Source organism: Pecten maximus, chromosome 13 (assembly GCF_902652985.1).
Source record: "Pecten maximus chromosome 13, xPecMax1.1, whole genome shotgun sequence".
In the NCBI taxonomy this organism is placed as follows: Eukaryota; Metazoa; Mollusca; class Bivalvia; order Pectinida; family Pectinidae; genus Pecten; species Pecten maximus.
Genome location: NC_047027.1, coordinates 13505951 through 13578039, shown reverse-complemented (window position 1 = coordinate 13578039; position 72089 = coordinate 13505951). Strand labels below are relative to the sequence as shown.

Sequence of the window (72089 nt, the reverse complement as noted above, 5' to 3'; positions counted from 1 at the left end):
CTGGTTGTCCGGAACCTGTGGCTCTGCTACATTATATTCATACTACTTAGGGTCCCCAGGATTCCCATAGATACTTTTCCAGGGTTGATGATTACTGACCAGCCGGTTAATCGGCACATATTGAAACCCTTTGATAACTGGGGTTTTCTCCTCTGTGACCCACTCCGATAAAAATATCTTCATATTCAGCATTGATTTTGTGTCACCCTTGGGTGATCAAGTTGTGTACTATATGCTACGCATTTTTGAAATGTCAAGAGCCACAATAGGCATACTCAGCAGTTGCCTCCCCCGGAATAGTCGAGTTGTTTACCCTTGCTTAGTGTAATGTGGTATTTCATATCAAAGCCAAGACTTATTTGATAATATAGTACGGTAATCAACATGCAGACACATTCTGGGAGGTCCGAGTTGCATTCTACGTGAAAAGATAACAGCCCACCCGACAACACCATCACAATAACAATTACCCTCCCTGCCCCTCTAGAATAAAGGAAGTTTCCATAGCCCTGAGTTACCATTTATGTTATAATGCTTACTATTACAGCATCACAACTTCTTCCTTACTCCTAACGACGGTTAACGACATATAACATAACAATATATAATCATTTATCTCTCGGCTAACTGGGTATTTCAACATAAAACTTTTTTTCATGTCCCTCTACTTACCTTCACACAATGTACTTCAATTTTAAATACAAAAATAATGTCAAAGAAGTGGGCAATCGAAGGGAGAATACCTCCGAGCTTTTACATCAGATCGTGGGCAATTTGAACAGTTGATATTTGTATAATATGTCAACCTCTGTTGGAACGGAATAACGTAAACGGCCAACATGAATAGATCACATGCTTGTTTCTGTCCTCTAACCACCGGTTCCGAGTATGTCGGTTGAAACTTAACATGAAGGACCATGAGGAAATATCCAACTCTCACAGAAAAACAAACCCTCTGCGACCCAGGGAATCCTGATGTCTGAGTTAGAACAGAACGAAAATTGGGACAAGAATTCGCAATTAATACCATTATAGATTTATTTTAAGTTAGATACAACAGATCTAGACAACTCCCTATTCTTCTTTCTCTTCCTCCCTCTCTCCCCTGTCATTCATTTACTATAACCCTTTTGCTCATTTTCCTACATTTTTCTCGTCCTCTGAAAGGCCGAAATAACGGAACAAAACCCGGTAATTACAACGTTGATACCAATTAATTAAATGGAAATTGATTTGGTATCAGATTATAAAATATATTACAGGCAGTAAACAGGTACAAAGTCGAAATCATTTTCTTTCAAAATGAACGTATATAAACAAGAAGAGGTTTTTTTTTGTAACAAGCATTCCCATTGGCTTAAAAAGTTATCATCATGACATAAAATTGTAACGTCGCTTTTGATTAGATGATACAGCCGCGTTAATTTTCCTAAAGAGATAAAAAGCCCGCCAATAAAAGAGTACTTACACAGGGCTTGTGTTCTAAGGATTTGTAGGACATGACTTGCTTCGTTATTCTGTTTTCGGTTTTCGTATGGCTCCAAAACATTACTCACGTCAATCCTTAAATTATTTTATTGTAGGTTTGTCACATTGAAGAAATCTACCAGTTTGGTGATACATTTTACAAAACTAGCTGTGTACAGAATACTGTAAGTACTCTTCTGGTATTATTTTACTTTATCGCGGAAATGTTACATCACTTCAAAGTCGTATGATCAATTTATAAATAAGAATGCTCGGATTTGGATTTTTTCCAATTTGCATTGCCTTCAGAAATTCAATGACATAGAAAACAACTCATTTGATTGATTCAGTTGTAAAACAGCTAGCTATTGCAATTCTTGATGTATAATTAAATAAATGTATCTCTAATGTTGACTGTTGAATAAAGGACCGGGAATGTGCTCCCCCTCCAGTATACAACCCAGTAGAGATCGGCAGGCGGGCTACCCGACGTGGAAACTGTTTCTTATGTTGTCCGGATGACCTCTGTAATACCAAATGTAAATTAAAAAGTTTTATTGTTTTTTAGAATTAAGGAAAGGAACTACTCGGAAAAGTGATATCCGCAAGGGTTTCTATTTCCACATTTTTCAAGACAAAAAAAAAGGTATAATAATTATAAATAAATCTATTGTAGAACAATATAGTCGATCATGTGATCTGCGCAAATATACACTCTCTTTTTGTCAAGACTCCCGATGGAGTCGCGAAAACTACATTTCCTGTAATACTCGTCCTTAACGAAGACGTTAAACCTGTCAAAGATCAACTGATAAATCTCTATAAACCAGATAGGTTATTTGTCCATTGTAAGGTAAATAGTGTTATGTATAGCAAGGGCTTTGCGTGAGTTTTAAGTTATCAAGATAGTTTCGTGGTAAGATCTTGTGTATACCAAATATTTAATAGTCGCTGTCATAATGAATTAGAGTTTTCTTTTACGGAAATTATCAAAAGTATAACTGGAAACGTATGTTTTGTTACTTTTCTTAGGCAATGCAACTCCATCGTTAGTGCCATCAACAACGCAACCAACAAGTCTGTCACCAACATCACACCACGGTAAACATATGTATATATTGTTAAAACCAAAATTGAAGGTATATAACAATATAAGAGAAGGTGCGTTTTCGTATAATTATATACAAACACCCATATATGCAGATTGTACACCGCCTGCTTTTAATATAATTATTCATATATATACTGAACCGGTGCTCATCTACTGTTTTTAATATTATCATATGTATAGAACCAGTCCGCATCGACTGTTTTTAATATTATCATATGCATTGAACAGTCCACATCGACCGTTTTAAGTATAATCATATGTATTGAACCACTCCTAAGCGAATGTTTTTAATATAATCGTATGTATTGAACCAGTCCTCACCGGATGTTTTCAAATTCAATAGGATGAAGAGAGCAACAGGAATCGGCCAAGGGTCAGCCAATAACTTACCTCTTAATAACATTGAAATCATTTAACGAGTCGATAAATCTTACAGTACAATTGCACAAGTGGGTTTGATGACTATTCTTCAAATAAATCATGTTCAGGAAAGCATTACTATTTTTCCCTTTCAGACAGACGAATTTTACAAATACGGAACGTTTATTTATTCCAAAAACTGCAAAGGGTGTTATTCATTTGATACAAGCGAATGTTATTTATTTGATAACGGGGGCGCAACAGAAAGGGAGAAGTTATTAGAACAGTTAAGTTATGTGATTTACAGAAATGATGTTAATTTTTATCATAGTTCTACAGTGCCACTGACATATGTTGCATTGTTTGTGTTTTACAGGGTCTAAAGGAACCGAGTTTTTCCTGATGTTTATGAGGAATTTGAACTATGATTACTCCCGTATCACTCTCAGTACTACTGTTACATTTTCTGCTCCTGAAGCACAAATCCAAGTGATTACAAGTTTGAATTCAACATCAAAACTTGTCTCTGGTCCAGCCAACCGTTTTGATATAGACGCCAATTTTACCATGCGACATACTGGCAAGACAAACAAAGGGATCATTGTAACTTCAAACATACCAATATCAGTCACGGCTTCCAATTTTTTTAATTGCTGTGTGGCGGAGGATTACCTGGCTCTACCGATAGAGTCTCTTGGTGTATCTTATATCGTGGGTACGTTTAGGTCAACCAGTACTTTCGGGGGCCAGTTTGCAGTCGGAGCGCCGTACGACAACACAGTGGTTAATATTACACTCAGTTCCCCAGAGGTTTACGTCCCCTCCAAGTATCACAGAGAAGGAGACACAATCACCGTTGTGCTTGACAAATTAGATACGTTTCTTCTAGATCCAGACTATTACACTCTTAAAGATTTGACGGGCACTCGTATCGTTAGTGATAAACCAATAGCAGTAGTATCTGGACACCGATGTTCTGCTGGGCATGACTACTGTAACCATTTAGTGGAGTATCTACCTCCCGTGTCTAAATGGGGGTCAAAGTTCCTGGTTCCACCTCTCAGAAGTGCTAGAGCTAGTTACATCAGGATTGTCACCTCTGAAAACAACACTAATATCAATGTCACTGCAAAACTATACACCAAGCATTATAGTATATCTAATTTCACTGATATCGTTACACTTCCATACAAGCCTTACGTCGTCTCCAGTGACAAACCGATACTCGTCCTGTTGTTTCCTATAAGAGAATCAATCGGGATGACCATTGTGCCATCAATAGACCAGTTTTCACATGGCCCTGTGCTCATTGCGCCCCCTGTTAGAGCCTCGGACTTTGAAAACTTCATTGTGGTGACAATTCGGCATAATGATCAGTCCGAACTAATGCTCCAATCCGTTAGCGGGACCGACTTGCCAATTGTTGGATATCAGAAATTCACTGATGTTGACGGCGAGGAGTACAGCTTCATTTCAGTCACATGCAACGATAACCAGACCTGCTCTATTTCAGATACAGATAACAATGTGACATTTAGTGTTATTGCATACGGATTTAGAAAACCGTTCAAACATATAAAATCAATAGAAACGTATGCTTATCCCGGAAATCTTGGTGTATTTTAACTGGAAAAGATGAAATTTCGCTATAGAAATATATCTATTTTAAATTTGATCGATACAATATAGTATTTTGAATGGTTGTGTGTTCTTTATCTGTTTTTCGTTTGTAGACCCATGATCAATATGGATTGGGATAGGGATTAAAACAAAATTAATGTGAAGCATCTTTTACCACATACATCACGGTCATGAGCATGGGTGAAAGACGAAAGAATATACATACACAGGCAATATTCTTTCAAGTGAAATTCATATGAAAAATATTGAGGTGACATTCACATTAATTTCATGTGAATTTCGTCCGTTGGTTTCACTTGAATTTCAGGTGAATTTCACGTAAAAAAATATTCGTGTAAATTTCATGTGAAGGAATATATCTTGATGTACTTTAATCTTAACGTCGTGCGAGACATCCAATCTATTCTTTGACAGGGGATATTTATAACCATCATACAAACATGTCAGCAAACGTGACCTTTGTTTGGCCAATTTCATGTCTAGAATAATATGATCAAATGCGTATGTTGTTTACATTGTCACAAAAAGGGCCTTAATAAAAAAATATCTAATACACAATTAATCAAGTCCATCCTTTCTAATACAGACTCTTGCCTTGATATTAGTAACAGACATATATTAACAGTATTGATAGTATGACATAATCTACATCGGATCCGTTATTCATATTTTTTTTAATTCTTCATCTTCCTTCCTTTTTGCGTCTTCCTGTAGTTTCCTTTCGCGTTATCTTACCTGTTTTGTGACGTCATTTAGGATCTGGACATTTGGAAATACTGGTGATAGATTTTGTGAATAGTTCTTTCATTTTATCTGATTCTAGTTAAACAAGGATGGGCCAGCTTTTTAGTTCTCATATGCTTTTGTTCGCTTTCCTACCAAAATAACTTCACCGTTTCTTTCATAACTATGTTTGTAACATAACGTAAATCAGTTCTTGAAATCAAAACTCCTTAACCTTTTTTGTATTTTACAAAATTAGTAAATATTTGTGTAATTTTTAGATATGGAATCAAAACATCCACAAATATATACACGTATAGCAGAAGGTAAGCATTTATTATCTGACAACTATTAATAACTATGATAGTGCTATGAAATGCAAATTAAGTTACCTAAGTGTAAATAATTAAGTTGATTCAGCGGTGTTCATTTTCCTAAAGGTATATTCCAAATATTTTTACTATACAAATTAATAGAGACAAATTGACTTCGTTGGTCGGAGAACGTTTTCATTCATTTCAAATAAGTACTAGACAGTCATCGTTAATAATATGAACTCAAACTCAATTCATATTTTAAAGAATATTTTATTTTTGAACAAACATAATGTCATCATAATCAATCCATATTACAACGAGCAATACTCTATAGGTCATCGTCGTTTTCACAGGAAATGTTTATCCATCTAATGATGAAGTATTTTACACTATACTGTTGAGTATTCACTGTAAAAATCACTGAACAAACACATACTTAAAACCTATTTTACCTTATCATATATGAAACTGATTTTAGATTTTGACAGTTACTCGCATATATTAAAATGTAACCGTATGTTTTAAAAACATAAAAGATGAGTAAAAGCATTTTAGGCGTACCTTTTTCATTCAAAAGAAATATGAAGTATGCAAAAAAGTTGCCTCCCTTTTCACATCAATTTTGCATTGGTTGATAATACTTAGCATTTTAATATCTGAAGTTGACATTGAAATAACTCGTTGTTAAAAGAATCAATAGTGGCAGGCAACATAATGATTATAATTATAATTATTTTGAGGAAAACTATAATTGAAACAATCTGTCTAATCAAATGTATGAAGATGGCTGTATTGAAAACTTTGGCAAATCATCAAATCAGAACAACATATTATGCACATCATGTGTTCTAGTCAATATTTAGCATAATTATAATAAAGATTCGAAAAAAGAGTGATAAAACAACAACATTACACATACAACAATGATGTTTGTTATGGAAACATGCAGCAAATGATATGATTTAGGTTTGTAACATTATTGACGATCTTTTTTTTTTCAATACTCATATACTACTTCTTTATGGCGTTAATCAAAACAATAACATTTGCATGAATAACAGTAGAAACAATGCGTACTTTACACGAAAATTGTATAAAAAGATAGTATCTACATGTGTATGATAGAATATTTGGATGAATTTTGTCATGGAAATTACTGGCCGCAATGCCAAACTTTCAATTCAATGCAAATATAATTAATTTATTCATATCTGTTAACAAGCTGTATAGTACTTCTGAATCATATTAGGAATTAAGTTCTTGAACGCAAACTTCACAAGACTACATCGAACATGTCTACATTTCATAGACAAAAAAAGATATACACAGTTGAGTATCTGATCAAGCTACAATTGCTCCTCTCTTTCTTTATAATAAGAAACATACTCGGGACTTCAATTTTTTAAGATGTTTACGTACATGATCAACATAACAGAAAACTGTAAACGTTTCCATTTTGCCGCGCTAAATTCTAGCACAGGATTAGCAAAATGAGTAAACGGAGTCACCAAACATTAATTAATCAGCGTAGACATTATATTTCGGAATTATTTCAAAATAAAAAGTGTTAATTGAAGATAATCCCCTAGATATGCACCTGGGCATTTACAGAATGTAAACGTCGGACTCATTTTGTGGGATATATTATCAGCTATAAGATCGTTTATTTTTCAAATCAATTGGGGGAATCGCGTCCGTTGATATATTTCAAATAAATCCATGCTCCGGAAGATATAGGTAGCTGTGCTGTTTGTATAATGTTTACGGACTGAATCGAATTTATCAGTGTAAAAGATCAAAATGATGTCCTCTATAGTGAGGTATAAGAAAACATTATCGCAATATTTCGGAATAGATTGTGTTATGCTCAAAAATAAAAAAAAAGTAATGACTTGATTGCATTGAAGTTTTTTATGAGGTTATTTGACAATCTCAATAACTCTGCATGACGAAAGGTATTGGCTATACCTGTTATTCCTCGTTATCGTATCTGGTGAAAGAAGGAACTGAATATTTCCTAAATCATCCATTGTTGTATTCACCCATAGAACATACGTGTTTAGCTTTTCTTGGGTAAACGATAATATAACTATGCAAACATTAGGCCAATTGCTCTGTACCAGAAAGCAAGCATATATTTTCAACATCTGTACCAAACCCTAAACAATGCAAAAGATGCCCGACTCCCATTGATAATGTTTGTATGAGCAACGGCTAAAACAATGCTGAAAGAACTTACAGGGAGGATAAGAGGAACTATTTTCTTGATATGTCTCACTGTTCAATTTTCCAAGATACATATCCTTAATGTGCTACAATAATAGGCTATAACTGTCAGTCTAATATTATTTATTGTTTCATTGCAGATAATAAAATAATTTTCTATTCCATGGTTGGTGCATTATGCATTTACTGGTAAGCTCAATGCTGTAGGCACAGAAGCACCTTTAATAAAGCAGAGTAATAAGGACATATATCACTGATTGTTTTAGGAAGAACCTGTCAAACGGCGAACTCGTCTACAGTGCCATACTCTCTTTAATGTATAATAATATTAGATCATTAATAATGTATTTTACCTACAATATATATTTGATAGGTTATTGATCATTTCAGCAATGCACGCCTTCTGATGGGAGTATAAAAAGCAGAAATGGCCATAAATACGTGTCGATGTTAACGTTGTAACCTGGAACTTTGCTTATTAGTACATATGCATTAGTATATATTAAAACAAATGCCATAATTTATGACATCACCATATTTTCCGTTCTGAAATTTTGTCCGAATGAGTTGATGTGTCACATAATAATGAATTAAATCACATGAATCATATTCATGTTGTTGTAAGATGATACACAAAGTCGAAAATGTATCATCATTTTGCATTTATGAATATTTGTGGAGGTTTTTTTCAAATCAACTGTCTATAACAAATAACATGAGTCATCACACGATGCTGACCCGGTACACTACTGTTATTTAAATTATCGTGCAGTTTTGATAAAATATTTCAAGATTATTTATCATCGAAAGAAACGCGTTTCTATGGATATGTGTCACAGACGCATACACGAAAATAAGTGTTCCAAAAGTGCAAACCGTAGTCGGAAGGAAATTAATAACAATCATGAATAACAAAAACATATTTGCATTCATCTATGAACATATGTGCATCTAAATGATAATAGGGATGTATTGCATTTGCATGTTTCTCGTGCATGTATTGCAGCAACAGTGCCTTTGTAGTTGAAATTGTTAAACAAATAGATCTTTAAATTCCGCCAGATGTACAACCTACCTTGGATGCTTTTACTAATCTTTATCAATGAATACCAAGTCTTTAATTGTTTTTTGTACTTTAGATGTTAGGCTTTCGAAACTATACTATCGATTTTAATGTTGATCCATATACCTCGAAACTATATGAGGCGGGTTATATGCTTACTACACCGTAGTGTTTGGAGCCAGTATCGGATACGAAATAATTAGATACACTCTTGATATATAAAGTGGCGTATTCTCATCGATTTATCACTGAAACACGACATCAACAGTGATGCGTTTCGGTTGATATGATTTTGGCAAATGCAGCTATACAATATATGCCTAACTGAATTACATGGGTTTGATTGAACAATTTCAGACAAAATCTGTACTGATGTAAATAATCATCGTTTTAACGACACCTTTTTCTTATCCCATGATAACGATTATGTTTATGTCAGTATTTCACGACACTCGAGGGAATGTATTAAATGTAATTCACTGTTTCTGTTTTCAATATGGCCACCAGAAGTCGCTAATAGTTACCGTAAGACATCGTGTTCTTTTCTGAAAGACAGGCCGGGTAGCAATCGCATGTCGGGCGATAATCATTCTGAGACTGAAATGTGACGTACGCCGGGAGTCCTTGGGGCGAGGAACGTGAGGAAACTGAAAAAGTGGGAGATGCCTGCCAATCGGAAGATGAGTATCCAGACATTGTTGATGGCAGTAGGCGTTCCTCTTCCGATTGTACCATCTGTGGATATCCTGGCCCCAATTCTGTAACCGGATACAGCGAGCCGCGATCAAAGGGAGATGAAACTTGTACGTACCGCTCAATTGGCAACAAGGAGGAGACCGAATCCCGGAACTGCGTGTGATGCAGGAATCGACTATCCATTCCAATACGGGTATTCCAATCCAAGGATGTTGAAACTGATCCTGACATTGCCTTGTTTGATTCCATAATCTTTCTGAAGTTGAACTTATAAGTGTATCTTTTCCCTTGAATCTTTGTAATTATCATTTTGTCGTAGTAATATCTTAAAGCTCTGCTCAATTTGTCGTAATTCATTGAAGGCTTGTTTTTACGCCTCCCCCACCGCATGGAAACTTCCTCTGGATCAGTCATGCGGAACTCGCCGTTAGGCCCCTCCCACTTAATGCAACAGTCGTTTGCTTCGTCTGTTAAGAGTTCCAGGAGGAATTGCCACAACTTTACATGTCCGCCGCCTAAAACAGAATGATATAACTACAGCACCGACACAACAGAGGAGAACGTCTCCTGCTTCACCGACATAACAACCTATCTAAACCTACCCATAGTACATTATACCCATAAAACCTAACGCTCGAAAAAGATTAGAAACATGGGCCGTGTTACTAAGGACTGCTATCGACCATAAAAACTGCATTTTTGTGCAATTTTAGCACCATTTAGGATTCGCAACCAAGAATCATCCTAAGCTACGGCAAAGTTCAGTAGAATAGCATTTCCTTCTAAACATTTCTACGGAATTCTAAGGATGGCAATACATTTGCACAAGACATGTGTGTATGTGTTGTAAATATAGCACATGTACGTACCCGTGTGGTTTTATGTCATTCCTGTGATGGGTTGGATAGTTTGTCACGTGTTTGTCTGATTGTCATTCATAAGGCATTCCATTATAATTATGAACGAATTCCAAAGATAAAAAGCAGTTTTCCTATCGGAATCGATTATGGATTAATGGATGATTGATTTGTGACACAAAAGGAATGATACAGTCTTGATGTCATAAATTCATCGTAAATAGGACATTTTTGTAAGGTAAAAGTAACACAGGTTCAATGTCGCCGATTAATCGGTCTTTACCGCCATCATTAAACCATACTTTTTTTTAAGCTTAACCCTTAACAAAAGCTTTAAAAAAACAAATCTTACTACTAGTCTTAAGGCATGAGATTTTGTTTGGAAACATGAAAGCACAAATCTTACCGCGAACATAAATGTTCAATATATACGTTAAACGTATAACACAGACCTGTCGGCCAACATTAAGGCTCAGAAATTAACGGCAATTTTAAAGAGCACATCTTTACCGCCAACGTAAAAGTTTAGACCTTACAACCAACTTTTAACTTCAGACTTTACCATCAACTTTAAAGAACAGGACTTACTAAAATTAATGTCACTTTTGTATTTTTAAACCACGGTACTCGGATTAAAAGGGCCACAAAAAACGACAATAAACTAAGAATCCATTTAAAGGTCAGTGTTTGGCAATTATAGTTAATAAGTAAATCTATAATTTAAATTCAAATTACATTAGATCTCGGTTCACGCCCAATGGTTAAAAAATACAACCGTATGCATAGCTGTCTGATGGGAAACGCATATAATGCACATTAGAAAATAGAAAATGTATAGCCAAACACCTTATTGTCTAGAGGTTTAATGAAGAGGAAACAGGAATTTCAAATCCCGAATGTGACAGAAATATTGCCCTCTTTATATATGTGGATAGCGTACCTGCCAGAAGTGACGCTCGCTGCTGCAGGTGACAATCGCCATAGCTTTGAACGTTCAACAGCGGAACTGTAAAATAATGGGGGAAACATGAAATGATGTATATGCAGTGATTCCGTATTTTAACTTTCCATCTTTAAAATTTTAGAACCGACAGGGTCATTATGTTTTTGCAGTATATCCTTTATCTTAACTTTTAGCTTCATGGCTTCATTTAATCTCATACTAGATTATAAACGATTCTTAAAAATGGAAAAAAAATGCGTTTTAAGTATGTCTCTTCAGCTTTCTGTCTGGAAAAAGACACTTTATTACGAATGCGTTACTTATATTTATATAAGAAACATTAAGAAAGTAGGTAGAGATTGTTTAAAAGGTGATTAGGCTACTCTCAGTTTAACAACAAGTTTGAGTTTCTGATTAAATCATTTCTGGTAAAAGGATGAATGATATTATCACTAATTATCTGATTAAGCTAAACAGCTTTTAAACTATTGGGAAAATATAATCTTTTGCAGACTAACAAACGATATAAATAATTAACTGAATCAAAGTTCAATCTAAACGAAATGAGTTTTCACAAGAAAGGAAACATGTGGGGAACTCTATGAAAACATGGGCGTTAGACGCAGCCTCGCCGGAAGGCCGCTTATTGGTTTTCCGTCTGTTTGTAACAATTATTATCGCTAAGTCGTTTGGTTGACCTACATTGACGAAACCTCATTCGGGAGTTCCCAATGGATCTATGACACGTTTAAAGCTGGGCTTGATCGTTGTCGGTGGCCAGGGTTATTGTTACGAAAGAAACATCTTTTGATTGCTAAAAACATATATGGTATTGACAGTTTCCCCGTGGTCGTAAGCTTTACGTTCCATGCAGATAAATGAGTTATGAGAATATATAAACCTACAAAGACTTTAGCAAAAGACTTTATATAACATCCTTTCTTTATAATTATACAATGCATCGATTGTTACAAAATATGACTTACGTAATTTATCTGTAGACAACCGAGGAAGTATTATACACACCATAAAGAAATATATCTGTTTCTTTTTTTAATTTTGACACAGATTTAGAAATGAGTTTTTGTCATAGAACCACGCTAATGATTCTTAATGACCGAAATTAAGGCAAGGCTAAGAGCTTGGAACATCTGAACTCGAGACGGACACTTTAATATCATCTGGAGTACTAAGTGTAAGCAGCGTATCATCCTCAAACAGATTTATCGCCCCTAACTACACTTCATCATTTCTGTGACACTCCTTTAGGTGTCACCCTACTAAGATTTAAACTGGAACAATGACTAAACAGACTACCGAAAATGAACAACTCGTAGCAAAATCACTGATATTAAAGCTCAACTAACTAAAGTTTATTGCAAGTAAATGATAAAACATCAGCGATATATTATCTTATTCTACAACGGTCTATCGAGGATTTATGATATATACAATGAGTGATATTAATGAAAATGTTGTACAAAGACCTAATACAAAAATCTAATAGTTCGTGGTTGTCTCATTTGGACCTTTCCCGCTATTGTTAAATTACGGCTTACCACCAAGCGCCCGTGCCGTGACTCGAACTAGCGACACTTCAGTAACGTAGCCCTGCGTCTAACCACTAGATCACCGTTCCTCCACGTACGTAGAGATGAAACGAACATCAGAAGTCTATTCAGACCCAATGTAGATAGGTGTGGTGTATGGAATGTTTCTTAGAGAATTGAAGTTCACCCATTATAAATGAATTCAAATGTTTTCCATATAAAGTCATTTTAGTTCAGACGCAAAGTATTTCAAGCTTCTTGTTTGTCATATTTCGATATACTTTTTGAATTTCTTATTTTCGATAATATGTAGTGAACTAGGAAATAGACAAGTTTTATATATTATGTGTTCAAAGTTACCTAGAGTATTTAAAGCTGTACGCTATAGGCAGCCAAATCTATTCGAGTTGCTTCCCTTAGATCAGTAGTTAATTAACCGTTTTAGGTTTACACCCTTCATTCTATATCAAGGTAAAATATAACCAAACGGTAGCACCTGAAAGTCAGTCGTTAATATGTTGCACACGGTCCGTGGGACCAGTGGTCAGTGCCTAGGGCTATATTTGGAAATGACGTTATGGGGTGTAGATACGCCCATATTTCGGGGTAAAGGTCAGGATTGGTCAATTGACCACATCCTCATGTATATCAATTCATACATATTAATTAACCCTTAGGGGATATAAAAGGACTTGCGCGTTTTGCATAAGGAGTTCTCCAGCAGTTTTTAAGACTAAACGGACTTAGTGCCGTTTGGCTGTACATATTTAGGATGTGAGGACTTAGTTTTGTTTAAATGTGTGTGAACTGTTAAGTGTGAATGCGCCGGCGATAGTGTGGAAGAGGGATGAAACTTCATTGGATTGTATTGTACCTTCGGGATTTTCCTGTGGATTAATAAATATAAGTAAACTTTATATCCAGTGTTGAATTATGTTTATCACACCACAACCATCCCAAAAAGAACTTTCACGTCCCGTGTTCATGGAGAGCGGACGTTACAATTGGTGGCAGCGGTGGGATGGTTTTAAAATGTGGTTGTGATTAACTGGAACTAACACTATGGATGTAAGAATTCTACGAAAAACTGTGATGTCTTTCGTTCGACGGAGTTTGGTACGATTGGATTCATACAACTCGTCAAATCCTGTAGTGCTATCGAGAGCACGGAAACTGTGTGTTTTAAGTCCGTTACTCTTAGTTTACAAAGGAACGGCATATATTCGGAAACTTTGTTCGGAAATGGATTTTAACCCTAGAAGTGCTTGCCTCGAGCTTGTGGATTTATCTCCGCTGCCCACATCATATAGTTGTGTGTTTCACAAAGAAATGTTGAGTAATGGAACGTTTTGACTGTGTGTTTAGCAGTTGTGTTCTCTATTATATTGAAGTTGTAATGAGAGATCTATTTACTCGGGATATGATGCAGGACACAGGTCTGGGATTTTCGGAGGATATTTACCCTCGGGAAGCTGAGGATTTTTCTAGTGGTTTCCGAGTTACTATGGAAGTTAACTCATTGTGTTTTCTCGCGTTAATAGTGCCTAACGGAGAAGTATTTAGGAAATTAAAAGTGAATATTTTCGCTACTTGGAAGTTAAAATCCGACAATTTTCCGGGATTATATACAGGATATATACAGGACATGTATAGGAAATTTTATCCAATGAACCGTGAGTACATTAAAAAATCATCGAAATATTGTCGAATAACGGTTATAAAAGCTATGACGGTGTCAAAGAACTTTCGGATTGCTAAATAACATAATAAAGCATTTTAGACACATGTTTTTGACCTTTTAGGAAACTATGATCGTTCATAGATTGTGACAACTCTCGGACTAAGTAGTAAAATGAGCAGGTACTTGATCAGTGTATCGTGTGTCAGTCCTAGATTCGGGAAGGCTCAAATCAGGGAATAACCAAGGTCAAGTATCGCCAATTTCTGGACCTAAAACAGTAAGGTTGATGGGGTCGACCATACGGGGAAAGCGAACGGTGGTGCTAAAACAGACATTGGGAGAAAGTGGAAAAGTTTAAAATCTTCCGCGCAAAGTCGCAGACAGGAAGATGTTAAAGCTAAATTCGTGATGTTCAAAGCAACGCGGATAGAAAGTTGATAGCAAAATAGCCGTTAACTTAATTGGAAATTAGACTCTGGGGCCAGGAGTAATTCCATGATGGAAACATCTTTTGGCGTATCATCGAATACAATGTAAAACCAGAAGAACGCCCTGTGTTAGTACCGTTTCGCACGCGATTTGAAACTACTTATGTCATGGAGAAACGTGCATTATTCAAAAATTGTGAAAATGTGGAATTGAACAGACAAGTTTTAGCTCGTGGTTTTGGTATAGAAAATGAAGAATTCCTGGAGAATATGTGTTAACATAGCAGATGATGTGTATCCTACACGTATTTGGTCGTATAGATGATATTTGGTCGCATTCAGTGGAGCTGTGGTTTAATTCGCTGGTATTTGTTAATTTGACTCTTTTCATCGATGTCAGATTGAGCCAAGTCCGCGTTCGTTACGTCTCAGCTAGTGAGGATGATATTTGTACATGTAGATGATTTTGGACTTTGAATAGTGCCAATCATGTGTTCCAGGATGGAGTAGGCGCTAAGTGGAACGCTAGTGCATATAATACTATATATATATGGTGCTTCATCTGGACAATAAGTGTGTACGCGAAGGATTTTAAACAGTTATGGTATAGTTTGACCGCTGTTTGGTAGCCTTGATATCGCGCGAAATTTAAGGCGAATAATGCAACTTCTTGTACAATGAAGTTTAGATCCTAGAACAGGTGGTTTCTCAGGATAGCATTGGAAATCCTTCGAAAATCGCGGCAGTTGAAGCGATGTTGCTCCAGTTTTGTATATTACCGAGTTACAGCTATAGAGCGTTAGATCTCGGACTTGCGTCAAATTATCGGAAATTCATGTTCGGTTCCGCACTAATAGCGAAATGTCTGCGTGACCTCGCCAGGAAAAGGTGTTTAAGTGGTCAAATTATGGACTAAGGAATGCTCAGTGTATGTTCGCATTCAACGAACTGGAATAACGACATATCTGCTCCGATTCTCGGATATCCAAGCTTGGAAAGTGGAATTTATATTCTTTACACGGATGCTAGTATCTTTGTCACATTTAATTGTAAACTCTGGATTTACATTAAGATAAGTGAAAATTAATGTTTTTCAAAGGACATATACTGGAAACAATATTCAATTCGAACTCAGTAATAATTCGAATTAACTCGGTAAACGTGTTCACAAAGTTTACCAATCATTCAGTACGGCACGGAAAACGGTAGCTATATATATGACAAATATGTGAAGAAAACTCTGATGATATTGGAGATAAAACACGCAGATTCCAACATAAAATAATAGTGGGAACTAAGGCTAAGTTAGCCCGTGATTGGACCGGACCGTGGACAGTAGTCGCACGGCTTAGTGATGTGTTATTTAGAATTCGTTACTCCGGAAGATCAAAGCCAGTTGTAATACACAGTCTTACGGAGGTACACGTACTGGGGACAGCGCGACCGACCCCAGCACAGCCGGAGCTTCCACCCCTACAAATAATTTACCTAAGCGCTTGGACTCGCCAGGTCCAACGACTGACCAGAAGTGGACACCCCTCGTTGTCAGGACAACGCAAACTGGGCGAGCCATCGAAACTTAGAGACCTCAGTTTTAAACTTCAGAGGACGTACGTATATACGAAGATCATCGACTATTGCCCTTTATGGACGCATGCCAAATAGGGACGAAGATTGGATTACGTAGTTATCATCGACATAATTATTGCCCTATATGGACGCAGGCCCCCGGGGGGATGAAGAATGGATTTTGTTTTGAATCGGTAAAGATTTCAACTTTTTGAAGTGACTGAACTTATCTAATTCAAAAAGTGATGTTCGTTGAACTGTTATTTTGGATCATTATCAGAGAACATTCAGGACTTTTAATGGATTATTAACTTTTTAATAGGAACCGTGCAAAATTATCAAGGGATTTAAACGTTGATACTTTGATCTGGTGTTTGAACTGTGATATTAATTCAAACTTTCGACTTGGATTAGAGCATTTAGTGAAATACGGAAAATCGTTACTTTTGGATTTGTAACTTTGAAATGGACTGAACTATGCAGAATTACCAAAGGATTATTACGTGCGTGGATACTTTACAGTGACATTATATAACTGAACTTTGTGATATCAAAAAGTGACTTAAAGTAATTTCCGATGGATATATTATTTAGGACAAACACACTAACTGTGATTATCAGTTATTGTTTCCGTGGATCACATTTATACATGTGAATTTTTGGAATTTATTTCGCTGTGTCAAAGGTAATGTACGAATAGCATGTTCATTAATATTATAGTTGTGAGTATTGCCTCCAATGTTAGATTTCTATCTTAGATGTAACTCAAATAAAGGGTTATGGGTGGATTTTATCTCAATATTGTAGTATATCGTATTAGTGGATACGTATACTTGGGGGTTTGGACGTTACAACTAAACCATACATATATTTGTTATTTCATATCAGAAATATACTTGAAAAATGATATTCGATTGTGTCCGTGTAGCCAAATAGGTAGGATATCGATGTAAAATCGAGAATTTATATACAGTCTGATGACGTTTTATGTGTGCAGGGGTATAACGTGTGATAAAGATGTAGGTGTATACGAAGAGTACGAGTTGTTGAATGTTTTTGTAGACTAGGTACATTTTTGAAACGTTACGGTAAAATAGTAACATGTATGTTAATATTTTGGTAGACATTAGTTTTACAATGTTTGATTGAACTTTGCGGACAGCCGCCAGGAGCTCGTAAGCGATCGATGTTAGCTATAGGCTTGTAAACATTATTTTTATTACGCAAAGAAGTTTTAGTGCCAAAACCTTTTTAATGCGTGTAGAATGTCAGGAAATAATATTTGACATTAAAGTTTAGACTCGTACATGTCGTAAGAAAAGTTTTTGTTAATGCAAACGCAAAATGGTATGTTAATATGTTTTATGTTTTCACGTTAGAAAAGATAGATTGCTTTTGTTACGAAAACTATTAACTATGTATGACGTTTGTGGGGACACAAACTCTTCGAAAGAAGGGGGTTGTGTAGTGAACTAGGAAATAGACAAGTTTTATATATTATGTGTTCAAAGTTACCTAGAGTAGTTAAAGCTATACGCTATAGGCAGCCAAATCTATTCGAGTTGCTTCCCTTAGATCAGTAGTTAATTAACCGTTTTAGGTTTACACCCTTCATTCTATATCAAGGTAAAATATAACCAAACGGTAGCACCTGAAAGTCAGTCGTTAATATGTTGCACACGGTCCGTGGGACCAGTGGTCAGTGCCTAGGGCTATATTTGGAAATGACGTTATGGGGTGTAGATACGCCCATATTTCGGGGTAAAGGTCAGGATTGGTCAATTGACCACATCCTCATGTATATCAATTCATACATATTAATTAACCCTTAGGGGATATAAAAGGACTTGCGCGTTTTGCATAAGGAGTTCTCCAGCAGTTTTTAAGACTAAACGGACTTAGTGCCGTTTGGATGTACAAATTTAGGATGTGAGGACTTAGTTTTGTTTAAATGTGTGTGAACTGTTAAGTGTGAATGCGCCGGCGATAGTGTGGAAGAGGGATGAAACTTCATTGGATTGTATTGTACCTTCGGGATTTTCCTGTGGATTAATAAATATAAGTAAACTTTATATCCAGTGTTGAATTATGTTTATCACACCACAACCATCCCAAAAAGAACTTTCACGTCCCGTGTTCATGGAGAGCGGACGTTACAAATATACCATGATGTCCATAAGCTATATAATCTCTTAATTCCTATTAAGAACGTGAGATATTGCGAAAAAAAGGTCTAAGCAAATAGTGAATAGTTTTTTCGCAGGCAAAACTGGCTGACCATCATATAGCTCATCAGTTAAAACATTCTGCCGTTGCAATAACGCTTAGAGCTGACTCTAAAATGAACATATAATACTAAATTGGCTGTTGATATCTTGTCTGCCATATTGAATTCAATACAATATTAACATAATATCATTTATAGATGTTAAATTCAATGACGTTCACTTTTATTTATATATTTATAACTAATATCATTTAAAAATAATGAACTACAGATATACTATAACTTACCTGGATTCTGATATGGATGGAGGTGAAAAAATCTCCAAGACATCATTCAGTACTGATTGTCCGTTTCCTTTGTTAGAGAAATATTGGTGAGCTGTATGTAACTCTGATGTACACCTTGATACTGTGAAATAGTTGTTTGTCTCTTCTCTTATCAAGGGAAGGGTACAAACGTGTTAATTGAAAGTTTGCGTATATAAACATCTTGATCGGATTTGACAGCAGTGGTAACACATTTTTATAGACTTAGTTATGAATTATGCAAAATTGAAAACAATTTTTCAGCTTTAAATGTTATTCTATGATACTGTTAATCATAACTGTACATTACGTATGCGTCAGTGACGTAATCATGCTACCTAGACAATAAAAGACCAGTATGGTCATCGAAATGTCTGAAGTGGATTTATTCTACTTAAACCTGACAGATGTATTCGTATTGAAAAAAAGATTTCATGGCATAGAGGTGATGCATGTTTTTATTTCATATTTTTAACAAATATGATTATCCGCCGTTAAACACCCCTTAGAATATAAAAAACAAAAACAAAAAACAAAAAAACAAAAACAGACCCTTTGACCAAAAGGCAAGTATATAAATAATGTTTAATTTGTATGGTTTATATGTATATATTATAATGTTATTTCATATATTTACGCCGATCACAAACTAACGATCTTTTCTTTACCCAAACTTCCATATAAATATTGTGAAGTGTTCAATAGAAAATAAGAATTTAAAAAAATATATATAATTTGAGATCAGATACTGGATATCAAAACTGTAAACAAGGGCTACAGTTCTGAAATATTTCACTAGTCCTCCACCTCTGGGTCGCGAGTTCGAAACCCACGTGGAGCAGTTGCCTGGTACTGACCATAGACCGGTGTTTTCTCAGAATACTCCAGTTTTCCTCCACCTCCAAAACCAGTCCAGTCCTCAAGTGACCCTGGTTGCCGATAGGACGTTAAACATAATAAACCGAACAAAACCATAGCTCACACATTCCTGAAGTGCACCAGAAGCAATAATGAATTGTACAAGTAACATACTAATATCAATCAGTATCGACAATACATTGTCCCTTTCTGTGTACAATGAGACAATGGAGAGGTCTTTAACTATAAGCATGCTTGTTAGATTGGATATTGTTTTTGTTCTAAAGAAGAACATACCACAGTGTGTTAAAACACACGCAGATATACCTCACGTATGAATCTGTCACACAGGAGATATAGAGGTCGTCCTAAAATGACCATAGCTTTTGATAGGTGTCAAACTACACACAGGAGAGACCGTCCTCAAATGACCATAGCTTTTGATAGGGCGTTAAATAATGCACAGGAGAGACCGTCCTCAAATGACCATATATAGCTTTTGATAGGGTGTCGAACAATACCATAACAAACCATTTTATAACAGCATGGTCATCAGAATGTTTTTTACACTCTTTTCAATGATTTATCAATTTGTGTTAAGTAATAATCCCACCAGGTATCGAATGCTTCACACAATTTGTTCATTTATATTGAACTTCGGTTGACTTTCAATAGTTTTATGGACACATTCATTATTTGGTTTATTTTTTTGCACAACATGGTGTTTAAAGGTAGGCGAAATGGTATTATTCAAAATATAGTTGTATTTTACGAGGCATACAATGGGTCAGCCTCTACCTGCTGGCTTAGCATCTACGATGTTGGTTTACCACCAACTTGTTGTTAACGGGTATGTTTAATAACTAAACTGTATATCAATGTAGGTCGATAGACAATTAATGCACAGGGATTGTTTACCTTTCAGACGACTCACATAAATTGATAAACATTGTAAAGGCGTTTTGAAAAACAATAAAATATACTGCAAGCCTCACACATAGTGTATCACAGGAATGCCTCGTGCCCTCTCCTCGACACATCTAACAGGGTAGGAAATATGCAGACATGATAGATACCTGATTACCATCCCAATCTAGTCCACCTACACACAAATGGGGAAAATCACCCAGGGTCAGTGTTCTCCAAAAAGTCGGACTCACTATAAATCTCCGTATAACATGTTGACGTTGATGTCCATACCTCAGAACAAAGTCCTTCGTCATTGTACCCACGCTTTATCACGTGTTTGTGCGTCCCTCCCTTTCACACAAATTGAAATTGATGAGTCGTTAATTTATCTCCCAAGAGGCAGGACAACACTTTACAATTTGCTTATTAACGCGTTTGTAACATGTGAGTCCAAGTTGGTAATTTGAGTATTAATATTTCCTGTTTATGTTGTTATATATTTATTTAAGCATAGAAAGTTACCAAATGGTAGTATGCAGTCGATATGAATACAAATTGGGTGACAGATAAATATTTCATGTCGCTTTAGCGGGCGACGTTTTATTTATCTGTCACCCAAATTCTATTCATATCGACTGTATACTACCATTTGGTAACAGTTCAATACTTCATTTACACTCAAGCATTTTTTTTTTTTTTGTATTTACCGTAGGTTATAAAGCCGCTCACCCTATCACTGACGTCATCAAGTTCAAATACCGGAACAACCGAAAATTCCAGAAGGAATAATATAGTTCCTAATGTTATTAATAGAAAACACATAAAATGTTTTTTTGCACAAATTTGACTTTATTTTATATCTCATATATGTTTGTAGGTATTGTCAAAATTTTTACAATTGTATAGTTTCTGATTGTTTAAAATCGAAACTCTGATGTCTTAATCGACTAGATTTACGTGAATTTCAGAAAAATATCAGCTCTTCAGTTATAAATGAATGTCGTCTTAACAGTAGGTGAAAAGGATTCCATGGATACTTAGTTTGAATGAGTCGAATCGTTCTCATCGGAGTCGCTAACCTGGCAGACGATTTGCATATTCACAGGGGCTTGATTTTGTAAGGTAGCCCTTTGGTATCTGCGAATAACCACAAAACAACAATCCAGTATGCATACACAACAGGAAACAATGTTGATACTTTCGATGTTTTTTATAAAACCTTGATTTAGTGTTGACTACAATTGTTTTTATTTATAAAATAATACTCTCATAACTTGTGCTGTTGCTTTGGGTTTGGTTGTGGCTTCTGTAAATAAATGCTAGAATTCGAAAACTCTCTAGGCCGAAAGTAACTGTCGGCCATTGTTTAACCTAAAACACCTGGAGTAGTATTTCGACACTGACCGAATCACTATAAATTGTAGTATACAGTCTCATGCATCCAATTTGGATTACTAAGGACATATAGATAAATGCAACACAGAATGTAAATATAACCTATTTAACACACGAAAATTTTATAAAGTTAGTGGCCATGATGATACCTGGGATTGGGGACAGCTATCCTTACTCTTATTTGTGCCCGATTGACTCACGTTTCACGCCACAGGGTTCATTTCATTTGTTATATCTAACGATTAAGATTAGTGTCCCCTAAATCAAATGTAAAAGCCCAATTCTGCAGAGTTTAACCATCTCTAATGGCATGCCGGCTTTATTTTTGGCATATATAACGTAAATGTAATGAATCGAGTAAATAATATTATATTTGTTTTAATTTAGTTACCTTAAAGCACATGAAATGTACTTAAAAGTGGTATCCTCTTAGACAAATGACGTGTTTCTTATAGAAATTAACAAAATAATGATGAGAAATAACAAAAAATAATTTATGGACGTTCTTTTCCTATCTAAATCGTTATTTTGACTGCCTAACGTGCAATCGAGGTTCCCTATTTAGCTTACGAATTATCTAAAGCAATTCGATCTCATGAAATGACCATCAAAGAAAAGATGGATTTTCTTTGATAATTGGTTAAAATGCTTTGTTGATGTCGCCTCGATAATATCGTCATTGTGACCAATAAAGTAAGTAGACCGGTCTGTTTTAGGAAAGTCTACAAACGACTGGAAATATGTGAAAAGTAGGTTCACTTCCATTCACTAATGAAGCAGATGTTGAACTGCTTATATTGTTAAAGAAATTAACAGTTTTTTCCAATGACGACATTTCATATCGGGAATAATGATTAATCTCAATCAAATTAAAAGTCAAAGAAATATTAGAGAATTAAAACGTTTGAAAAGTTCATTCGGATCATTTCGCAAAGTCATGTTAGCGAATTTAAACATAAATAACAAAATATGTTAACATAGGTTTTATTTATTACATTTTATGATATGTAAAAAAAATATCTTCACAGGTGCTATGAGGAAATTATTCATGCATATGTTTTGATATAATATTCGAAGACCTTACTCATAGAAGATTAATTCAAACATTTCAATCTGATTAGATCATACAAAGAAATTGTTGTCATTATCATAACAAATAACATTTTCGAAAACTGGCTGAAAATCCGTAGGAAAACGTAAAAAAATCTTCGGGAACTTTTAATCTGAAAGATTTGATAACATATTATTTATGAAGGAGAGAAACATTTTCTTGGTTAGTTATGATACAGTACATATTTTGAAAGTTTTTACTGCCAGGGCAAAAGCAAGGGTGATACAAGGAAGGGGGGTTTGGAGACATCAAAGTAAGAAAACAAAGCACAGAAAGAAGAAAGACAACAGTGTTTAAAGAAAAGAAAGATATTAAAAGTATTGCAGAGGGGAAAATGATATATGTTGTTAAACTCTCAGCAATGTCACCTAAATAGAAGACACACAGGAATATATAAGATTGTTCGGGGGACCCGATTTTAATTTCAGTTAATGTACACAATCATGTTACAATGTATAATCTCTGTTTCTAATCTGTTTAGGTAAGGTCGTTCAGCAATAAAAACAAAACAAAAAGCAAAAGACAAAAAACTTACCTTAAACTGTCTTTAACCGTGTGTGTTAACAATAGAGCCATTTTGCGTGGACATTGAGACGACCGACATTACCTTGTTTGTGATTGGTCGAAATTTAGCCGAGTTAAGGTATTGCCTCTGTATTCATATCTTGGATTATGATCGTGGAATTTACCTTTGTTCCGATGGATTTAATTCGGTTGAAAATCGCATGATATTTGTTTTCCAAGTTGGAACTCGGATCCAGAATTTGTATTTTTCCAATTCCCCCTCTTCTTCCTTTTTGCGTTTTCCTGTATTTTCCCCCGTTTTACCTGTTCGTTTTCCTGTTTCGTGAAATCATATCCCGATTGGTCATTTGAAAACAAATCTGCTTATTCATTCTTTATTTATGACAAAATCAGTAAATATTTGTGTAATTGTTACATATGACATATATATAATACATTTCACGGAAATAAATACATTTGTGTAAGATCGTTTTTCCCCCATTTTTTGTACTTTACCATTTCAATTGTTTTGATACAATTGTGTGACTCTATATGTGTTTTTAACTTATATGAGTCTGTTTGAGATTAAGAGGTTACTATTTTCAGTCAGTGGTCATCTCCTAGTTGCTGACCAGCTGTGGCTAATTTTAGCTATCACGTGTTTCTGGATATGCATGCCTTATCCCTTAGGGAGTTATCAGGCGTGATTAGTGCATGGGGGTCAGCATGACCCTTGCCGTAACAACCCCGATTGACCAATCATATACAGCGTGTATACTACGGACCAATCCGATATGCTCACTGCCCAGCTCGGATTCTGGCCACGCACCTCCATCTTACATTAGTAAAATATTTCCGTGCGTCTCCACGTGTTTTAAGCTATTCACATGTTGTGGCCATTTTGCGCTTGAAAAAAAATCCCCTTTTATCCCACCCTTAATGTTCTAGAGCCAGACCTGCCATCATTGTACCCTATCTCTGTTGCTACATCATTATATTCAGTAAATACACTGTTTTTTCCATAACATCAAACATTATACATGTTTAATAATGATATATTGTGGACTCGCAAGAGTTCATCAGTCATTCAATAATTGACCTTTTAACAACAATATTATTTTCATTGTCTTTGCGAGTGAACCTTTTGCAACAAACAAGCTTTAGTCTCTGAACATGATCCAGGCTTACACCAATGTATTTACTAGTTCATGTATAGCGGTAGATAATACTTTGATAGCTGACTAACGTCTTAGGTCACCTGGGTCCCTGTATACATACAACTCAGTTGATTCCATGTTTATTCCTCACAAACGTATTAAAGAAATTAGCAGAGAAGGAGTCACTTAGTTGATTTAAGGACGTTTCACTGGTCCGTCATTGTTAACAAGTAGACGCAAAATCAACACGTAATTTTATAAAATATTTTATTTTTGAACAAACATAATGTCATCATAACACATTACAACGAACAATACTCTATAAGACATCGTCGTTTTCACATGAAATGTTTATCCATCTAATAATTAAGTATTTTACACTACACTGTTGAATATTCACTGTAACAATCACAAAACAAACACATACCTAAATCACTATTCTACCGAGATCTTATGTGAAACTGATTTTAGATTTTGACAGTGTCTCACTTTTGGGAATGTAACAGTGTGTTTTTTTTGTTTTTTTTTAATATTATGATTAAAAACATCCATCATATACATCATATTAAGTATATAGGTACTACTATTGTAAAACATTACTAGGTCTGACGAATTCTCGTGACGTTTGAAAGTAATTAATGTTTACCTTTTTGAAATTGATGAATATCATTTTGGCAACGATAATGTTTCGAGTTCTTGTGAAATAAAAATGATGTCACATTGCTAACACAAATTAAATGCTTGTATTTTTTTCGCGACACTTAAAGTGTGTTTTTAATTCATGATGCAAACATTTAGGAATATTAATATACATATATATCATATATTAGTTAAAGCACCTAAGGAATAACTTGCTCATTAAAAATAAGTATGAATTATGATATGCATAATAGTTGGAATGCTATTAATAATGTCATGTCAATATCATGTTGGAATTGCCTCCCTTTCCACCCAATAATTAATTGTGGTAACAAATCTTGGCTGATACTACTTTTGGCATTGGAATGTCTATGACTAAAGTTGTTGGTGATAAAATTGTTATTATTGAGAAAAAGGTGCCCGGCAACATGCTGAGTTTGTACAAAAGATTAAATAGATATCGGTCATATCAAAACCATGCGACATTTCAAAATCATTTAACATAAAACATTGTACTCATCTATCACCATTATCGTAACACTACATTGTTCTTTCTGGCAGAAATTGCTTCATATTATACAGTTGGTTGGTAGGAAATGCCAGTACAATAAATCGGAAACGTGCAGTGGCACTTAACTTAAAACAATATTTCTTGAGACGGGTCACATTGTGTGTTTTGATTGTAACTATATCTTGATTGTTACGAGTTTTTGTCACCAAATTGATAATTATTCGAAAAACATATATCGATTTTTTGTATTTTGGTAACAATTCGCTAATTGACGTAATAATAGTAGCTTTACAACCCTTCCAAACACGCGTCCCCTTTGTATGTATGTTTGCCTCATTGCACGTCATTGTTAAATGCCTTGAAGCAAATATTACAAGAAACGTTTTCATTTTATTATCAAATCCATTTTTCTAGTACAATTTATCATTATTTATATCGGTAAAGAATTATATTTTAAAGCGATATTTTATCATCGCTCATTAGGGGAGAAAAATTTAATTAAAATTTTGAATATAGAAATAATAAAATCAAAGTTAGATACATTTGATAACTTACATGAACAATACATTTCTTTTTCTTCATTGTTTTGTGAAATGTTAAGGTATTAAGAAAAACATTACAGTTAACGTGCTTTAAAGTCACATAAACAAGTTCATTGTATCACATTAGTCAACATACAAAATAAATATGTAGATTAAGACATATGACAAATCTATAAAAACAAGTTTGAACTGGTCTGATCAATGTATATGTTACAAAATTGAATATACTACATTCTTATTATACCACTCATCGTGTAATGAAAGCATCTACAGTCAAATTCGAAAAAGAAAATCAAAACAGTTAAACTTTATTATGATCACTGTCTAATGAATCAAAAATCACGAATTTGGGAAAAAAGAATCTTAGGAATCCCGAAGATGTATAATATGTTCGAATATAAGGTAGTCTTTTTCATAATAATTTGGCTCTACTAGTGGACTTAGGTCCCCGGAGTTTGCTTTAATCTGATTGACACGTTTAAATATATCAAAACGAATATACACAGGAACAAAACGCTATATTTAAAACCGATATAAAAATTTGATGATATACATGTAACTGTTGGTCTTTGAAACATCTCCGAAAAGATTTTGAATTTTTTCCAATTTATTTTAGTTTTACGGGTGTCTCCGAGGAATTTAAGCATACCTGGCGAGTCCTAGAAGGACGAAATAGAGTTGAGGCGTCCCTAACATCACTGATCAGTCCAAGAAGGACAAAACAGATGTAAGGTGGCCCTAACACAACTGGTGAGTCCTAGAAGGACAAAATAAGTGAAATATCTCCCTAACATCACAGGCGTGTCCCAGAAGGACAAAATAGATGTAAGGTGTTCTTAACATCACTGTCGAGTCCTATAAGGACAAAACAGATGTAAGATGCAGTTTGATTCATTTCCTGCTCTGTTATACCAAACACTTGATTTGTATTGAAGAGCACTTTCACATTGTACATTATTTATGTGCGAAGATGACTGTACTGCGAACCGTGGCAAACCATATTAAAAATACATCAAATCAAAACTACAACAAATGACGTCACATCATATATTCTAAGTCAATATTGAGCAGCTAAAATATTATGATTTTGAAACATATTTGACGAAAAAAGTTCAATTAACAAATAACACATATTGCTGTTGCAAACCTAGCAACATGTTTTGTTGTTATGGCCAATTTTAGCAATTGATATTATCAAAATGTGATACGTGACTTGTAATAGATTATTTTTCCATACTCATATACTACTTCTTTATGAATTCATTTGCGTGAATAACGGAAAAAACAATACGTAACTTCCACGAAAATTGTATAAAAATATATTATCTACATGTGTATAAAATAGAAGATGTGGATGATTTTTATCATACAAATTACTGGCCGCAATCCCAAACCATCAATTCAATGCATTTCGAATTAATCAGTTAATCACTGTAAAAAAAGCTGTAATATATTTTTGAATCATAATAGCAATTAAGATGTCGAACGCAAACTGCACAAGACAACATCGAAACGTGTACATTTCATAGACAAAACATATATATGTTTGATAAAACTACATTTATTCCGCTTGTATAATAGGAAAATTATTCCTCGTTAATTATTCTCGGTATTCAAAAGCATTATAAATAGGTACATTATCAACCCCACAGTATACTGTAAACTATATTTTTTAGCGTTATATTTTTGCATCTGATTTTTCAAATATGAAATGGAACTCCTAAAACATCAATTAATTAGCGTATACATATTGTTCGGAATGTATTTAAAACAACAATAGTAAATATAAGATAATCACTTAAATATGTACTTTTTTGTTTACATTATATGTACGTAGTATTCATTATTACGGCGTCATATTAGTCATAAGAACCGCTAGTAAATATTTCCGACAATCAGTCCATTGTATACAATGGATAACTTCTAAAACACATAAAGGAATCATGTATCATAATCTGCATTAAGTATATCCCTAATGAGGATCAAAACACAAGGTAGCTATGTTGTTAATATATTACAGTCATAATCGACTTTATTACTGTTTTAAATCAAAATGCCGTGCTCAAATTTCAACGCAAAAGAAAAACGGAATAGCGGAATGATAAATCAGTGAACCAACAATGCTAGTCATATAAACTGTTGTAGATAAACTAACAATAGCGCAAACAAAATTTAGCGAAACTCTTCCAGTGCACGAATCACTGAAATGATATTACCGCTATAATATTTACGTCAACAGAACTCTGTATGGACAGCTTAGAAGACATTCTTACCACACTATGTAATTACTTGATTGTGAGTGACTGCATATATCACTAGATATTTTATGACAGGTTTAGTAATTCTGTATTAATTGATAGCATGAGGAATTTGTCAGAAGCAAATTTCCTCATATCTGAAAACAAATATTCTTCGTTATTGTTTTCAAATCTCTACATTGTATAAACACGAATCTAAATATTTTCTGAATCATCCACTGTTGTATAAATATGCACGTAATCAGTTTTCAGTTATGTTTGAGTTCACGATGATGGAACTTTGCATGCATGAGTCACATTGTAGCAGAAAATTAGCTTTGGTACTGCAATATCAAATAAGCTACGAAAATAGCAATACATGCAGAATTCATTTGTGCTTCTTTCTCTTCTAGAATAAATATTACTTATCTAGTAGTGGGCAAAAATGCCATTACCTTACTTAAGGAAACAACAACTATCTGCATACCGCTGTGTTGTTTGGTACTTATAGAAACTGATTGGGAGTATGACGGAATATTTTATCAAAATAGCCTTCCTGTCGAATGTTCGCGGATACAGTTCTTTAAAGGTAATTGAAACTTATTGATGTTTCATGGAGAAATATCTTATCAAAACGTTATTGATAATTTAAGTAATGTTTCCATTCTGAGTAAAGAAGAAATATTGGGGAAATAGCCATTAGTACGCATCACTATTAACGTTTTAACATATTACTATGTTATTAGCATATTCATAAGTATATATTAAAACAAATGCCTTAATAGATTATTCATCATGGCTTGGCAATTTCGTCCGAACTAGTTGACGGGTCCCATAATCATAACTCTAATCACAAAAACACGAAAACAAAAACAAAAGCCTGAAGGAAATTGGTAAACTATTAATATATAGTCATATGTGCATCTTAATCGTTCACATTACTTGTTCAGCTGATGTTTTGACATTTTAGAAAAGGAAACTCTATATTCTGTTTTGAAATAATCTGTATTGATTAAAACAAGTTTTTTTTTTATCATTTTTTGCCCATTAGGCATTACTCGCTGCAAAGTATTCTATCGATGTTAATGATGCTACAAATTTCCAAAGGAAATGTATGCTTATTTTACGAAACACTCTTGGCATAAAAAGGGGCGTATTTTATCGATTTAACATTATCAGTGATGCGTATCAGTCTATATGATTGTGACAAATGAAGCTGATCAAGACTTGATGCATATTTAATTGACATGGAATTGGTAGGAAAATTCAATGGCAAATGTACACTGATGGTAATTTTCCTCCTTGTAACACCGCATAGAATTCCCATGATATTAAATATGTCAAAGGCAATATGCTTTTTTGTGGACACCAGTAGTTGCTAATAGTTACCGTAAGGCATCGTGTTCTGTCTGGAAAGACAGGCCGGATAGCAGTCGCAGGTCGGACGATACTCATTTTCAGACTGTAATGTGACGTACGCCGGTGGTCTTTGGAGCTGAGAGTGTGAGGAAACTGAAGCAGTGGGTGATTCCTGTCCATCCGATGAGTATTGGGATATTTCTGACGGCGGTAAGCTATCTTCTTCCGATTGTACCATCTGCGGATATCTTGGCCTGAATCCTGTAACCGGATACGGTGAGCCGCGATCAAACCGAGATGAAACTTGTACGTACCGCTCAATTGGCAAGAAGGAGGAGACCGAATCCCGGAACTGCATGTGATGTAGGAATCGACTTCCCATTCCAATACGGGAATTCCAGTCTATGGATGTTGGAACTGATCCAGATATTGCCTTGTTTGATTCCAGAATCATTTTGAAGTTGAACTTATAAGTGTATCTTTTCCCTTGGACCTTTGTAAGTATCATTTTGTCGTAGTAGTACCTTAAAGCTCTGCTCAATTTGTCGTAATTCATGGAAGGCTTGTTTTTACGACTTCCCCACCGCTTGGCAACTTCCTCTGGATCAGTCATGCGGAACTCGCCGTTAGGCCCCTCCCACTTTATGCAACAGTCGTTCGCTCCATCTGTCAATAGTTCCAAGAGAAATTGCCACAACTGCACCTGTCCACCGCCTAAAACAGAGCAAATATATCAACAGCATCAACACAATAAGAACGTCTGATGATTCACCGACATATTTACATTTAGGCCTCTGTTCCTGTTCCTGTTTAAAGATTGTTACAATACTCCGTGTACAACAAAAATGACGTAGTCATTTAAAATGTAAATTTAAATGTACCTAAGTGAATGTCTGATGAAATGAAGAGTAACTGTTGAATAGATGTTTAGATGAAGCGGCACTTCTTTAATAATATAGGACATTTTTTGTTCTTTTCAGACGAAAATGTTATAACTGTGATGAAACTACAGATTAACCAAGTCAATTGATATTCCATCATTCCAAGGATACTACCGTTTGATTAAATATGGGTCCTAACATATTTTGCTCAATTTTGTTGAATATATTTGGTTATACTTGGTTATAAGATTTGCGTTAATACCATTTGTAAAGTTCCTTGCAGTTTACGTAATAATCTAAAAAGAAATCGTCCTCGGGTTCCTACCCGCATTATATACGCCTAATCGGCAAAACAGGTCAGGAAAAACACTATATTTAAAAACTAACACAAAATCACATGGCAAAAAGAAATCCATAATATATTATAAAGTTTGGACACGTGCACCCTGTTACTACGTAGCGGTATCGGCCATACACAAACGCGTTTTGTGTAATTTTGGCCACAATTTCTTTATCTATACATCATTATAACTTCCTGATTGTTTCTTGTTTGAAGCATTTTTATCCCAGCATGTGTTGCCTTAATAATAATAAGTTTGAGGATGATAAGAGCGTATCATGTTGTTGAGTTTGGTTTGATTCTGCCATTGACTAGAACCCAAATACTTCCTTACAGGGGCGAACAATCAACTACAGGCAAAACGTCAAGCATAAGGAAAGGCGAAAAAAGATAAGATAACAGATCTTACAAGCAAGACGGTGTTGTATAACTAATAAAAGTGGAAGGAAATGTTCTGTTTGGAAAGAAAGTAGGAAAATAAAGTAATTATTAATTAAGGGATATTCTTTCATCTTGATACGGATAATGAATTGTGCCAACATTACGAAATAATATGACAAACTCTCTCATCAATGCCGACCAACCATTCCCTCCCTCTCAAATGTATTGGAACAGAGAGAACAGAATAATCTGTCAAACAGACTTAAATTAAAAAGTAAGTAAACTTATGTCCCCAATGTTTTGAAATTTACAGTTAATAAGTAACAAGATGAACTATATTTAAATTACCTTACTTCTTCGTAAACCGTCGAAACGTTAAAAAAAATACAACTGTATGCATAGTTGTCAACTCACAGACATATGGATAGCATAGGTGTTTCCAGTATATCATTAGCTTTGTTGCTGCACGCAAGTTATAAACGTTAAAAATAAGCAAATATATAGCCAAGAGAATGTCAACAAAGGGACAGAAAGAAAGTGTAAATCCTAAGGGTGCACAATTTTGCACTCTTTATATGTTTGGATAAGTTACCTGCTAGAAGTGATGCTAGCTGCCGCAAGTGAGAATCGTCGTAGCTTGAAACGTTCAATACCGGAACTGGAAAATAAAATAAAACAATAAATGACGTATATGTATAGATTCCTTATTTCAAAATTGGCTTTTCAAACTGTGGAATTGAGAGGATCAATGTGTTATTGCAATATAACTCAATTCCCTTTGTCTCGAATGCTTCATTTTATCTCAACAAAGATAATAAGCGATTTACGATTAAACTCTTTAAATATAAAAAAAGGTTTTGATTATGTCTCTTAGTTTTGTGTCGGATATTTTATTACGAATGTGTTACCTATATTCATAAAAGAAACGCTTTAAACAAGTCAATTATAAAAAGAGATAACTAAAGGCCCAGTTAAAAAGATGTTTAGACTAATCGTACTTTTACAACAACTTTAAAATCTGTATAAACTCATTTCTGGTAGAACTAATCTCGACATTTTTATGAAACTCTATAGCACTCTTTCTTCTCTTCCCACCTGCCTATTAAAATGAGAGATGATATTTTCATTAATCAAGTGATTAAGCTGAATAACTGGGCCATAATGTTCTTTCGCAGGCTGAAAAAAATAATAAATAATAAAAAAAATCCGGACTCATCAATATTTTGTATATATCGAAATTTGACAAATTTGATGTGGAAGTTAAACAGGAGAGGTTATTGAAATAAGGGTTAAAATTGGATTGGGATGGATGTTCGCTTACACTACGTTATATTCCATATATGGAAACCAGAAAACCAAAAGTATTCACTTTGGTACAAATGCAGCAAATTTCGATCTTTTGATGCAGATGGAATATTGATCATACAACCATATCTATTTTGTTGTAGGTGTTCTTTATAATGAATATATTCTTAATGCTTATATAACCTTGATTTTTCTATTCAAGATACAAAAATTATAATAATATCAAAATGAATAAATATTGAAGTAATACAATAACAAATAAACAAATAATTATCTTGACTCTTGATTTTGAAATAGGAAAATTTAAATACAAAGATGTTTGAAAATGATTAAAAGAGTGAGTAAACAGTGTGTTCTTATTTGTATATTCTGGTTTACATTATACAGCTTCAAAATGTTCAAGTCGTAATATATATTCTTATGCATTGTATAATTCTAGTTATTTCTCATTATTTCTACGCTGTTGATACTTGGGTTCGGTTGTCCGGAGTAAAAGGGCACTTCTCGGATCCCCGGCATTTGTTCATGATCACGTAGTCACTTATTACCTTAATGCAACACATTTACCATGTCTCTTAATTCCTTATGAAATCAATCATTTTCACTAAAACTTACACAGTTTCCATATTGCTTCACCTTAAAATCGTTGTTATTCGATTTCATGTGTTCCATACATAGTTCCAGGGTGCACTGGGACAATGTATGACAGCTAAACCCGACCGTGATCAGGCAGATTTTGTAACACTACATTCAAGCCTCGGGTTGATTGTTGTTGCCTTTTCATTATATCATCAAACATACTAATCCAAACAACAATAAATAAAACAAAACCAAAACAAACAAAAACACAAAATGCACCCATCCTGTCGGCCAGTGCATTCACAGGAAATATCATTTGTAAAGGTCGACGTCATCGGAATGTACATGTTGCAACTATGTACAACAATTTATATTCCATATAAACTAATTAGCAACAACAACTGAGACGCATGCACACACCATATATTTGTCATAGAAATGACAGTTGTTAAGTAAGTATATTCAAACACGAAACTGAGGTTCGGATGTATTTTTCGCCAATGCATCGCTATACATTTAAAGAGTGTTGATATACATTACAAAACGAATACAAAGTATGTAGATAACTGATAACAATAAAGCTACATGTCAACGACATAAAGGTGGGATTGATCGGCATTGACGTCCATCGAAAGTCAATGCATGTGCAAGGTATTGACAGGTGATACGCACTCTCATCCATTCAGACAATCAACCAAACAGAAGGGTTTTCTGGCATACCTTACCCGATTGGTGGCGCAGAACCTACTTACCTGCTTTGGGATACATTTACATGTCGTCCTGTATATGTCGATGTTAACAGATTTGTCTTACCGTGCTGTTAATACTCTCCAACAGTTAACGACTACATCCTCCCAAGATTTTACGGTAGAGGCAAAAACCTTCTCATAAGTGAACAAAAAGTCAGGAACTGTTTAGATTCATTTAGGAAAAGTGTCCCATCATTTTCTGTTGTAGGTTTCTGAAGGTCGCGAGTGTTTAAAAGGAGCAAGGTTTTAACACACATTTTTACAAAAAGAAACTTGATCACTGAAGCAAAGAAAATATTATGTTTTTAGCAATTTGGTGGAAATTGCACTCAATCAGTTTGATTAAAACAAGATAATTCCAACAGTAGTATGAAGCGACCCGACTTAAGAATAAAAGTGTAACTTTTTTCTGGAAAAACAACAACAGTGTGACTGAACACTACGCCTATATAAGTGCATATTGAATAAAACTCCAACAGGTGCTCTGTAATGAAAAAAAAAAGATTTCGATCTACCAGTGTCCAGTCCATCTTTATGAATTGACACACCGAACGTCTCAAGAGACACTCCATCCGACGAATAGAACAACAACTAAACGACTTAGAGGTGTGCTCTTTCCTGGAATGGATTTGTTGTTAGCTTTATTTTTGACAACAATGAACAGTTTCAAGACAAGTAATGTCAAATTATATTAATCACATTTGTTGACCCAGATGTAACCGTACTGATGTACCCAAGAAAAGCCAACTTGTTTGATCAAGTGACCCCCAATTACATTCCTCATTCTATCGAACCTCGGGTGTCAGTGTAAAAGATGAATGTGTTGCGTGAATCAATTCAAGTCTTCAGATGCAATTCTGTACAATATTACCTCTTGGAGTGTGATTGGTGGTCTCGTTGAAATCATTTTAAATTTTAAATAATTCGCAGGTTCTCTATCCGGGAATTTAGCGGCTTTGTTGTTTATTGCCTTCAACGTAATATAGTTATAGATATCAGCAAAAATCTTGATTTTGTAACGCCGCATCGACACAATATTTTACTTGTACATCAGCCATCTGCGTGTTATTGAAGCCAGCTAAATATATGTTCAATTTATACTTAATGTTTTTCACGCGAATTGAAAACGTGTGAGTGAATTTATGAAAACATGGAACTTAGCCGCATCCTCACAGGAAATCCCGTTAGTGGTTTTACGTCTGTTTGTAACACTTTTTTTACGATAAGTCACGTCATTGGCACATCTTGAAAGATCATATGTGAGTTCCACAGGAACCTATGCAAAGTTCAAAAAATGGATGTGATCGGTGACATTGATCGAGATAGTCGAATCCCATAAACGCTTGCTTTAGAGGGAATTTAAAAGAGCATCTTTACAATATAATTATCAGCTATATCGAGTGCTTCCAAATATTTACTTTCGTATTTATCTGTAGACAGCCGCAGGATAATCAAACATGCCATAATTAGATAGAAATGTATATTTTCAAATTGTTATCGGAGTAAAATTTAAGGCGTTATTCGATTCCGAAGGCATGTAATATTCATTACAACGGTTGAATAACATGCAGTTTTTACCAACACGGGAAAAATTCTGAATGTGTTTGGATTAGTTGCCACTGTAACTTTTGACCAAGATTATATTTTGATAGCGTGGTGCAATGCGTTTTGATTGGCTCCCACTTAAAGGCCGTTTAAAGAGACACCGGACATGATAATACACAAGAAGTAAATCGCAGTTGTGTTTTTCATATTTTAAAGTATATGTTTAGCTAAATACTTCAAAAATAATAAATTGTGTTATTATTTGTTATGAATTGTAATGAATTGAAATATTTCCAGACCTTTTTCGAAATTATCAGATTTGCATATGAATTAGCGGTAATTCTTTAAGTCGTATCCTTAAACCTCACCTGATATTGTGCATTGAACACACGTTGACACAAAAACAGGTCAATTTATCATCAGAATGGTTTCTTCTATTGCGTAAGAAACAGGTCATACCGACTCGTGTTTTGTGTTACTTTTAAAAATATTTGACTCGAGTGAAAAAATACAATATAATAAAACCTATCGTTGTATGATAGTGATCGACAGGCTGAACACAAGCATGAAAAAAATACACGAAAATTGATTGATTGGTGGACGTCGTATGTTACAATCGGGGGTGGACTCGTCTTGTGACTGTCATGCCATGTGACTGTCTTGCCTTGTGACTGTCTTGTAACTGAACTATTAGACACACACCGCTTGGCACCACGTAAACTAAATATCGATGAGATATATATAGACAATGTAGATACAAATTATACCGAATAATGAATATAGATCACATAGAGAACTGAAAAACAAAATAATCTTGCTCAAGTGTCAACATGAAATAATTAACAAATGGATTAGTCTGTCTTAAAAATCATGACCATATATTCTTTAGCAGCAGAGTGAAAATGACATTACAGGATGTTGTCTGCAGGATTATGATGAACATAACAACACCAGAAATATCAGTTAGGATTCATGCTTGGAATTGCAGTGCAGGAAATATTAGAGTCGTGGCAGTTATGTTTGATTTCTGTTAAGTAACCTGGACACCATTTGAGTTTAAGCCTCCCAAAACACACATACGCACTCCTCACACGCATACATTTCGCACGCACGGGAGGCCGTCCTTAAATGACCTTAAATGTTAATAGGACGTTAAACAAAATAAACCAAACCAAACCAAAATTTAAGTTTAAGAGATATTTTAAAGGATAATGTGAAGATGTCAACACAGGAAAGTTTGTATCTAGTAAACTTCGACACAGGAAACATTGTATCACAATGTGGACAATTTCGACATTAAAATGATATGTGGTTACGTGGAAAGCATGGAGAACATTAAGAACATATCGAATATCGTATGGAAAATTTCGACTTAATAATAACTGTTTTCAATCACACCGAGATGATATCAACATAAAATATATATGCAGAACTATTGTAGATAATTGCGGATCATGGATTATATTTAATCATATGAAGTCTCACAATTGGCAATGACTTTAAATGTGTTCCATGTCAAGTAAGCTTATGTACAGTTGCAGTAGAAGCTTAAAATTATGTGCGTTTTATATTTCGGTGAACAATTTGAATTTCTGACCTTAAACCTTGATAATCATGGGTTATATCATTTCTATATCCACATGCAGAATGTACAATATCTCGAAGAATGTGTCTATGCATATGAGAAATAGCTCTTTAGCAGAAAAAGCCTAGCTCGCAATGATATAACTATGTTGAAATCAAGTGTTTTCACGTCAAATGAAACATTTTCCATTGCAATAAACGCTGAGAGCTGAATCTAAAATGAAGAGGCAATGCTAAATTTGTTGTTGATGTCTGGTCCGCGTTATTGTATTCAGTTAAAAAAAATTCTATCTCAAACTACTTCGATTACTTAAATAGCATTCCTATGAAATATTTTAAAATCATTTACTACTTATACAGTTTGACTTACCTAGGTTCTGATATGGATGGAAGTGAAACAATCTCCAAGACATCATCTAGTCTAAGTGTTCTTTTTCTTTGTTAGGGAAATACTGGTGAGCTGAATTCAGTACTGCTGTTTCTCACGATCTTTAGATTGTGAAAAAGCTGTTTGTCTGTGTTCTTATATAGGGGAAGGTACACACGTGTTAATTGAAAGTTTGCGTATATATATGTAGATTGGAATGAAACAGAAGTGGTATTACGTTTTTGTCAAAGGTTATTCATTATGCAAATCTTAAAACAAATTATCGGCTTGAAGTAGAGCTGCAACACTAATAATTATCAACGTAAATTACACATGTTTCATTGACGTAATCAAACAGCCTAGATCACGGGAGACCATTGTAGACAATGATCATCGAAAGTGCTGGATGAGCTGGAATGAGAAGTATGTGCGAAATGGCTAACTCTAGACCTTTTACTACTTACTCTAAATTTCAAGTTAAGAAGTTTCTCGAGATAAGAATGCTTTGTAGAATAACTTAACATATGTGTTTTTTTAAACATAGATTTCATGTTATAAACGAGATTAATCTTTTTTATTTATATCATTAAACTAATTTTAGCAAATACTTAAAGAATTTTTAAATGACCAAAATTAGTTATTTTCACCAAAAGGCAAACATACAAACCACGTTAACATTATGTGGTTAATATGGATATTCCAAAAAGGTAAGGTCTGATAGGGATAAGCTATGTCGGGATATCTTTTATTTTTGTTTAAGTTACAAATCAATATTTCATGTTATGTAATATATTTACCCCGATCATAAACCAACGCTCTTTTCTTGACCTATACCACCTAACTGGAGGCCTTCAGAGTTGTTTTGACATACCACATACTCCCAAAACACGCAAGCAGATATACCACACGCATACGTCTCACGCACACGGGAGATCGTCCTTAGCTGTAGACGTTAAACAATACAAAACAAAACCTTTAAAGACAAAATATAGGATATTAGAAATTATTTGACTTTGTTTTGATATTCTTTTTAATATTTTATCAACGTGTGTTAAGTGGTATACTGAAAAAATTACCGAATGCTTTTATAAAGTTATCAAATTACATTTTTGGGCCATGTCAAATCATTGCCCCAACCGTAGGCCTGCTTTGGCTGTTAAGAATATTTATGGTATGAAAGCATTACGCCTTAAAATGGTTTGAAATGAAATTAAAAACATGTTAAGACCAGCATGGTTTCTTTGTTTGTGAACTTTGATTTTCGTTTATACAATTCAATACCTAGTCCAATCCTTACAAAAACAAAAAAACAAAAACAAAAAACAGAAATGAAAAAGGTGTTCAGAATTAGGGGGAAATGGTCAGCCTCTATCTGCTGGCTTAGAACCTACGATGTTGATGAACCATCAGCATGTCGCTTACGAACTAAGAACAAAATCGAAGACGACTTTAAGTCAACAGGAAATTAACGCAAAAGACAGCGTTTCTCTTAGACAATCAACATAGGTATAAAATATACTTAGACATATTCTGCATGCTGTAGTGTATCAAAGGATTATCTCATGCCCTGCCTTCTACACATGTAACAAAAGAGGAAATATGGACCAACCAGATAGGGACTCGAACACGAGACTAAAGACCGCAGGCGCTCTTACCATTTGAACGACCTGGTACCGGCGTTCAGCACAGTTTAGTTCCCATGCATAGAAAAACAGAAAAGCATCCAACAATATTGTTCTCCAAAAAGCCTGAAGCAAACATCATTCACAGTAACCACCTCAATTAAGCCTGTGTGTGTTGTCTCGAGGTTTCTTCCATTTGTATTAGAAATAGAAATTACAGGCCACACTGCAGAACTATGATTTATGTTCAAATAAAATAATAAATGCTTACCGTTGCTGGACTGTCCATCTTCCGAAATGCAATCCATTATATCATTAAGCATAGTTGCAGAAGATTGTATTTGCTGTGAGGTATTATGACATGTGACGTCATCACTACAGTTCATTTGAGGTGCACTTAATGACCTGCTTCTAGTCCGCTGCATGTGTTCTGCATACGAAGGAGGAACGCGCTTGTCCCCCTCCTGGGTTTGTAGAATAACGTTCGTCATGTTTGGGGCGGCGGGGGAAACATTAGTTACCGGAAACATCGAGGAGTCGTCTGTCCAAGCATGCGCACAACCCCCCATTTCATACGCAGGCCGAGGAAGTATCAGGGATTCAGTTATCGTATATTCTTGTTCACTGCAGTAGCCATTATCTGGAGACCATCGATCTTTGTACTGCATACCGTCGTTATGTTATTGGGTCTTAAATTGAAAAAAAAAAAACACAAAACAATTACTTAAAAATAAAGTTGTTACTGTTATGGTTATAATTTTTGGGAGGTTCCATTTTTCGTGAATTAGGTAAAACTGCACAAAATATGTATAATGAAAGTAACGATCTTAACAACTAAATAGGTGGGAAATATCATTATAAACGCAGATAGAGTATATGCAGAAAAGTAATATAAATTAAACACAACATCGTGCTTAAATACAGTAACTTAAACTTAAATAATGAGTATGCCATCAAATCCAAACTGTTAAAACGAAATCAATGGAAATAAGGACTAGATATCATCCTCAAACAAAGTTAATATAAATGTTGTCATTTATCTATCGATTTTAATCTTTTTGAATACATTATTCTTACTAAAAAGTGTGATCATACTTCTTCAAACGCAGTGAAAAGAAAACATCAAATAATAAAGCAATGAGATTACAAGCATGACTTAAAGAAGGTATCAACATTTTATGTCCTTATTATCATTGACGAGACCTAGAAGGATGAAACATTTGTATGATATCCTTAGCATCACAAACAAGTCTTCGAAGGACTAACTATCTGTGTGATATATCTAGCATCACTAACAGTCCTAGAAGGACAAAACAGCTGGATGATGTCCCTAACATCACTAACGAGTCCTAGAATGACTAAACATGTGTATAATGTTCCTAGCATCACTTACGAACCGTTGAAGGACGACAACAGATGTATGGTGCCCCAAACATTGCTGACAGTCCTAGACCTAGAAGGACAAAACAGCTGGATGATGTCCCTAACATCACTAACGAGTCTTAGAAGGACTAAACATCTGTATAATGTTCCTAGCATCGCTGACGAACCATTGAAGGACAAAACAGCTGTATGATGTAAAACAGCTGTATGATGTAAAACAGCTGTATGATGTAAAACAGCTGTATGATGTAAAACAGCTGTATGATGTAAAACAGCTGTATGATGTCCCCAACCATCGCTGACAGTCCTAGACGGACGACACAGCTTTAATACAGTTAAATTCTCTTTTTGCTCTATATATCTAAGACACTCGCGTTTTCTACTAAAATGTACTTTTTTATAATTCATTGAACAATGCATGATATCCGATGTATGTACATTATAAAATACGTATCAAAGAAAACTTCCACAAAAGACTGAAAAGATAGTTTCACCTTTCATAACAAATCAGGATAGATAAAGTAGATTCTAGTAGACCATACAGCTGCTTCGCCATTCTAAGACTCGCCAGCGATAATAAGGACATAAGGTGTTGACAACATATTTAGGAGGCGAACAGAAACTTCACAGTAAAAAAAAATAAAAATAATGAATGTGTGTCAATTTAAATGAGTGTAAAAGAGAGAAAAAACTTGTTTAATGGAAAAATATAATTTCTGCAAGCTGAAAGTCGAAAACAAATATATATTCTAAGTTCTGAGTGCAAAAAAAAAAGAAAAAAAAATAATTGATGAGGATATGCAAACTACCCATAATTCAATATATTTCGCGATTTTCAATAATACATTATAATTTAATATACCTATAACGTATTTGTAACGGAAACTATGGATCTCTATATTATAACAAGAAGAGATAGTTTACCTATAATAGCTATATTAGATATATAACAAATACAACTAGATTGATCTGTTGTAGTCATTATAGAAGCATACAATTATCCTGAGCTGTTACAAATGCAGGTTACTGTACCAGAGGAGTTGTATCGATTAAATCATAATTACACTAAGGCTTAATGTAGTTGTAAAAGTCCCTATGTCGGTTCTAAATGATAATTTTCAACTAAAAGTCCCATATTTGTAACAAAAACCTGTCTATTAACGTCATATATACACAACAACAAAAAACTGCCTATAAAGGTCACATGTATGTTACAAAAACCTGTCTATAAGGGCCATGTATATATTAAAAGCATGTCTATAAAGCCCATATATAAGCCAAAACACTGTCTATAGAGGTTGGTTTGTTTGATTTGTTTTGCTTAACGTCCTATTAACAGCCAGGTAATTTAAGGACGTGCCAGGTTTTGAAGTTAGAAGAAAGCCGGAGTACCCGGAGATAAAACCACCTGGCCTACGGTCAGTTACCTGGCAACTGCCCCACGTAGGTTTCGAACTCGCAACCCAGAGGTGGAGGGCTAGTGTTAAAAGGTCGGGACACCTTAACCACTCGGCCACCGCGGCCCCATAGAGGTCACATGTATGTTACTAAAATATGTCTATAAAGGCCATGTACAAATATATATATAAATGTCTATGAAGCCCATGTATAAGCAAAAAACCTGTCTATAAAGGTCACATATAAGTAACAAAAGCCTGTATATTAAGGTCACTTGTATATAACAAAATCCTGAGTATATAGGTATGACGAAACATAATTTATTACATATACTGTGCGAATCCGGATACAAATGTACCCGACCTATCAAGGTCACATTTCGACTGTCTTGGGTTGTTTCTCTAGTTTGTTTGACTCTACGTAATTCTCTTCAACGCTGATAAGAAATAGTAATTCCTATTTAATGCTTATTGACTACAATAAATCATAAAAAAACTTATACGCAGTTAAATAATTTTGAACGATTGCATAAACAAGTTTAAAAAGTTGAAGCTATTAAAACAAACATCAAAGTGGTATCACATAGAAAATACTGAAGAGGAATACCGATATTTTTATATCACATGATACAATTATAAACTTTTGATAAGATCAATACACGGTTTTATTAATCTGACCAAAAAATATTGCAAAAACAAATCTGAAGTGTACTTAATTATTAACTAAACATAAATCCTGCTTGATATTTAATATCGAATCTGGCCCTTATATATTCACATGTTTTTCATATAGATATCATGCTTAATTCAAAAACAAGAGAATGGATGATTATTACATGATACAAATTAAAACATATACATAACGCTAAAAAGGACGCTTATTACCTATATATGAATCACTTAGCACACGTAGTACATATGGAAATCCTGATGATGTCCTGTATACGCCCACCTTAGTCTTCGTGACATGAGAAACCATGTACTGTCATTTTTGTTAATCCAATGTAACTTCACTACGTTGTAATCATATACACAATTATCATAAGCTGTACCAGTAATTATACAGTTTTATATAAATAATAAGGCAGTGAACATAGATCTGATATTTATACCACAACAAAATTGGTCGAGTACAATAATTCTATTCTAATTTGATTGCATTGATAACATTAACTATGGTATCAAACACAGTCAAGTCAAAAGCGTGAATGGAAACATTATATTCTTTCTAGACCGGATATGTTCAAACAATACGCAACCAATCAGTGTTCGCGATTTAAAACATTAACCAATAGAAAAAGCCCTTATATCGTCTTCCGCAATGGAGTATTATTAACACATCATTTCTTGTACCGGGGGACTTTTTAGGACACAAAGACAAACGGACTATACAAAGAGTATCATATAATTGTTTATTCATCATGTCAAATGCACTTGGAGAGTTATATTTCAATCTCGTGCAGAAAAATACGTTTCTGTATATCATAGTACGACCAACTGTAAGCCGGTGCCCTTTGTGTAACAGGTCGAATAGTTGTTGTATTACATTTCCTGTGGTCTACCACCATTTCTCACCCGCAATTCATTAAAATAAGTTTAGTTTCCATAAAAAGAATATGCATGCAACAATCTCTGAAATACATTTTAATAAAGAAAAACTAGTTAATTGAAGTTCTACATATTTTCACTTGAAGGACAATAATATTTTTGTGAAATAGAAAGATTTAAAAGATTATTATGAATCACCAACAAAGTATATTATTTAAATATTAACGAAAGGCGAAACATATGCCAAATTTCAAGTGTATATGTGTCATCCTTATATATGTATCGTATGTATACTTATACTTCCTTAAACGAAAACGACCAGTATTGGAACAAGGCACATTAGAGCAATTTTCGAATTAAAAAGTGTTTGATTAAATGATGTATGTGATTATGATTTATTATAATAGTTTTACATTGTCATTAAAGACCGATGTATTTGGAAATACATGGACGTTTCATACATCAAACAATGATAGCGTTGTCAAGCAAGGATGCGAAAGAGAAATTATAATGACAATTGGAATACATTGGAACTAATACACGCTTCATTAACGAAGGACTTGAAGTTCCCTTGTTGTTCAGATTGCGATCAACGTAATCACTCTTAACCTTGTAAGAGTGACTTGCAAATTTTACAATGCGACGATCGTAAAGCCCATCCTTTGCTAAATATATCAGTCTAAGTTAAAGTTGAATAACCTAATTATTACTGAAAATGGAATTATGTGTTTTTCGCTTAAATGTGATGAAATGATATAATAACGGATGAAAAAGTGTAAATAGATATTAATGTAATATCCAAAGTCTTACTATCAGAACTATTGCAACCAAGGTATTACATTAACCATCATATTTCAACATCCCCAAAATTGAATTTAGAACTGACAACCATTTCCGGTTTCACCTTTGTAAAATAAGCTCATCAGATCATTTCAATTTTATTGTTTGACAGGAAACAGCAGATTTCAAAACCATAGGGAAAACTATTTCAATAAATCAAGAAAAATGAGTTCAATATCCGAAATTAAACAATTCGGAGATATAACAACATCATAATGATTTCAATATTCGAATGATAACACGTTAGAAAACAATTCTATCCGAAATATTGCAATTTACATTGTATCAAAATAGGGACAGAAAACAATGTTCGGTTTATTTGATTTTATTAGAAATCTCTGAGGGTACATTTAAAGTTGACTTTTTCTGTGAGTGATAAAATCGGAAGATCATTTGCCATCATACACAATACCGAATGGATAAGTTAAAAAGTTATCCGATGTATATCGTGTAATTGTTATAAAGAAAACAACTAGTAACGTGTAACCAAAATCACAACTCTAAATCACAATCGAACAATCGAGTGTCAGTAACGTATACACAATGTGCACTCTGGCCATTGCAAATGTTTTCAGAGAATAATACCAAGTGTCTTTGAAAAGTGCACATCTTTATGATCTCAGCTTTGTTAGCAAATCTAGGATTAGGCATATTATTCAAATTAGAACTCGCCGAATATTAAGCAAATATCAGGATTGGCAAGTCAATGGAAACAGGACGCAGAGGAACTCCTCCATAGAGTTAGAAAGTTCAATAGCAACAGGGAATACCGACATAATAACAAAACAAAATTCCTAACTCTAAATCAATACAATTAGGGCGCAAACAGTGGACACAGAATGTACAAATGTATGGCTACTCATGAAAAAAGTACGAGGAAAACAAGACCACGTGTTCCGGAAGGGTGCGCGTCTTCTATTTCATCAACGACACCCGCAAAAGACTTGCAGCCCTGTCCACTTGACAGACCTATTTAAGATTCTAAAGTTTCTATGTATCTATCACATGTAACGTCAACAATTAATTTATCAATCAATCGGTAAAAAAAACGTCTATCGTTCGTGTTTCGACACAAATTGTTCATGACAAGACATCATGGAAATTTGAACGAATACTACATGTAATCAGTACACAAATTGAATTTTATTTCAAAGTGAACAATCAGAACCAAAAAACAATACACAAGATATTACAACCTTCCAAAACAAATGGAGCGTCAGACGATAGATCATAAATAATCAATATATATTGATATATAAAGAGACATAGCTGTTTTGTCCCTCTAGGACTCGGTGATGATAAGGTGTTAATTATATTTTGCTCAACTTTATCTAACTTTCTATTTATATGAAATATGCTAATATTCTGCATGGCTTTTGTTTACTACTAATCAATATAAGATATGCTAAGTATTTAATTATATACAAACACCAATAAGAAAATGTTTATAAAGCATATTCTTCAAAAGCATAAAGCATAGTAGCAATAATTGTTTTCATGGTATATAGTGCGTAAATAATCATTCTTTACATTACAGTAAAACTTACAAGAATATAGCATTATAGACATTTGCCGGATCATGGCAATAATGTCTTCTGTTAGTATAGAAAGCGTTAGAGGCCATTAAATGTAGAACATTGTGTTTAAAAAAGTGAAAGTTCTTACATTTTATCATATTTCATATTACAATAACATTTTCCTCAATTTTATAGTGAATATTTGTTATATCTGTTTCAACTTTAGAGTTAATATCTGTTGAAATGTTACATACTATAATCAATATGTATCGTCATTAAATGGATTTTTTTCATAATTGGCTGATATCGTATATTATTATTTGGATTTACAATTAATAATTATGCGATGTGTACATTGTATAGGTGAATTATTTTCCTGAACAATAAACATGTGTTATGTTATCAAATATGATTGTTTCATTTTATATGTCGTTCTACACTGCCCAAAAATAAATGTATTCAACTTCACAAAATATATTAAGAAAAAAACTGTATATAAATTTGTTTTAGTATATTATTTTTTTTAATAACCTTGTATATATTCTATTATGCTTGTCGTTATGTATTACTTTAAATGTTTGTTCTTGTATACATGCATAATATTAAGATTTTCGAAGATGAAGTATGAAATCAATTCATTTACTGTATGTGTAAACATTATATATAATATGTTTAGGGTTATATTTTATCCTAATGGATGACAGTATGAAGTGTGAAATTGTTTGGTGTAAATCATGTTAATTTTTCTATATTCGTGATATGGACATATTTATTTGGTGATACAAAGTATTGACACCGTTTTGGGTAAGACAACCAATGACTTACTTATGTTAAATTGTCTAGGAAGTCGTGCGTATTGATTGTATATTGTTATGTCGTAAGTTAAATGTAATAACTGATATATTTTGTACAGCGCAGGCATAGTGAAATACAGTTAATAACTGATGTATTTTACTGCTCATGTATAGTGAAATATAATGTAATAATTGATGTATTTTATACAGCAAATATACAATTAAATATAATGTAATAACTGACGAATTTTATACCGCACACTATAAATATATATAGATTGTAATATGATAACCGACATACATGTATTAAGATCGTGTATCCTTATATATAATGTAATAATGATACACTTATTCAGCTCAGGTATACATGTGTACTTCAACCACAAAGTACTTAAGTGAACTGTACTTCTGAGGACAAAGACCACAATAAATATCCTTTGTAAACGCTACCTGTAGAAACAGTATTTAGACTCTACCTAAGCTAGGTCACATTTATTATAGCCCGACTGTTTGAAAGCTAATTCTATCAATTTTGTATTTGTTTATTTTTCTTTCTGTGTTTTTGTACATTAAATATATTACCAAAGACGATTAGAATGGGATATTAAAATATATAAATATATAGATATTTAAAAAATATTTTTAGGCTGCAAATATAAGGATAATTATGCAAGGGGAGATTTTGTTAATTATTGCATATTTTTTATATTATTCAAAGCAATATATTGTTTAATACTTTTCGTGATATTTATTTATTTTCCTAATGCATATTTTGGAATCAAACTTTCATTTCACATTGTTATTTTTCTTGCCCAGTTTATATCTTTCAGTGTAATTATTTCTTACTGAAAATATTTTTTTATTATTACTGCTTTTTTTAACGTTATTTTGAGGGTTATTTATATCACGTTTTATAATTATATTCTCATCTGTACATTAACTCATTGAGGAATTGAGGCTTTAATGAATGCTATAAAGTTGGTATCAGTTTCGCGAACACATGCATACCTCTGCCTCCCAAAGCCATTGCTCACATACTGAACATCATATCGCACACAGGGCAGGCCGTTCGAAATTATCAAAGACGTCGATAGGACGTTAGACAATACCAAATGATTACAATATATCCTAAGATAATTTGCTGGATAATTGATCTTTACCGAAATATTCTATTTAAAAAAAATCTTTCACTCTCAATTTGTTAGTTTCCTTGGCAAATATATTGTTTTAAAATCATTTCAGATTAATCATGGCACGTTATAGCACTAAATCAAATGTAAGTTTGCGTTGAACTCATTAACATAAAATGAACGTGAGGTTTGGAAATTACTTTTCACGTTGTGCTTGTTAATATTTGTTTTAAAAATTTCTTTTCTGAAATAATAGAAACAAATGTACACATCAACGGCAAATAATGTAGAATTTTACAGGTTTATTCATTTCAAATTACGTGTATAAATAGAAAAGATATTATAATTAAAAGTATGTAAAATTGATGTTCGTAAATGTTTTGATGAAAATTTTAAATGCGCATGCTTTAATATATATTTCAGAAACATTATACATGGAAGCGTGATTCGATCATTTTAGATTATAATTACATCAAATTATACTACAAATTATTGTTGTCAAACAATCCCAATAAAACGGAAATAGTTCTGTACGAAGTTGCATAGGTTGACGCGGAGGTAATAATCTGAAATATTATATAACTGGTTTATCATGAAAGGAGAGAGACGTTTTGTTGTTTAGTTATCATACAACACATATATTTGAAAAATACTCCTTTTTCAATATTTATACATTAACCTAAATTTAAAGTGACTGTATTTACTGAGATATAAATGAAAGGGGAGTAATGTCTTGTTTCAAGGATATATATTAAGTAAATACCTTCGAATACACCCACTTTTAAATATTTATATGATATTCTAAATCTACGGTGACAGATTCTCTGACTTGATATATCTATCTGTATCCTAACATATTCCCTTATTTGATTTTCCAAAATTATCTGCTGAATTACGACACCACATTGACCTCAATTATTTCTGTTGTAAAAGACGCAGCTGTATGATGCAGTTTCCAGTACTTATGTATATCATATAGCATGTTTGGTATAATTCATATTCATATCACGATTGTTATTCAAATGAGTGACGTCTACAACAATCGATAACGTAAAAAGATGATAAAGATATATATACATATTAAATAACACTAAGGAAACAACTAACTTCGATGATTGAAACTTAAACACAAATATAGGAATAGTAGTAATGCTTCATCAAAATGCAATCATACAAAACACAATCATTGGAGGAAGTATGGCCATATAATTCCCCAAGGCACAACGTGTGTGACTCTTCTGTCTTGTCTATATGGGTCTAGTCAAGGGGGCGTTGAAATAAAGTAAAAACCGCCACAGTAACAATACAAATAAAGAAACGGTTGTATCGGTTTACGTCATTGACCAAATAAAGGTCAAATAGATTTATTAAAATATCTTATTCAAAATAGTTATTTTTTTCATGCACTTCTATACATGTATTTCTAGTTCATTATTATGGTTATAAAAATAATACATCATTATAATAATCTATTTGTAAACTTATTTACAGAAACACAATGACGGTGTTCGCATTCCAGCCGAATTTAGCCAAAATATTTAGTCTATTGAAAGTCAAGCATAACAATATCTTACCTATGTAAGTAAATAGCCCATAATTCTTCTAAACAGATGTGCTCAGCTAAATGTACCGAATGTACGTTAGACATTTTTGGAGCAGTGTTTTTCCAAGATCCTAATTTTAGTATCTGATATCACCAATCTCGTACCATACGGTATTGAAGCGTTAGCTATGACTCATTTGTAACAACTGACCTCAATGTTTTACAATTCATGCTCAACTTAACGGTGTTTTAGACAAATATTTTCAAACAGAATTAACTAAAAATACTACAATTGTTTTAAAGAATGGAGATTGGTTACGTTCTCAAGATAGGTATGTACTGCAGATGTATTATGTAAATTCTATTTGTAAACATGAGAAGACTTTATTTAGTATTTTGAAACTTCCATTGAATGATTTACTAAGTTATTTAGTTTTGAAAGTTAGTGGATGATAACATAGCTTGGGACACTTGTCCATATTCTGATGTGTGCCCACGTGACTCACGAATGGCTCACAGCAGGCCTTAATTTTGGGGTGTTGAAATGTCTCACAGTAGGCTTTATTCTGGTGATCTATAACACACAAAACATTGAGCGTACTCTAAATAAATAGTGAAAGTAAAGATGACCTTTTATACATCTATAACGTTAATATTACAATTCGAGTAAATACTTTTTAACTTTTTAAATCCATTTGTCTTAAAACACGAGATCTGTACTCAAAATGATCATTTTTGAAGCAAATGCCATTTTTGCTCATAAAATTGAACAAAGAAAAAATTTGATTAAAGATGTTCTACATCCCTAACTGAAGTCCACATACTACAGAAGAAATGTTCAAATACACAAATACATATAAGTATACATTTTAATATCTTGAACATCAATGAAGTGATGGGTAGTTTGTTATGTCCCCATTCTCCTTGATAATTGGCGCATATGCTGTGTAGATGTCGCTATGATTTCGATATACATCATCACTACAAATAAAACGTTTAGACCGGGTTATTTTAGACACGTTTATCCCTGGTCAATCAGGACACTAGACTGTCCAATAAGATAAAAGACAGTAGGTATGGACATCTGGAGGTTAACACTATTCATGTTTGGAAATTTATGATTCCCCGTTAGATATTTTATTAAGTTTGTTTTCTTTTGAGGGGTTTAATGTCCTCTTTATGGTTTAACGCGGACGGGTATCGAGGACAGCAGACAGCAAGAGGAGAAACTATTTAAGATCCCAAATGTTGCAATGGAACAGAGGATCTACAGCAAATAAGAAGAAATATTATATTTGAATTAATACATACATATACACACACACACACTATTTCAATTGGCAAATGTATAACCAAAATATCTAAATAGCTTTGAACTACTGAAGAAAATACCTTTAATTCATGTAAAATGTATGTAGTATTCATTTGTGATTTCTTTAATTCGTTTTCAGAAATTTAACTGCAAGAATTACAATCATGAAACTAAATTAATCACAATAAATAGTTTAACATAATTTATATCAGATTTCAGAACCAACAATTGTCGTGTAATGAAATATGTTAAATTGTAAACTAAGGAATATTGGGATGCTCTGTGATAGACATCAAGATGGTGTGCGATAATAGTTTATGTTAAGAAGTAATTAGATACCCAATAGTTAAGTATTTTCTATTTGTATATACCTGCACACAATTATACATATATTGATAAAGAATAGACGTTGTATGATTTATCCTCAAATCCATGACAATGGCAATTCTTGCTCATTGCAGAAATATTATTAGTATCATTACATAATTTCATTCGCCATATACTTACTAAGCAAGCTGTTACATCAAATCCCGATCGTTTGTTCTCTCGTTTTGATCCTGAATATCTTTTATGAATAATACCTTATTTAAACTAAACACGGAAGACAAAGGGTCTGTTTTGGATACTCCATGTGATTGAGCATGCATTCATTCTAAATAACAATATAGCTGCCACTTGATTTTTAATTGTTTATTCTTAGCCAATGATTATGAGTTGTTATCGTTGATATCTGATACGAAATCACTGTAATATACACATGAATTAGTACAGTTCGACCGTATATACAAACGAGAAGGGCGTTCACAATATATCATTATATATGGACTATGTACGTGCACATATCGAGCATTCGTACTTCAAAGTGAAAATACAGGTCTAACGAAAATACAATACTCAGTTTCACGTCTTCACCTTTATTACTATCGACGAATATTAGTATTATCCTTGATGCAATAGAATACTCCTGCATACATATAATGCTATGATCCAGAAAGGAATCCTACACATAATGTATGTAATTATATATGTATTTGTGGTTTATACGTCTCAAACAATGAATAGCTCTTATTTTAACCGGCTCACGTGTATCTATATCTCTACCAAACACTCCCAAATATTTCAAATTCTGCACTTTTTTTTGAGCGATTTGGGGATATGGTATGTATATTTGAAGCATGTCATGACTAGTTTGCCGAGGTCAAATGAGACAGCAAATTGTTTAAATTAACTAAGTTATTTATGAATATACGGTATGCTTGTTTGTACTGATCGAAGTGAAATTATCAGATTAGCATTTATTTTAACAAATAAAACGTGATTTGCTTTTGTTAAATCTAAATCCCTGATTTAGCGCGCAACGTCACAAAAAGACTGATATACATCTCAGATATATTATTTAATCATTTTACAAACTACACACAAGAAAACATCAACTTTGAATATGAATTGGTAAAAGATATAGTATATGTCAAATAATGAACATAAAGCAAACACAACAGAGAATACCGATATTCAAACAAAATTCAAACTCAAAATCGATAAATGATAGATTTACACGGAAACAACTGACAAAGTAAAAGGATAATAAGACCAAGTGTTCAAGAAGGATAAGCGTCTTCTGCTTCATCGACAACAGCATAAATCTAGGTCAAATCAGTATTAATTCACAATCTAAAAACGAGAACTAGGAAGATGACAACGGAACCACTAGGCATATCAACGCTGCATCTTGCACATGCTTTGTCCTGTAAGGACTCGGTAGCGATTCCATAGACCATATATTTAATTCATAAAGGAAACCTTGTAGCATGGACCAACAATGTTTTAACATAGGAGGTTGGTCCAACAATACCATCTTATTTAATCTATTCGTCGTTTTGTTTTGATATATGAAAAAAGGGGAAACACTGCGTGTGTTTAAAGGTTATATTTTACTTATTTTACGAGAGATTGTACAAAGACGTGGTCCGAATAAAACAGAATGATTTTTTTAGAACATAAACACGAACAATAAAATCCGTATCAATGCCAATTAAAACCAGGCAAATAAGGTAATAACGCCTTATATTATTATCAGAAATATGTTATGTACATTCCACAGCAAGCACATTTCCGTCTTTAGATATCTTATAAATATCAAGTAAAAGAATATCATATTTTAAATTCATCTGTAGTACTATCATTAAGACATTCAATTACATATGTATCAAACTGAAAATAGCATTATTAGATTAGGACCATATATATATTTCATAATTCAACGTGAAGACATAGCACGTGCGAAGGTATGCATCATGTAGGACGCATTTAAAAACATAACTGTGAAAAGTGCTATATTTGTCTGTTCCCTTTCCACACATATCTAAAATCTGTGTCTCTTAATAGATAATATATACAGTTGTCTGTTCGCTACCTCTGGACTACTCCACGTTCAATTAGTAGATCGCATAAACAATCATTTTCCAATTAGCATTTTGATTTGACACAAACAGTACATAAGACTTTAGGATATACCCTGTAGTCTTCACATCCTGGCAGCTGTAACAACGCCAATGAATTGTTTATAAAGTCGACATGAATATAGAATCTATTAACCTAGCTCAATGTGGGTATTCAACACAGGTTTTTTATGTTTCAGCAGGGTGTCTGGCATCCTGGGTAACACAAGAAGCTTTCCTGGCAAGGTTCAGTGGATAGTATTTTGATATTGTATATAGCTTTAAATATCAACCAACTGTATAGATTATATCCACAGGGATGGTGAAAAGGGCCATTCCTTTGTTACCATATAGCGTAGTATTTTATTTAAACAGCTAGCTACAGCATTAAAATACCACAAAAAAAAAGTCGATAATCAAATTTAACAAAGAAAGAAAGGGATTTTAGCAGGCGGCCAAGCAACCCTAAAATGTTGCAAAAGGCCAATGTTTTACAAATTGAAAATCTATGTAAACCTTATGTTTATACTGTTACAAATATCAATATGTATTATTTCCTTCTGTAAATCAGAAGTAATCATTTTAATTTTCTTATTGAATTAAAGTCCTTATGGCAGCCAATATAACGACGATTGTCAACCCAAAGATAAAACTATAAAACATACAAAGAAAGAATAAATATGAAAAGGAGCAAGTACTGAGTACAATACTAGAAAATGGAAAATAGTGCAATGGTCAATCAACAATGCACAAGAGTGTGAATCATATGAGCTTTTTCAAATCTATTTATGCAATATATGAAAAAACATTGTGCAAACTGAAAGATTTATAACGAAAATCGCTAAGGGTCGGCGACCGTCAGTTCGTATATTACCTAGAGCTACAGTTTATAGAGACAATTCAAAATACATTTATATTTTGAAAAAAGAAATTCAAAGAAAACTCTTTCTTCAAATATAACACGTGAATCAAATCTGGTAGTATTGAGACGACAGAGAAAACTAAGAATAGGTCGATAAAAATGTGAAAATGTAGATAAGTAGGCGGAATAGACTTATGATTCAATTATTTTCATAATATTTAAGATTGAATTTTCATACTTTTTTCTCAACCATGTCATTATTTTTTATAAATAAACACGTGCAATAGGTGACGGCAGACCTCAGGAACTGAAGACTACCAGCAGTATCTCGACCTCCTGTTATCTGAAACAATTGTTCAAAACATACTGAAGATATGTACACACTTTAATACAAATTACTAATAAGATACACCCACCAGAGCCAAAAATAAATCCTTGTGGGACTCGTCAGTGGTGCTAAGGACCAAACGTGTTAATACCTAGCAAGCGACGGAGGAAACTCAAAAGCGTTCCCGCGAAATGTCAAACAATAACAAAGTCGCCAGATTCCCTGCAAAGGAAGCCCAGTCTCGGTGATGTTTAGAGGTAATACACAGTAAGACGAATGGTTCAGAAGTGCTGGTTAAAGTCTCATCAACACATTGGAGCCATATATAATTCATAGTCCACTCAATTTATCTGTGTATGAAGTTTAATGAATTTGTTTTAATAGTTTTCGAGGTATGTTTCAGGAACACTGGAATCAGTGAATTTGATTATCTGTTTCCATGCCCATCAACGACATTACAAAACTGAAATATCAAAATCTTCATCTTTATGACAGAAGACGCTACGACTAGCATTTTATTGAACGAGATACAGGCCGGAAACGCTGAAATCAGTGAATGTGATTAATTGTTCCATGTTACCACGGAAATATTGAAACTGGAAACTGTTTCTTAGCAAAAGGCGCCACTAGACAACTAGATTGATGTGTGTAGAATGAATTGTGAAAGTATCCTGAACGACTTATGACATATGATTTGAAAACGCAATCAGCCGGACGGACGAAACCTATTTGTCTATCAACTGTCAACCATCTTTGGGCTTTGGATAAAATCTGGGTGAGGAGGATGGGGAAACAGATAAATATCCATACCTTGGTTACGTGTACAATAACATTAAGCATATATAAATAGGAAGGCGTATTTACACGCGCATATGTGTCCTTATAATACCATATGCGTGCTAATGACTATATACGAAGTGCATGTACGTATTAATATATAGTCCAACCCGTATATCTGTATATATGTGGTAAGTGATACGTATGCAATAACTAGTATATGATGGCTAAATTGGTAGCTTATGCATGTTATTAAAACTAAATGCCTTGATTAAATCAAAAACACTTCTGGTTGCGTACATTCAAATGTATATTCATACATAAAAAACAACATTTTTTTACAAAATATTTCCTGGATAGGAGGTGAAAATATTGGAACTACATTTCGTTTCGTATGTCTCCAAAAAAGGAAGAAAACAGAATCGTTAGACATGAATACACGTACCCTATATTTGCTTTGTGTAGGAAATGAATATTCTGTGGTTTTGAGTCGCGCACTGACATGACCAATCCTTCTAGTGTACACCTGGTAGTCTCAAAATGTTGATGGTCTCGCTAAACCACACATATTACTGTTCTGTGTGACCTGCTATAGGTTCTTTATACCCAGATAGAAGGCTATCGGACATGGTAGTGTCCTTATCCGCAATAATTTCACCTATTTATAATCATAATAATTCTAAATTAAATATAATTTTAAAACATTAGATTCCATTACTCAACAGATATGGGGAATGCAATTGACAAGATAAAAACATTCATAAAAATATGACTATATTTTGAACATATTATGGAACAGTTTGCGCACGTGATTTATTTTTTCTCAATGTATGTATGCTTCGGATACGGCTATCACACATAAATGCGGTTTTAACTCATTGCAATCACTACTTCTCACCAAACTGCTTTCAGTGTCCTCAGACAAAAGTGCAACCCAGTGTGTCACAGATAAACACTTTATCTAGCCAATATCACATTATATTTTCGTGTGAATGTAATGCAGAAGAAAAGACAGTGTTAATTGAGGATATGCAGCATTTTAAACAAAACGCATTAGTGTAGAAAAAACAGTATTTACCATTTTGTTCAGCGTGCATACCGGAAACCCGTTTCAAACAATTCTGGTGCAGAACATGGGTGAAAAGATTTGTTTGTACGAACAATTTTCATTGGCCGAGAAACAACCAATCAAACATAGGATAACAACCGTATTTAGGAAGTTGAATGAACGATACTCTCTAAAACCGCAAAGTTAAACTGATGAATTGAAAAGGAGAAGAGATAACTTAAGGTCAGAACCATTTGTGCATAACAAAATACAATTGTTGTATTTAATAGCACATTAGTTTTTGTACATGACTGGATCTCTAATGTGATGATACTGCATTATAATTCAGTAAATGGAATTAAATATCACAAATAACTAGATATTGTGAACAGTTTCTAAGAGCTTACATGTATGTTAAAACTTGCAAGTTGAAAGTTTCAAAATAAAAAAAAACAATAACGGAGATATGAAAACGTTTTATAAATGTCCTACATCAACGACACTACTCATAAAAATACAGCAAATGGCACCCAACATATCTAATCAGCATCATAAAACGGCACCCACGGTATAGGAATATATCTAATTAACACCAACAAATGACACCCATTGTATAGAAATAATATATGATGTTTAATCAACACCAATCAATGACACCCACGGTTTAGAAATATATCTAATTAACAATATCAAATGTCACCCACGGTATAGAAATATCTAATCAACACCAATCAATGACACCCACGGTATAGAAATATATCGAATTAACAATATCAAATGTCACCCACGGTATAGAAATATCTAATCAACACCAACAAATGACACCCATGGTATAGAAATATCTAATTAACACCAACAAATGACACCCACGGTATAGAAATAATATATGATGTTTAATCAATACCAATCAATGACACCCACGGTATAGAAATATCTAATCAACACCAACAAATGACACCAACGGTATAGATATATCTTACTAGCACCAACAAATGACACCCACGGTATAGAAATATCTAATTAACACCAACAAATGACACCCACGGTATAGAAATATCTTACTAACACCTACAAATGACACCCACGATATAGAAATATTTAATTAACACCAACAAATGACACCCACGGTATAGAAATATCTTACTAAAACCTACAAATGACACCCACGGTATAGAAATATTTAATTAACACCAACGAATGACACCCACGGTATAGACATATTTCTTACTAACACAAATAAATGACACCCACGGTATAGAAATATTTAATTAACACCAACAAATGACACCCCCGGTATAGATATATCTTACTAGCACCAACAAATGAAATCAAAAACAGTTGTAAAAGCGTCCTTATAGTGATCGCTTATACGACCAACGTCACAAAAAATGTACAGGCAAAGAAAATCATATTTTTTATTCCAGATGCAATTAATAATTTTTATTTTCACTTCAAATTTGAAAGGTAAAATAAGTTAATTTTTAAAACTAGCTTTAACATTTGATATCGTACAAAAATATTCAACGATTTTTTTTAATCGACAATTACAACTTTTTGTCGGAGATGTACATTGTTAAGCAACGCCCTGTCGATGTACACATTTTGCCGACTATTGTATGTCAGGAATGTTGTTATTTCAAAGCTTCATATTTCTGTGGCATTACAAAAAAATAAGTAAATTTAATTTATTTTTCGATGATTTTGATACCGATTTAATTTCATCTTTTTTTATTATTATTTGTTTTATTTATTTAAATGATGAAACAGACAATCGATTTCTCCTTTGATTTTAATATGTATCTTTTTTTCCGATTTTAAAGAGGCTTACCCGCAGACGGACCGGTAAACGGCACATCTCCGATCACTAAATAAACTTCAGTACACGTTTCTATGTGACAAAATGAGAGGCTTTCCGACTTTATTTCTTGAAAACAATTACAGAATATGTATTCAAAAGACGTTTTAAAACTCAACCTGAGAGGGAAATATATGGAATATAACGGCAAATCTTCTTTGTAAATCGCCGCTGCCTTTGAAGTTATCATTGTGCGGCACTGTGCACGTGCTTGTTTCTTTGATGTGTCAATCAAATTAGACTTATTGCGGGTTGCGATTAAATAAATAATATTTTAAAATGAGGTTTTAATATCACTTTTCAGCGTTTTATAAGGAAAATAAAATGAAAAAAACTCAACAATTCCAACAATCTATCATGTGTAAAAAATCTTTTTCTATTAGTCAATTTTTCTGATCTCTCTGCGGGCAAGCCTCTTTAACTTTTACCGGAAAAAAAAGTTAAAATTGTAATCCATTTCTACACTTTTTATTTTCGGTATTTCTCTATTATAGTGAAGGATAGCTGGTTTTAGTTTATGTAATAAACCATATTTAACATTTTTCTATCCGCTTATTTTTATAACTCTTTGTTGATTATGAATAATAATAAGATCATACACTTGCAAAAGGGCAAATAATATGCATTATTTAGTGATTCAGCAATGGTGATTGTAGAAATGTGATGTGACGGAATGTACACACTTCATGATATTTCAAATCTTTTTTAAAACATCACCAGCAAAATTAAATGAAATTGTCACAAAAATGAATATACAACATTTTATGAGCATATCAACCTTCCAATATACCAAAACGTGAGTTTTCATCAATTTCTATATTCTTGAAAATTGATTTTGTGTGACTCACTCTGCTCGGATCAACATCAATTCTAAAACGAAGACAGATGGGTCAACCAAACAATAGTTATATTTATCACTTTTTTTAAGAAATTACTTTAATGTAATTTGGAGATTAAATGTTGCTGTATGACACATATGTTACAATTCATAGTGTACTATAAAGAAAGAAAAATGAAGAGAATATCAAATCAACGTTCCTCATATCATTGTTTACTCTCAATTTGTATAGAAAGTTGTCAATATCTTTTTATTTTTTTTTTATTTTGACAATCCCTTGAGATTGTTGGTGATAGACACTACTGTAGACTTGTCGGTATCCTTGAATAGTGACACTAATCAGAATATACACATGCAAAATTATAAAGTTATGAACATTTACACCTCACCATCAAGATTTGACATTTCATTCGACCTCTTCAAGTGTTTTTCTCGCGATCCATGATCAACACTTTTAAGCCCTTGGTATCACTGACGAGTCCTGGGAGGACGAAACAGTTGTATATTGCGCCGTTTAATTCAGTTTTGGCTCTGCTATGTCTAACTCACGATTTGCATTCTTTTTTACAATATTTCTACATGCAATTTATCCAAAAAGAGTCTCCAGATTGGTGATATATTAAAAAAAAAACAGATGCAGATCTCAAAATAAGATATGAATGAAAAAAAGGAAAATCAATATTTCACAATTTATAAGAATCTCGGACAATACTGCATAGAAGAAAAATAATTCAGCCAATCAATATAATATTATATTTGTCATCTATTTTGGATTAAAAATACGTTCAATGAAATTTGGAGGATAAATGATGTTTGGGTATGACAGGGAAATAAAACAATGATAAATTGTTTCAAATGAACAAAATAAAAATGAGAGGGCGCTTCACACATCATTATTAACTCTCAATTTGAATTGAAGGTGCTAACATCTTGTTTTAGTAAAATCCTTTGAGACTGATGGTGGTAGACACTGATGTGGACTTTACCATATAATTAATAATTACGTCAAACAATTGTCATGTTATTGATCACAACGTGATATCCTTGTGATATATATATATATTAATTAATAACCACGTGATACCATTGTAATATAATTAATAATCACTTGACCTTGTCATGTAATTAATTAAAACGTGATGTCTTTGTCAAATAATAAATAATCACGTACAATCCTTAATTACCATGTAATAGCATTGCCATATAATTAATTACCACATGGTAGCATTATCATGTAATTAATTACCACATGATAGCATTGTCATATAATTAATTACCAAATGATAGCATTGCCATATAATTAATTACCACATGATAGCATTGTCATATAATTAATTACCACATGATAGCATTGTCATGTAATTAATTACCACATGATAGCATTGCCATATAATTAATTAGAACGTAAAAATGTTGGCGTATGTTTAATAATCACATACTATCATTGTCATTTAATTAATTACTATATGATATCATTGTAATTGAATTATTAACCACGTGATAACATTGCCGTTTAATTAACTACCACGTGATATCCTTCTCACATATTCTTCTACCACATGATAGTTTTGTCATATAATTAATTACCACATGATGTCCTTGTCATATATTTAAATTATATGTGCTATCCTTGTTACAAAGAGAAGGGGTTATAATGAACGGGAGGAGGGACTGTATAAGGGGAGTAGGGGCGATATGAAGTGAGCGCACTTAATAAGGGGGAGTAGGGGCGATATGAAGTGAGGGGACTGTATTAGGGGAAGTAGGGGCGGTATGAAGGGACGGACAATCTTAGGGTAGTAGGGGTGGTATTAAGGGACGGACGGTATTAGGGGAGTAGGGGTGGTATTAAGGGACGGGATGTATTAGGGGAGTAGAAGTGGTATTAAGGGACGGACTGTATTAGGGGAGTAGGGGTGGTATTAAGGGACGGACTGTATTACGGGGGAGGGATGGTATAAAGGGACGGACGGTATTAGGGTAGTAGGGGTGGTATGAAGGGACGGACTGTATTAGGGGAGTAGGGGTGGTATTAAGGGACGGACTGTATAAGGGGGAGTAGGGGTGGTATGAAGTGAGGGGACTGTATTAGGGGGGGGAGTAGGGGTGGTATGAAGTGAGGGACTGTATTAGGGGGAGTAGGGGTGGTATGAAGTGAGGGGACTGTATAAGGGGAGTAGGGTGGTATGAAGTGAGGGGACTGTATTAGGGGGAGTAGGGGTGGTATGAAGTGAGGGGACTGTATTAGGGGAGTAGGGGTGGTATGAAGTGAGGGGACTGTATTAGGGGAGTAGGGCGGTGTATGAAGTGAGGGGACTGTATTAGGGGAGTAGGGGCGGGTATGAGTGTGGGGACTGTATTAAGGGGAGTAGGGGTGGTATGAAGTGAGGGGACTGTATAAGGGGGAGTAGGGGTGGTATGAAGTGTAGGGGACTGTATTAGAGAGGAGTAGGGGTGGTATGAAGTGAGGGGACTGTATTAGGGGGAGTAGGGGTGGTATGAAGTGAGGGGACTGTATTAGGGGGAGTAGGGGTGGTATGAATTGAGGGGACTGTATTAGGGGGAGTAGGGGTGGTATTAAGGGACTGACTGTATTACGGGGGGTAGGGGTGGTATTAAAGGACGGACTGTATTAGGGGAGTAGGGGTGGTATTAAGGGACGGGATGTATTAGGGTGGTAGGGGTGGTATTAAGGGACGGACTGTATTAGGGTAGTAGGGGTGGTATTAAGGGACGGTCTGTATTAGGGGAGTAGGGGTGGTATTAAGGGACTGACTGTATTACGGGGGTAGGGGTGGTATTAAGGGACGGACTGTATTAGGGGAGTAGGGGTGGTATTAAGGGACGGACTGTATTAGGGTGGTAGGGGTGGTATTAAGGGACGGACTGTATTAGGGTAGTAGGGGTGGTATTAACGGACGGTCTGTATTAGGGGAGTAGAGGTGGTATTAAGGGACGGACTGTATTAGGGGAGTAGGGATGGTATTAAGGGACGGACTGTATTAGGGTAGTAGGGGTGGTATTAAGGGCCGGACTGTATTAGGGAGATGAGGGGCGGTATGAAGTGAGGGGACTGTATAAGGGGGAGTAGGGGTGGTATTAAGTGAGGGGACTGTATTAGGGGGAGTAGGGGTGGTATGAAGTGAGGGGACTGTATTAGGGGGAGTAGGGGTGGTATGAAGTGAGGGGACTGTATTAGAGGGAGTAGGGGCAGTATGAAGTGAGGGGACTGTATTAGGGGAGTAGGGGCGGTATGAAGTGAGGGGACTGTATTAGGGGAGTAGGGGTGGTATGGAGTGAGGGGACTGTATTAGGGGGAGTAGGGGCAGTATGAAGTGAGGGGACTGTATTAGGGGGAGTAGGGGTGGTATGAAGTGAGGGGACTGTATTAGGGGGAATAGGGCTGGTATGAAGTGAGGGGATTGTATTAGGGGGAGTAGGGGCGGTATGAAGTGAGGGGACTGTATTAGGGGGAGTAGGGGTAGGTATGAAGTGAGGGGATTGTATTAGGGGGAGTAGGGGCGGTATGAAGTGAGGGGACTGTATTAGGGGGAGTAGGGGTGGTATGAAGTGAGGGGACTGTATTAGGGGGAGTAGGGGTGGTATGAAGTGAGGGGACTGTATTAGGGGGAGTAGGGGTGGTATGAAGTGAGGGGACTGTATTAGGGGGAGTAGGGGTGGTATGAAGTGAGGGGACTGTATAAGGGGGAGTAGGGGCGGTATGAAGTGAGGGGACTGTATTAGGGGGAGTAGGGGTGGTATGAAGTGTGGGGACTGTATTAGGGGGAGTAGGGGCAGTATGAAGTGAGGGGACTGTATAAGGGGGAGTAGGGGCGGTATGAAGTGAGGGGACTGTATTAGGGGGAGTAGGGGCGGTATGAAGTGAGGGGACTGTATAAGGGGGAGTAGGGGCGGTATGAAGTGAGGGGACTGTATTAGGGGGGAGTAGGGGTGGTATGAAGTGAGGGGGACTGTATTAGGGGGAGTAGAGGCGATATGAAGTGAGGGGACTGTATTAGGGGGGGTAGGGGCGGTATGAAGTGAGGGGACTGTATTAGGGGGAGTAGGGGTGGTATGAAGTGAGGAGACTGTATAAGGGGGAGTAGGGGTGGTATGAAGTGAGGGGACTGTATTAGGGGGAGTAGGGGTGGTATGAAGTGAGGTGACTGTATTAGGGGGAGTAGGGGTGGTATGAAGTGAGGGGACTGTATTAGGGGGAGTAGGGGTGGTATGAAGTGAGGGGACTGTATTAGGGGGAGTAGGGGTGGTATGAAGTGAGGTGACTGTATTAGGGGGAGTAGGGGTGGTATGAAGTGAGGGGACTGTATTAGGGGGATTAGGGGTGGTATGAAGTGAGGGGACTGTATTAGGGGGAGTAGGGGTGGTATGAAGGGAGGGGACTGTATAAGGGGGAGTAGGGGTGGTATGAAGTGTAGGGACTGTATAAGGGGAGTATGGCGGTATGAAGTACCTCCGTAATGATAAAAACTGGAAGAGGCCGAATGACCTCCGTAATTATTAAAACTGGAGGGGGCCGAATGAATTCCGTAATGATAAAAAATGGAATAGGACCGAATGAATTCCGTAATGATAAGATATTGACGGGGACCGAATGGCCTCCGTATTGATAAACACTTAAATATATGTTATATATGCTTAATTAATATATGTTTAAAACTTAGATGTCAAATAAGAATTTAAACAATACTTACATTTCCATTGTTTCCTTGTATGAAAATCTATAAAGTCAATATACATTTCGGCGTTATAAATCCAAGCGATAAACAGTACCGACCGAACAACAAAGACTTCCAGGAGAGGTGTTTAGTGGGATACACACTGATACTATATAATAACCGGACAGGAATATGTTTTGTTGCTTTTTCTCCGGAAAGGATCTGCATGCACTCGTTCACCCCTCAAGTACCTTGTCAGCACGGCTGTGGAGTACACCGATACACCCCAAACACATTCAAAAGCCACTCCGTGTAACTAACAGCTGTTTTATTACGTATTTATGATCAATCTCGTTCAGTTTATTAATTATGGTCTATAAAGTGAGATATGATCATCGTTAGTTCGATTCATCCCCCTTTTCGTACTATTGTACTCTTTCGCCACAAATCGAGCACTCCCCTTGAGCAAACTCGGTGGTTTGTATCGTATACAGATTTCCCCTTTTGAGGGCCCCTTGTGTGGGAGTAAAAACACCAATACACATAAACATATGTTAATATATAAGTACTGTCACCTTACATAGCTTATTTTATTAATTATATAACCACATATATATTATATACAGCTTGATATGTTGATATTTCCAAACTGTGTCTACGTTATCTGAGAATACATTGACATTGTTTACAAATTTCGAGAAGAAACTGCCATTAATTGGCTATTTAGAAGTAAGAATAAAATATAGGGAGTAATTCACCAAACCCTATAGGTCTGTATATGTGTAGCTTATGTATCAATGATTATCACTCCTTAGAATAAGGAGATCGGGCAAAATTTCACAGGTCATAAATCTTTCATAATCATTCCAACAAATGTTTATAAATATAAACAAACCGTTAAATTAAAAACAAGATAAGTCTAGATACAAGTATACTAGCCTCATTGATAGCAGCCTTCTCATTGATGGTATTCGGGGTATCAAAGTATTATAAACATTTTTATTGTCGGAACTGACAATTTACTTTAAGTTAAGAAGGTTCTTCGAGATATTAGGGTTCGGTAAAACGAAGTTTGACTTTACACGGATTTTACTCTTATTACATGCGGTGTATTACACGCCGATTTCAGATATCTTAATGTGATAAGTGACGTAATAACCGCGTCAAACACATCGACCGAGGAATGTTTAGTCTATTTACCTCCAGGCAATTTCAAACGACTGTACAAAAATCACATACGCACTTTAAGATACCAAAATTAATATAGATTTTGATTTAAACGTATTGTATTTGTCAAAACAAAAATGGGATTAGACACAAGTATAAAAATTATACTCCGTCTTTTCCCGTATAACATAAATGATGAAATGACCGAAAATAATAAGGACAATTGATGATGATATGAACATGTCAAAAATAGCTATAAGATAAATTTACCATATATTAAGTGCATTTAGCTAAATTGCTTGCTCTAATAGAATTGTCAATTCATTGTTATTAGGAGCAACAATAGTGAATGATGCACACATACACAAAACGTGCTGCATGTATTACAGATAAACTTCAATTATCCGAGTAAATGACGATATTACTTATTAACATATTCATATGTATACATGTATGCAATTACATATAATATAAATAAATATACCAACAGATTATAAGCTTCGATAGACTTAGACTATTGAAATACATTACATTTAACATAAGGAAAATAGTTTTTACACAAGAACTGCAATAACTAATAAACTTTATCAGTAAATAGCATATTTTTAAAAAAGAAACCTATTCATTAGTTTGCATCCTGATAGCCAATTGACAGAGTACACCGCAGACCGCTAGACACATCCAGACACTCACTACGCAAATAGCACCGCACCATAAATGTCTGTTCTTTCTTGTACCACATCACAGATCCCGTCTCCGGTAATTCCGAGCTGTAAACCCCCTGCTGGTGCGGACGCGGTGCACCATGTCAACTTAGTTATCACAATGCCACCAAGATGTTAGGATAATTGTATGTTAACTGAATTAATTAATGAAAACGTTTAGTATGGCCAATACAGTCTTGGACTTATACAAATATAGTACGGCGTTCGTGTCAGAACCGAATGGCAACATATTTGTTGATATATCAAGTAAATTCAACACGTTAGTAATTTTGTGTATCAATATATTTCTAGACCACAAATAATGGACATTCTAACAAAACATTTTCTATACCATCAGAGCATCTACGCATAGGCGACTCGATTACATTAATACGTTTTAGATCTGTACTTAAAGCGCTACATTTATACCTAAGACTTTTATGCAAGATATTCAATTTTCGATCACCTGAAGATTATTTTCCTTTTAAAACAATTTTACCTTTAAATGTAGAAATAGTATTACATAAACGGGTTAGAATATCAAGATTGTTCCATAGTTTTGTTGTATCAAGTATCAATGATCTTTCAGATACAGTTAGTCCTGTTCTTCAAATACTTAAGTATTTTGGTTCCTCAAATTGTAATTACTAACAGTGTGTACTGGATTGGGCATAATGTCATGTAAATAGGAAGGGGTAAGGTTATCGTGTATTTTGTAAAATAAAGTAAGTTTTCTAAATTTACGACGATCACTTAAAGTATCACATCCTGTTTTATAATATAAACTCTGTCGACTTGTGAAGATAGGGAGACCAGTGGCAATACTGGCAGCTTCTAACTGAAGTTTCTCTAACTTTTCTGAATTAAATTCATCCCATAGTTCGCAAGCTTATTCCAAAAGATGTCTGATAAAATCAGTGTACAATTCTGACAATGTATCTCTATTTCATTAGATTGTAAATACAACGTTATGTTTAGTGTTTACACTGCCGCTTCATTGTATACATCTACTTTTACTTCTTCAAAGTCCTTACTTGCTTCCCACATAACGCTTCTTCGTTTTTTCTAATCTGACTAGTGAAAGCGACAATTTGCATTCGGTTGTTTTGTTTCCTAAATTGCAATACATGACTAAAAGTGTGTCGGACAATGAACAGACCCCAGGGCCTTCCTCACAGTGACTGGTATGTCTTGGACAAGGGACAGACCCCAGGGCCTTCCTCACAGTGACTGGTATGTCTTGGACAAGGGACAGACCCCAGGGCCTTTCCCACAGTGACTGGTATGTCTTGGACAAGGGACAGACCCCAGGGCCTTCCTCACAGTGACTGGTATGTCTTGGACAAGGGACAGACCCCAGGGCCTTCCTCACAGTGACTGGTATGTCTTGGACAAGGGACAGACCCCAGGGGCCTTCCTCACAGTGACTGGTATGTCTTGGACAAGGGACAGACCCCAGGGCCTTCCTCACAGTGACTGGTATGTCTTAGACAAGGGACAGACCCCAGGGCCTTCCTCACAGTGACTGGTATGTCTTGGACAAGGGACAGACCCCAGGGCCTTCCTCACAGTGACTGGTATGTCTTGGACAAGGGACAGACCCCAGGGCCTTCCTCACAGTGACTGGTATGTCTTGGACAAGGGACAGACCCCAGGGCCTTCCCCACAGTGACTGGTATGTCTTGGACAAGGGACAGACCCCAGGGCCTTCCTCACAGTGACTGGTATGTCTTGGACAAGGGACAGACCCCAGGGCCTTCCTCACAGTGACTGGTATGTCTTGGACAAGGGACAGACCCCAGGGCCTTTCCCACAATGACTGGTATGTCTTGGACAAGGGACAGACCCCAGGGCCTTCCCCACAGTGACTGGTATGTCTTGGACAAGGGACAGACCCCAGGGCCTTCCCCACAGTGACTGGTATGTCTTGGACAAGGGACAGACCCCAGGGCAGGGGAAGGGAAATTTCCCTCACTTTGACTCATATGTCTTGGCCAGGGGACAGAACGCAAAGCCTTCCTGACAGTGATTCTGGTAATGCCTTCCTCACAATAACATACTAGAGTCCACGCAGCAGTGATAAATGAAAGATGAATCCAACTTCAATTAGGAAAAATAATAAAGGATAGAGATAATGTAAACAAAATACTGAAACTAGCTATTTCATTTACATACACATTGCGACGGTGACTTAATTTAACTAGTTAAACTAATTACACCTAATCCGTGTACAATGAAGTGGACAACTCTATCTGAATTCTTATTCAAGTATAGTTAATACTTTTCTTTTATAGAAAATACTATGTTAGGATAGGGAAAACTTTTTAGGAGAGAGATTGTTTTTTAGGAAAAAGAGAATATTTTGTTGAGATAGAGAATATTTTGTTGAGATAGAGAATATTTTGTTGAGATAGAGAATATTTTGTTGAGATAGCGAATACTTTTTTTGGGAAAAGGAATAATTTGCTGATATAATGAATACTTTGTAGGGATATATTTTTTCAGTTCTGATAGAGAACACTTTGTTGGGATAGATAATTTTTTGTTTAAATAGTGAATATTTTGCTGGGATAGAGAATCCTTTGTTTAAATTGTGAATATTTTGCTGGGATGAAGAAAACATTGTTGTGAGGATAGAGAATATAATGTTGGGATAGGGAACACTTTGTTAGGATTTTGAATACTGGGTTGGGATAGAGAATACTGTGTTGGGATAGAGAATACTTTGTGCGGATAGAGAATACTGTGTTGGGATAGAGAATACTTTGTGCGGATAGAGAATACTGTGTTGGGATAGAGAATACTGTGTTGGGATAGAGAATACTGTGTTGGGATAGAGAATACTGTGTTGGGATAGATAATACTTTGTGCGGATAGACAATACTTTGTTTGGATGGGAAAGAAAATACTTTGCTTGGATAGAGAATTTTCTATTGGGATAGAATAAACATTGAATATGGAATATATTGTTTGGATAGAGAATACTTCGTTGGGGTAGTGAAAACTTGGTCGGAATAGAGAATACGTCGTTGGGATAGGATATATTTGTTGGGATAGGGAATAGTTTGAAGGATAGGGATTTTTTTTAGGCCTATCAGTGTAAGGATAGAAAAGCCTTTATCATTTTTTTCCGTTTGCCAAGTTACAACCCTTCCATGGTCACACAGGGAAATTGTAGGAATGTCAATCATGTTTTGAATTAAAGTAATTGTTTATGATAATACTAATACGTTGTAAAGGAAAGTCTATAACAACCATTACTACCTATATATATAATCTACTTTCATGTCGTAAGTCCCGATTAATTGGTAACCACCATGAACCACGATAGTTGTGAAGGACGATAAAATCAGAGGATGCGCTATAGCAAATGAAGTACGAAAAAGATGAATTGAAAATCATTGTTAAAGAAGAATGATCAAAACACCACCTAAACCAAGAGTTGAAACCACAACAATCGCCACAGATAGAAATGAAAGTCTTCTAGGACTCGTCCGTGATGTTAGGGACATCATACAGCAGTTTTTTTCTAGGACTCGTCAGTGATGTTAGGGACATCATACAGCAGTTTTTTTCTAGGACTCGTCCGTGATGTTAGGGACATCATACAGCATTTTTTTCTAGGACTCGTCAGTGATGTTAGGGACTTCATGCAGCTATTTCCTCTTTCTAGGACTCGTCAGTGATGTTAGAGACATCATACAGCTGTTTCGTCTTTCTAGGACTCGTCAGTGATGTTAGGGACTTCGTACAGCAGTTTTTTTCTAGGACTCGTCAGTGATGTTAGGGACATCATACAGCTATTTCCTCTCTAGGACTCTATGGGCATCATAGAGATGTTTCGTCCTTCTAGGACTCTTTAGTGATGCTATAGGTACAAAAAAAAAGACATAAAAATGGGTCTGATGGAACTTGAACGACAACATGAAGAATCAAAGGAGTTGAATGTCATAACTAAACATTGAACGGAACATACGGCAGCTTTAGGGCGTAAGATAAAATAAGCACGTGAGAAGGGCGTGGATGTATATTACCTGGACCGTTGTCCGTGTAATAGTACATGTAACCCCCGAATATAAGCACCACCTTTGTTAGAGTTCGGGTATCAGATAACGTGCCAGTTGACAGGTAGCCATTATCTATATACAGTATACGATTACCATATCGACAATGAGTGTGACGTCATAATCATAATTTGAAATGTGACCAAACTTTAAACTGGAATATTAAACCACACTAAACCCGGATATAAGGTACTCCATTTTCTCTCCCTTTAATTAAAGGTGTCAGTGTCAATGTAGGCATTGTTAATTAAGAATATGACACGGTACAGCACCAACATATGTCAATCACTTAATCGACACATGGTACTCTTAACCTGAAGTCACCCAGTTTGGAAGTTATTTTATCCCTTATTTCAAAAGTCTGACAATTATGTGACATAAGTTTTGTCCGGGGATTCTTGAACTAATTAAACACAGTATTGCATCGATGTCAGTCTTGGTTTAGATTGGTTTAATTTGTTTAATGTCATATTAAAAGCTAGAGTCATTTCAGGACATGCCTTGGGTTTGGAGGTGGAGGAAAGCCGAAGTACCCATAGAAAAATCCGATCTACGATCAGGCAACTGCCCCACGTGGGTTTCGAACTCGCAACCCAGAAATCGAGGGCTAGTGATAAAGTGTCGGGACACCTTAACCACTCGGCGACCGATCAGCCAATCAGTTCATCAGCACGGTACATTCAATATGAAGCCATACTGTTTTTAATTCCCCCTTTTTTGTCCCTAATTTTACTGTTTGGGCAATTTTTTGGCCTCCAAATATCTAAAGCAATTAAGGCTCCAGTAAAATAATCGTGTAGTGCAAAGATTCGCGGACAGATTATACTCCATTTTTTCGTTAAGATGTATTTTTCTTCGCGCAGAAATCTGATATAAGGTATAAAATCATTCATCAAAATGCTTCAACGCCGTAAAGCACTAGCTACATTTCTAAAGATGATAAATTCCTGTCCGATTGAGGAAGGCCAGGTCACTAAAAGACAAGTTGAGAGGACGTTAAACAGTACCGTCCATAATAACCATTAAACTTACAGAAGTAAGAGTAGGCTACGGCCGCTACAGAGGACACTTACTTCAGAAGTAAGAGTAGACTACGGCCGTTACAGATGACTCTTGCTTCAGAAGTAAGAGTAGACTACGGCCGCTACAGAAGACACTTGCTTCAGAAGTAAGAGTAGACTACGGCCGCTACAGAGGACACTTACTTCAGAGGTAAGAGTAGACTATGGCCGCTACAGAGGACACTTACTTCAGAAGTAAGAGTAGACTACGGCCGCTACAGAGGACACTTACTTCAGAAGTAAGAGTAGACTACGGCCTCTATAGAGGACACTTACTTCAGAAGTTAAGGTAGACTACGGCCGCTACAGAGGACACTTACTTCAGAAGTTAAGGTAGACTACGGCCGCTAAAGAGGACACTAACTTCAGAGGTAAGAGTAGACTACGGCCTCTATAGAGGACACTTACTTCAGAAGTTAAGGTAGACTACGGCCGCTACAGAGGACACTAACTTCAGAGGTAAGAGTAGACTACGGCCGCTACAGAGGACACTTACTTCAGAAGTAAGAGTAGACTACGGCCGCTACAGAGGACACTTACTTCAGAAGTAAGAGTAGACTACGGCCTCTATAGAGGACACTTACTTCAGAAGTTAAGGTAGACTACGGCCGCTACAGAGGACACTAACTTCAGAGGTAAGAGTAGACTACGGCCGCTACAGAGGACACTTACTTCAGAAGTAAGAGTAGACTACGGCCGCTACAGAGGACACTTACTTCAGAAGTAAGAGTAGACTACGGCCTCTATAGAGGACACTTACTTCAGAAGTTAAGGTAGACTACGGCCGCTACAGAGGACACTTACTTCAGAAGTGAGAGTAGACTACGGCCGCTACAGAGGACACTTACTTCAGAAGTAAGAATAGACTACGGCCGCTACAGAGGACACTTACTTCAGAAGTAAGAGTAGACTGCGGCCGCTACAGAGGACACTTACTTCAGAAGTAAGAGTAGACTGCGGCCGCTACAGAGGACACTTACTTCAGAAGTAAAAGTACACTACGGCCGCTACAGAGGACACTTACTTCAGAAGTAAGAGTAGACTACGGCCGCTACAGAGGACACTTAC

The 72089-nt window shown here is 35.0% G+C and overlaps 3 protein-coding genes across 6 annotated transcripts in view; 1 reads left to right on the top strand and 2 right to left on the bottom strand.

The window, feature by feature from the left end:
• Positions 1-6419, top strand: part of LOC117341207 (IgGFc-binding protein-like) — a 10832-nt gene extending 4413 nt beyond the window's left edge. Inside the window, exons 7-10 of the mRNA XM_033903067.1 lie at positions 1584-1652; positions 1895-2006; positions 2500-2568; positions 3315-6419. Coding sequence (XP_033758958.1) covers positions 1584-1652; positions 1895-2006; positions 2500-2568; positions 3315-4564 — 1500 coding nt within the window. The 3' untranslated portion in view covers positions 4565-6419. The remainder of the gene's footprint in view (positions 1-1583; positions 1653-1894; positions 2007-2499; positions 2569-3314) is intronic.
• A 3002-nt stretch (positions 6420-9421) lies between these two features.
• Positions 9422-10018, bottom strand: LOC117340459 (DNA-binding protein D-ETS-6-like). The gene has a single exon (XM_033902218.1). It carries the CDS (start codon positions 10016-10018, stop codon positions 9422-9424), a length of 597 nt encoding a protein of 198 aa, XP_033758109.1.
• Positions 10019-25348: 15330 nt separating this feature from the next.
• Positions 25349-64385, bottom strand: LOC117340981 (Friend leukemia integration 1 transcription factor-like). Of its 4 annotated transcripts, none has more exons than XM_033902770.1 (4): positions 64062-64371; positions 40011-40428; positions 32581-32646; positions 25349-31100 (listed from the first exon to the last, which is right to left on the bottom strand). In XM_033902770.1, the coding sequence occupies exons 2-4, from the start codon at positions 40405-40407 to the stop codon at positions 30406-30408; spliced, it is 1158 nt and encodes a 385-aa protein (XP_033758661.1). In that variant the 5' UTR covers positions 40408-40428; positions 64062-64371; the 3' UTR covers positions 25349-30405. The 4 variants fall into 4 exon arrangements, with proteins under 4 accessions (XP_033758661.1, XP_033758663.1, XP_033758665.1 ...); XM_033902772.1 differs by lacking the exon at positions 64062-64371 and adding an exon at positions 49923-49982; XM_033902774.1 differs by lacking the exon at positions 40011-40428 and having other exon boundaries at positions 64062-64385.
• Positions 64386-72089: the final 7704 nt, after the last annotated feature.

Coding starts and splice junctions, on each gene's coding strand:
- LOC117340459 (XM_033902218.1), bottom strand. CDS start 10,018: ATGACTGATCCAGAGGAAGTTTCCATGCGGTGGGGGAGGCGTAAAAAC.
- LOC117340981 (XM_033902770.1), bottom strand. CDS start 40,407: ATGCAGTACAAAGATCGATGGTCTCCAGATAATGGCTACTGCAGTGAA. Junction 32,647..40,010: donor AGATGGACAGTCCAGCAACG/GTAAGCATTTAT, acceptor TTTATTTTCCAG/TTCCGGTATTGAACGTTTCA. Junction 31,101..32,580: donor GCTAGCATCACTTCTAGCAG/GTAACTTATCCA, acceptor GCTCTGTTTTAG/GCGGTGGACAGGTGCAGTTG.